The sequence below is a fragment of the Crassostrea angulata genome, chromosome 6 (genome assembly GCF_025612915.1).
Source record: "Crassostrea angulata isolate pt1a10 chromosome 6, ASM2561291v2, whole genome shotgun sequence".
Lineage (NCBI taxonomy): Eukaryota > Metazoa > Mollusca > Bivalvia > Ostreida > Ostreidae > Magallana > Magallana angulata.
In genome coordinates this window covers 59406670-59477996 of record NC_069116.1, presented here as the reverse complement: position 1 = coordinate 59477996, position 71327 = coordinate 59406670, and the positions used below count along the sequence as shown (strand labels likewise).

Genomic DNA, 71327 nt, shown 5'->3' with positions numbered 1-71327 from the left:
TCATAGCGTCACAGAGTGAGCCATGCTTATCATAATGGCTGAAAATATGACATTGTTAACTTTTCATTAAATTTATATATTGAATATTATGGTAAATTACAACTTAAACTGATATATTTAAGCAAAGGGGTATCATTGGGAAGAGTCACGAGACCAAAATAGACAGAATTGTGGTGCTTTTCAACGAAACCAACATTATATTATCGAACCAACAACTTTTTAGCATTTAGTTATTATTATTATTTCCTTTGCTCGTAGGTCGTACCAACGTCGTACTAAGTACCATGTGTTACTTCCACCTTATCCATTTTATCCTGCTATATGCAAATAGAGATCTGTAAAGGTTGTGTGCATATTACTATCAATGCACACACAATTATGAGAAATCGTCTGTTTTATAAATAAATCAACTTTTATTAATAATTAATAAGAAGAAATAAAACGATTGACTAAAACGATTAACATGAAGAAAATAATAAAGTACACTTTTGTTAAGTAAATTACCTGATATAAGATTTTCTCTTCCAACGTTGATAGATACACGTGCCTTTGCCTTGCTCATCTTATTGGGGAAAAAACGGGGGCTTAACAGACTTGCCCAGATTGACAAACATGTATTTTTTGCTCAATCCAATTTATGATAACATAAGTTATAAACATCCTAAAAACACATACCGCACATACATACACTTATCAAACACTGTGATGCCATATTTTAATTTTAGAAAAATGCAGAAGCATTTTACGAACTCTGCAATTTCTCTCTGAATTTTACAGTTACTGTTAAAATTTTACATAAATCCTTTCTGTAACAAAAAATATTTGATTTCAAACTTTAATTATATGAGAGAGAGAGAGAGAGAGAGAGAGAGAGAGAGAGAGAGAGAGAGAGAGAGAGAGAGATCATTTAGTAAATGCATGTAATAGATTTACAGATACCGATATATGTTACCAGCTAATAATGAAATATGTTTGTTATAAAATAATATCGCAACATTTTTTCTTCAGCTGTGCACTTGAGTCTTGATTATAGTTTACCTTTCAATCTAGATTTGTTTATAGAAGGTTAGTTTGTTATCTTTTTTCTCGATATGAACACGTAACCGAATTCTGCAAAAAAGTGTAAAAATGTATGCCCCTGTTCATCACATGTTCTATCCTAAACTGCCTCGAAAATTTTCATTTAACACAGAATTGCTGACACGGCTTTGTCTTTTACCCTAAGGGCTGAACTTTAAAGAGTCAGCTACTGGTGTTAAAATCACGACCATAAAAAACATGGTTGTGGTATCAACTCTAGGTAGGTAGACCTGTGCCCAAATACATACACCATTCAAGAATTTTGATTATTGCCTTAGACTTTTTTGCCAAGAACTTTTTTTAAACATTGACGTGGCTTTTTTATCTTCAAATCCAACATGGAACAAACTAAGAAAATCCCATCGAAATTGGGATACGTATGGGGCAAGACTCTTAAATTTAGAAAAGCAAATAAACTGAAATTTGACAGCTTTGATGAAAGGGATTAAACTGATCGAAGGTCAATCAATCGATCCAGCAACTCTGGTGGAGGATTTCATTTATAACACAAATGAAACACGATAAGCATTAGCTTAATACCCCCTTTTTACTTTCATTTTCAACAATGTGGAGGAAATGAACGCACATGACAAACAGAAAGGAGCAAACTCACACTCATCCGGATGAGATGTCGTTCACATTCGTTGCTGCAAATGTTATTGTCATTTAGATAAAGGATCACTTGGTTTCATTTGACCCTTTCAGTTTCGCTGTAAAAATCGTGCCTTGTATTTATAGTCTATTTCATAGAATCTAGGTACTAGTTCTTGTAGTCAAACATAAAATCTAGACGTTTATTGATTTTAAACTTTATCTTGATTAATTGGTGGATAAAATGAGTCCTAGATATAAACGCGACTATAGAAAAATAGGGGGTTTTCTGCTGTTGCAACAATTAACATGCTTAGTAACGATACCTACTAAGGAGTTATTTTCGATCCGCCCCTGACCTACAAATAGCATCAATGGTGAAACAGACTATACTATTTTATGCAGTGTTCATAGAAAATGGCTTGATATAAGTTTTTATCTCTGTTCTGAATACCATTGTTTGATTTAAATAACCGCTAGATGATGAAATAAGACACACATCATTAAAGATTTTCATATTTTAACATAAATCAAAATAGGATATGATATGAAAAACGACCAGTACTTACGTATTTTGAGAATATTATTTGAACACTTATACCTCCGCTCAAAAGTTCACAGGAACTCAACAAATCTCGGGGAAATCTCGTGAACTTTCATTCGAGCACCTCTGGATTTACTGCATACTTAGCAACGATAAAAAAAAAATCCGAACACATTTACAGAGAAGACATTTTTTAATTGAATATATTTAACAATCAAATGAATCAAATCTGTGGGAGGGTTAAGAATGATAAAAAAAAACCCACATCAATCTTGTTATTATGCAATGCATGTTCCTCCGTATAGCTACTTAAGGAAGTATTTATCTCTCTCTCTCTCTCTCTCTCTCTCTCTCTCTCTCTCTCTCTCTCTCTCTCTCTCTCTCTCTCTCTCTCTCCACAAAAAGTTAAGAAAATTTCAAGGATGCTTACTCTCAGACTGAAACGTGGTTTTACCATGATTCAGTTTTGTCATTTGTTTGAACGCAATGGAATGTTTGCAAAATTTGAGTAGTATACTCAGTACTTTTTACGGGCCGCGGGTAGGCGGTCCGTTATTTGATATACATTTAAATATTGTTACTGCGTTTCTGCGGGATAGTTCTTTTTAATAGAATTAATATTATGCTTATTTTTTGAATTAAAGGAATGTAGAAATATGTTTTATGCCTTTAAAAAAATATCACATATTTTTTGTTTTACTCGTAAATGAAAAGTAGGTCATACTTAGTAGATTGTCGTGTTTAGTGCGTTTTTATCGAGACTATAATCTATTCGGAAAGTTCTTCATTCTTTTCAAAACAATACATCGGGATCGGTCAATCGCACTTTCTCGGGCCTTTCCGGCAAGCTCGGAAAAACACCTCGAATGTATTACCTAGGCGTCCGTGACAACCCTCCTTTTTGTAAAACTTGATATAAATAGAACACATTTTACGATCTGTTGAGATGTGAGCTATACTTCATTAAAGTAAACGATATACACTAAAATATAACACATAAGCGACATACAAGACTGTCTAGCCGATACTTATTTTAATGGGAAGCGACTCCATTTTGTATAAAATTCTAACATCCGGTGATGTTAATACATATTTAGTTATTTATATTGCATATAATCTTATTTTCGGTAAAAATGGTATTCCATAAAGGTAAATATGTCAAAGATTAAGTATATGCTAAAATAAGTGTAAAATTCGGATATTCATTTTTGTTTAATCTATACCGAGGGGCAATATGGCAAAATATCCTTTGAACGACCATATAGAGCCAGTGTTGCTCAGGTGAGCGATGTGGCCAATTAGGCCTTTTGTTTAGTATCCACATCTGATTTACACCGCTTCTTGAGTATATTGTTGTACATTCTCCTTTACTACTGTAAGACTTTAAATAAGGAGTAAAGAGAGAGGTTTGATTTGAACATTTACTGGAACCTGCTATATATCTTTGTTTGTAAGGACTTTTGTGAAGCTTTGAAATCCAGTACAAATAAGGTAAATCAAATTCATTTCGTTAACTGGTGATATTAAAGATATCCAATATCGATTTATGATTTTGAAGTAGTTCCTGCTTGGAAAGGCTGCTATGGGTGTAAGTAGGACTACCATGAGTAGAATTAAAACCTAGTTCTTTGAAAATGCAATTAATATAATGTGCCTCACAAACAAAGACAATGTTGTTACCTGCCTTTTTAGCAGGGACCAGTACATACCGATCGTGCGATCTATATGGTGCTTTATGCTTGAAAACAAAAGGATATATGGTTTTCATTTGGCCTCTCGGTCTCTTAATACGAGACTTTAATATACATTTGATGCTTTGCTTTCAACTCACTCTGACAAGGTATCAAGGCTTAATCTTCAACTGAATTCAAAGTATGTATAAAATTACGACGCCATGTAAAGGATGTAGGTTCCCTAAATTTTGGTACTTTATAATAAGTGAACTTAGGTCTTTGTTGTTAACTAAATAAACATCACTAGTGAGGCCTAACAAAAAAATTGGTTTGTTTCCGCTTTCCCGACCGACCCAGTTTAATAGATAAATGGTTTAATATGCACAATTGGGGGGGGGGGGGGGGAGGGAAGCCGACCTACCGACCCTTATTGTTTTCAGCCTCAAAGCGGAAACAAAGCTATTTTTTGTTAGGCCTGATAAGTGAACTTAGGTCTTGTATAGTTTGTTAGTTATTGAAGAGTTTGCAAACATTAAAAATATGTAAGAAATACAGGTGCTTGACTTTATCTTGAAATATGGCGGAATGCAGGACCGAACTTTTTTGTGATTAAGATTATTACTCAAATTAAGGCATCGATTCCCTTGTTGACATACTGCAGTTTGAAGAAATAACGTGGTGCATGAGCAGTATTTTCTGTTTGTATAGGTTAAAAAAGCCGATGATAAGCAACCAATTGCAGGGTTACATTTGTAATATTGAGTTTGTATTTTGCGATAAGTTATGTTACGTCACATTGAACATGCTATGTTTTTTGAAAGACAGTACTTTCGAATGTTAGGTCAGCATAGACACACGTGTTAGAGGAACTCGGCGTTCTTATTATATTTTTTCCAACGTCCGAAAATATTACAACATTCACAAAACATTTACAATGTCATATAAATGTCTAAGTTTTATTGTAATTAATATCGTACAAAACTTCACACAAAGAACACTTTATAAGGTTATGGTTAGTCACTTTCATTTTACGATAATAATTTTTGTGAACATTAACACATAATTAATTTTATTCAGGCAAACTGTCCTCTCCATACCATTTTTATTATAAAATTAAACATCCAATTGTCATTTTATTTAAAGTTAATCAATTTTGATTTTCTAGTATTAAAATCATTTATTACACATGATTTAAAAGATGCATAATTTTTTCTTCATTTCCAACATCATTTATGTAACACTTAAGGTTTGGGTTCAACGCCCATGGTAAATAATAGTAATTGGAAGAGAAAGACACCCGAACTAGCAGCATGTTTAATAAATGTTGAACTTTCAATAGCCCACATATAACTGCACGGTTTTGCAAGGACAGTAAAGTAAGGATAGTAAAACTAGATTATATATTATAAAGAGGATAACGGTAAAAATAGTGCCTTCGGTATACATTACTTTTCGTCTTAAGGTATTTAATTCCTCACGTTTTGGTTTCATTGAGCAGATATTTATTATGCCCCCCTAAGGAAGGGCATATTGCTTTGCCGCTGTCTATCGGTCGCTCTGTCGGTCGGTCGGTCGGTCGGTCGGTCCCCCAACAGTTTCCGTTCATTTTCTTCGCAGAGAATGAACATATTGAAATGAAATTTGGTATACAGGTTTATTATGATAATATCTAGGTCAAGTTCGATATTGGGTACGATCGAGCAATTTTCGACAGAGTTATGGCCCTTGGACGTAGAAAAATTCCAGTTATCTGCAGTTTCCGCTCATTTTCTTCGCAGAGGATGAACATATTGAGATGTAATTTGGTATACAGGTCTTTCATGATAATATCTAGGTCAAGTTCGATATTGGGTACAATCGAGCAATTTTCGACAGAGTTATGGCTCTTGGACATAGAAAAATTATTTGCAGTTTCCGCTTATTCTCTTCACAGAGGGTGTACATATTGATTTGAAATTTCGTTTACAGGTTAATCTAAATAATATCTAGATCAAGTTTGATTTGGGGTATGATTGAGTAATTTTCAACAGAATTATACCCCTTGGACTTAGAGAAATTCCCGTTATTTGCAGTTTACGTTCATTTTCTTTGTGGATGTTTCCAAGGAAGGGGGAAGGGGGGCATATGTGTTTCACAAACATCTCTTGTTATATTTTAAATAATTAAGTTTTATTTATTTGATCATCACAGAAAGATTATTATTTCATAAGTGACCAACTTTCATAAGGAAAATTCATTTGAACTCAAGGAACAAACAAGATTTTTGCATGGGGTAACTATGTTTTCGTGCAGAAGGTTTTTTAGACGAAAATGACAGAAACAAGTAGGGGTGTCAAATCGGTCAATTTTTACTACTCGGTTACGCGGACGTTTTTCCGATCGAGTACCCGGGTACTCGGTAAAAGTGTATATAAATATGAACAAGTACATTGATAACTGTAAATTTAAATTGAACTCGGCCGTATATTTTTTGAGATTTTCAGCTATGTTCTCTCCTGTATGTCGTTCAGGCATTTCGCGGGTTTCTAAAACATTTGTCATCAAATTCCAATCGCTATCAATGTGATGTTCCGTAATTGTTAGGTAACTTTTTGTTGCGTTTGACGTCCAAGTATCAGTCGTTAGAGCTACAGTATCAACTCTATCAAGGTCTCCTAACAGAGCAGATTTACGATCTTCGTACACTTTTTTTATCCTAGATTTTATAGTATTACGGCACGGTATGTTGTAGTCTGGTGCGACGATGGACATCAGTTTTTTTAAGCCTTTGCCTTCGACCATTTGTAACGGCATGTAATCAAACACAGCCATATCAACAATCGCACGTGTAATATCATCTGTCTCTTTTCCCGAGAATTTACGGCTTCTTGGAGAATTGACAAAATTCGATAAGGTCGGTTGCTTTTCTGGAGTTTCTGGCCTGTCAAATTCCTCCTTATGTTTAAGACGAATGTGATTTAACATGTTTGTCGTTCCCCCCGTATGGGATAAATTTACTTCGAACAGCTGAGATTTTACTGACATTTTACTTTTTTTGAATCTTCAGTTCTTCAAAAATATTTCCAGACCTTTGAAGTCGGTTGCGGCATTTTAGGTCTGTTCATTTTCTCTACTGTGTGCTATCTAATTTATAAAATAGACTATATAAACGATGTTCAGTGAAAACAAATTATTAAAGTAAGCCAAAAATAAGGATAGAAGACAGCCAAAAGCGAGAAAAGCTAGGTAACAGGTGCTTGGTCACGATAATTACTATATAAACACTGCCACAGGCGATAACGGTCATTTAGCATATTTAGAAGCGTAGGAAATCCTAATTACTGTATGTACAATGGACATTTTAAGTTTTAAGACCGATGTTTTAATGCATTATTAAATAAACTTAGAAATATTAAAAAATATACATCCGAGTAACCGAGTACCGATTTTAGTATTCGATACTCGGACGTTCGATCGAGTACCCGGTTAACCGTTGACATCCCTAGAAACAAGCAATTTTATGAATTTTCAATATACTTTTCTTTTAATCATACATTATTCATAATTCACATTTTTATCATTTGATAAGTTTGTACCATATTCTATAGGTCTAGTGTGACATGTACAAAATTAAATCTTGTGAGAGTGATAGACATTTAGCATAAAATCATGCAAATACAAAGAAAATATCCGAAATTTTGAAGCCAAATTATGCGAGAATTTTACCTACGAAGCCATATAGCTAAAATTTGATATCACTGACCCCAAGTTTTTATTATGTAAAAATGATACTGAATATTTATGTAGGCAGAATGGATTGATCATGTAAATTTCTTGATATTCAAAAAGTTTTTATTTCAAATCAAATTGTAACTATTTAAGAAATTGTCGATTTAATTGCAAAAAAGGTCACACAAAAATTTATGCAGATTTGTACATTTTTATTTTGTAATTCCTCTATTCAGTGTGGCATTGTGCATAATTAAAAATACTATTTGAAGAAATAAGTTTGGTTAATCGAAAATACTGACAACAAATCCTAACCAGGCTGAAATTGCATTTTAGGTGCAAAAAGGTCAAATTAAATTGGCCATAACTCAGAAGGATGAACACATTATGCCTTGTCTACAGATTTCAGTGATATACTTCTCAAAAAATTCTTGATACAAGAAGATTGAGGAATGGGATGCCTTAAATACAAAAGTATCAATGTATATACAAAAACAAAGAAAATTGTTCTGACTATGCTCACGATCTTCACCCGTGCAGTGATTTCTATTTGAGAGTTTTAATGGTATCATTGTTTCAAGGTCGTTCACACCAAATTCGTATCTCATGTTCCAAAAGCATGTGATTATTGCGGGTTGATGGTAACATATGAACACTATTGATATGCGGGCATCCTATAGGTTTCCTGTCATACACTGACACATTCCAAGGATCAGCATGGAAATGTTTCTATTTTTCGCAAGTATATACGGCTCCTGGTCATACTGAACGAGGACTTCGAGCTCTTCTAGAGCTGCTATTGATAACGTTGTATTAATATGTCTGTAGCACAAAAACTCAAGAAAGTGTAAGAACACAAACACTGGAATCTCTAAATCTGAATTCCCGTTCTGTCGAGCAAACTGTTGTACTGGTACAAATTCATCGATATAAATTACTGTGTTCTTAAATTTTATATCAAGTGCAACTGCCTCTCTCCTTTTTCTAGACCATGACTTACCCCCTACTGCCTCAGTATACATCTCTCTATTTACGTGGCTATTATACATCAAAAATGGACGCATTAACTTCGTCTTTGTAATCTCTAGAATATGTAAAGCGTTTCTGAATCTGTATGTTTTGTAGTAAAACATAACTACATACAGCATGTCAGAAACACTCCCGAACTTGGCCGAGAACCTTAACATTTGACCGCATAGTTTATAAACAATGTACATCCGTTTGTTTAAACATGGTGCAATGTAAATTTTGTGTAATAAAGAAGCAGCTGTATTCTGTAAATAGTCGACTGCAAGCTTCTGTATTTGGACGACCTGATAGTGTGTTAATGGTAAATGTATCAACTGTTCTAGCAGACATAGGGATTTTCCAAATAGATGTTGGCCCCGATAAAATTGATTTGAAATGTTTGACACATTAAAAAGCTCTTCATCACATTCAACTTCACATCTCCATATATTTTCATCTATGCAAATCGATAGTCTCGGATTGCATAGGACATTGATGATGAAAGACCTTATAGAGGAGCATTGTAATAAACAGGATAGTCCTTTTGTGTACAGTTTATGAAGTCGAAGAAACAAACTTCTTTGTGCAGACCCATACATTTTTTAAAGAAAGAGGTTGTTTTGTGGAATAAAAAAGTTTGGACAAATTCCTTCATACACCCATTTCAGAAGGAGTTTAATGCAGACCCAGAAACCAGCCAACATATTTTGTGGACGCCAGAACGGAAGTATGTTCTGTTGAATGGCCCAAAAAACTGCTGTTTTCATGTGATAAGAACAAAGCAACTTGTTTTGCTCCTCGACTTGATGATTGAAAACTTCCTTCAAAAAAAGTTTTAACAAACCATATGTCAAAAACTGACAATGGTTCATGGCATACACACATTTCTGCTCTGCCTGGGAAAAAGATATTTTCCATTCTATATCTTCGTGACGTCCTAATGGATGTCCTATAGCTACAAAGTAACAACCGCCTCTAATTATGTCGTTGACAACTTCATGATTTACATCTATCTTTCCATGATGAGGCAGACGAAGGCCAAACGTCACAAGTAAGACAAACCGCTAAATCAAGATCTATACCTTGATGAACGATCGCAGCACAGGGACCATGAACAGTAAAGAAAGAAGGGTCCGCTAAACAAATCATTTTTTTAAATACCGAACAAGAAAAATAAAATTGTTCGTTCATTCTTGGAAATAATCCAAATTCATCGAAGCTTAGGTATTTTTTGTTTGGCGTTAGTCCCTGCAGTAAAGTGAATCCTGGTGGACTTTTGGTACAGTCAGAGAGAAATAAGATGGTATCTGATGTGCGGTAAAATTGAAACAGTGACACTTCACTAATAACTTTGAAGAAAGTGGGCCAAACCATGACATCAGTATCTGAACCTTCGAGTCTAAATCCTTCTTTACGGCTTCCACTGAGCATCACGTAAAAGTCTGTGAAGTCAGTTCTTCTTCCTAGTTCTCTAAGCACCATCTCCTCAATGTCTGTAGTCTCCCTCCTGATGGCCACCTGTTGCGAGGTTCCTAATATCAGACACAGTCCACCAAACACCGACTCTGACATGTGCTGAATACATTCAGATCTGTCAATTTTGACGTAATAAATAAAGATTTTATAAGATAAATTTAATAATTTTTTTCAGTTTTTTTATATCGATATAAAGGCATGGGATTTTAAAAAACAAAAATACTGTTGTTTCCAAAAAATTTAGTTGCTTCACGTCAATCTTATTGTTTTTCAAAATAAAGTACAATATTTAAAAAACCAAAATGCAAATAATCATTTCGCTTAGAGCACGTTTTGCTATGCTTTTTATTTGAAATACACTTAAGAGCAGACCAGGCAAATACAATTTTTGATCAAGCGACCTATTCACATGTTACTAATACGAGGTGACTTATGATACGAAATTATATTCAAATCATCAAAAACAATATGATGATTATTATATACCACTATAGCCCTGAAAATTTTAGGCCCCAAATATGAATTATAAATTTTGAATTGCAAACTGTGTTCTAGAACGCACTTCACTTTTGAATTGCGAATAGCGGACTGCGTTCCAAAAACCGATTGCCATAACGGTGTTAAGTTTTGAAGTATTTTTTCATAAAAAATTGTTTAGCCCACTAGTACTCTATTATTTGTTTTGTTTTACATATCAGCCTCAAAAATGTACATAAACCTTTTAGAGAGTGTGTGCAGTACTTCTCATTAAAAATTGAAGAAAAATGTTGATCTTAGCAAGACTGGCATATATCTTCAATTTGAATATACAGCTACTTGAGATATATGACAAAACCGCCAAAAATAAAGATATTTGTAACAAAATGCACTAGTAGCTGACTACATAAAGAGAGATACTGAGTAATTGTGTCGTCATATTATGTAAATGACTTGGTAGAATGTTGATATTAGCAAGACTGGCATATATCTTCAGTCTATATATAGAGCTACTTGAGATATATTGACAAAACTGCCAAAAATAAAGATATTTGTAACAAAATGCACTAGTAGCTGACTATAGAAAGAGAGATACTTGAGTAATTTGTCGTAATATGATGTGGATGACTTGACAGAATGTTGATATTAGCAAGACTGGCACATATCTTCAATTCAAATTTACAGCTACTTGAGATATATTGACAAAACCGCCAAAAATAAAGATATTTTTAACAAAATGCACTAGTAGCTGACTACATAAAGAGAGCTATCTCAGTAATTGTTTCCTAATATTATGTGGATGAGTTGATAGAATGTTGATATTAGTAAGACTGGCATATATCTTCAATCTATATATACAGCTTCTTGAAATATGTTGACAAAACTGCAAAAAAATAAAGATATTTGTAACGAAATGCACTAGTAGCTGACTAAAACAAGAGAGATATCTGAGTTATTGTGTCGTAATACTATGTGGAATGTTGATATTAACAACCCTTGAAGATGTCTTTAATCTTTATGTATGGCTACTGGAGTTGCATGAAAAAATTGTCTTTAAAATAGATATAGTGAAACGAAATGCACTGGTAGCTGACAAGACTAAGAGAGATATTTGAGTAATTTTGTTGTAATATGAAGAGGATGACATAATACATTGTCATAATTAATAACAATTTTTTGATATTTTCAATCTACAAGAACAGCTAGCTACTTCAGTCAACTAGACAATATTGTCTAAAATAGAGATATTTTAAACGAAATGCACCAATCATCGATGAGAGTATGAGAGGAATATGAGTAAATGATAATATAATGCATTTTTCATATTAAGAACACAAATAGAAATCCTAGGTGTTTTTTCACTTGGACAGTAGCTAGTAACTAGAAGCCAAGTTTCTTTCATCTTGTAGCCAGTTACTAGTAGCTAGCTTTTCTTACTTCTCGTAGCCAGTTACTAGTAGCTAGCTTTTCTTACTTCTCATAGCCAGTTACTAGTAGCCAGTTACTAGTAGCCAACTTTTATTTAATCTCGTAGCCAGTTACTAGTAACTAACTTTTCTTACTTCTCGTAGCCAGTTACTAGTAGCTAACTTTAGGTATCTTCCGTACAGTCTTTGTTGTTAGTAATGAGAAATAAATTCTACTTTTTTCTTAAATTGCAAAACACTCATTTATGTAAAAAATGAAAAATTTCGTCTTGTTTATGCATGCATCTCAAAACTATTTATTTTTCCAATTAGAATAAACATTTCATTTACTATAATTTGTAACCTGATAAAAATATAAGAGTACTGATTTCTACTTACATTCCTGTTTGAAAATTCTCCATTTTAAAGATAAGCTGTAGATTTGAGGAAATGTTCATCCTATTTTTATGTGATCTATTTTCATTCCATTGAATTCATATCAATAGCATAAAAAAAAAAGTTCCTGAAGTTTTTAAACCGATGTTTATTATATTAAATGTTTGCGTAGAGAGAGAGAGAGAGAGAGAGAGAGAGAGAGAGAGAGAGAGAGAGAGGGGGGGGGCGACTTGTCCCGCTTAAAAAACGGTATTTTTTGTTTCATTTCAGTTGCTTTTCTGTTTTTGGATATCTTTTTAGGAGTCGAAATATTCTCTCACATCATCAAATATTGTTCAGATATAAAAAAAAAATTAATAATAAAGAAAGTAAGATTTTAAAAATCTACATGCAGAGTGAATTCCTAAACTTGAATGTGATTTTTTCCGCTATTGAGCTATAATCAACAATACTCATACACATTGAAAATTTACCAAAAAAATTTTAATTTGCTGCAAAATTAGTAGTATGATATAAGAATCCTTCTGCTGTGCTGTTTAAGAATCTCATATACAATCTGTCTTATTAATTATTTGTTTATCTCACTGCACAAATGCATTGCTATTTGTTTCCGTAAACATGAATCATTTACAGCAATAGATTGAACAATATAATTCACTTAATATTTTCTTCGATGCAATTCATAGCGTAACGGAGTGAGCCATACTTATCATAATGGCTGAAAATATGACATTGTTAACTTTTCATTAAATTCATATTTTGAATATAATGGTAAATTACAAGTTAAACTGACATATTTAAGCAATGGGGTATCACTGGGAAGAGTGTTTAAAGTCACGAGACCAAAATAGACATAATTGTGGAGCTTTTCAACGAAACCAGCATTATTTTATCGAACCAACAACTTTTTAGCATTTCGTTATTATTATTATTTCCTTTGCTCGTACGTCGTACCAACGTCGTACTAGGTACCAGTTATTACTTCCGCCTTACTTATCTATTTCATCCTGCTATATGCCAGTAGAGATATGTAAAGGTTGTGTGCATATTTCTATTAATACACACACTACTTTGAGAAATCGTCTGATTTATAAATAAATCAACTTTTATTAATGATTAATAAGAAGAAATAAAACGATTGAATATTGAATAAACCGATTGACATGAAGAAGGTAATAAAGTATACTTTTGTTAAGTAAATTACTCTGAACTTTACAGTTACTGTTTTAATTTTATCATAAATCCTTTCTGTATCGAAAAATCTTTGATTTGAAAGTTCAATTAAATGAGAGAGAGAGAGAGAGAGAGAGATGTTACCAGGTAATATGGAAATATGTTTGTTTTAAAATAATATCGCAACATTCCTTCTTCAGATGTGCACTTGAGTCTTGAATATGTTCTTATTCACCAGTTCAAACGAACATAAATTATGTATAAATTAAAAACTCAAACACATATGTAGAAACTGCTTCGCCTGCGTCTGTGCAACAGACTTCATTTAATTAAAATTTTAACAACAACAAGTATATTCATTATATCTTCTTGTTCATAATCAACATTCTACAAATATAAAAAATAAAACTTTAGATACATGTACACAGTAAATTAAAGGGAGGGGAGGGGGCTGTTGCACGTAAAGCAGCGAAACCTCGAATGACTTTAATTCCCAAATACCTGGACACAGGTAAACTACCTGTTCCGCACGAGTACACATAATCCCGTATACTCGTCAATAAACCAATCGAAATCAATATACTATAAATAACACCAGAAACAATAACAACACGTGTTTCTATTACAATATCTAAATATATTTATAGTTCACTCTTGTAGATAGATTTTACCTTTCATTCTGGATTTGTTTATATAATGTTAATTTGTTATTTTTTTCTCGATATGCACGAAAACGAATTCTGCAAAAAAGTAAAAATGTATGACCCTGTTTATCACATGTTCTATCCTAAACTGCCTCGAAAATATTTATTTAACACAGAACTGCTGACACGGCTTTGTCTATTACCCTAAGGGCTGAACTTTAAAGAGTCAGCTACTGGTGTTAATATCACGACCATAAAAACTTGGTTGTGGTATCAACTCTAGGTAGGTAGACCTGCGCCCAACTACATACACTATTCAAGAATTTTGAACATTGGCTCAAAAAACTTCTTCATCAAAATTTGAATACGTATTGGGCAAGACTCTTAAATTTAGAAAAGCAAATAAACTGAAATTTGACAGCTTTGATGAAAGGGATTCAACTGATCGAAGGTCAATCAATCGATCCAGCAACTCTGGTGGAGGATTTCATTTATAACACAAATGAAACACGATAAGCATTAGCTTAATACCCCCTTTTTACTTTCATTTTCAACAATGTGGAGGAAATGAACGCACATGACAAACAGAAAGGAGCAAACTCACACTCATCCGGATGAGATGTCGTTCACATTCGACGCTGCAAATCTTATTGTCATTTAGATATAAGATCACTTGGTTTCATTTGACCCATTCAGTTTCGCTGTAAAAATCGAGCCTTGTATTTGTAGTCTATTTCATAGAATCTAGGTACTAGTTCTTGTAGTCAAACATAAAATCTAGACGTTTATTGATTTTAAACTTTATCTTGATTAATTGGTGGATAAAATGAGTCCTAGATATAAACGCGACTATAGAAAAATAGGGGGTTTTCTGCTGTTGCAACAATTAACATGCTTAGTAACGATACCTACTAAGGAGTTATTTTCGATCCGCCCCTGACCTACAAATAGCATCAATAGTGAAACAGACTATACTATTTTATGCAGTGTTCATAGAAAATGGCTTGATATAAGTTTTTATCTCTGTTCTGAATACCATTGTTTGATTTAAATAACCGCTAGATGATGAAATAAGACACACATCATTAAAGATTTTCATATTTTAACATAAATCAAAATAGGATATGATATGAAAAACGACCAGTACTTACGTATTTTGAGAATATTATTTGAACACTTATACCTCCGCTCAAAAGTTCACAGGAACTCAACAAATCTCGGGGAAATCTCGTGAACTTTCATTCGAGCACCTCTGGATTTACTGCATACTTAGCAACATTAAAAAAAAATTCCAAACACATTTACAGAGAAGACATTGTTTAATTGAATATATTTAACAATCAAATGAATCAAATCTGTGGAAGGGTTAAGAATGATAAAAGAAAACCCACATAAATCTTGTTATTATGCAATGCATGTTCCTCCATATAGCTACTAAAGGAAGTATTTATCTCTCTCTCTGTCCCTGTCTCTCTCTCTCTGTCTCTCTGTCTCTCTCTCTCTCTCTCTCTCTCTCTCCACAAAAAGTTAAGAAAAGTTCAAGGATGCTTACACTCAGACTGAAACGTGGTTTTACCATGATTCAGTTTTGTCATTTGTATGAACGCAATGGAATGTTTGCAAAATTTGAGTAGTATACTCAGTACTTTTTACGGGCCGCAGGTAGGCTGTCCGTTATTTGATATACATTTAAATATTGTTACTGCGTTTCTGCGGGATAGTTCTTTTTAATAGAATTAATATTATGCTTATTTTTTGAATTAAAGGAATGTAGAAATATGTTTTATGCATTTAAAAAAATATCACATATTTTTTGTTTTACTCGTAAATGAAAAGTAGGTCATACCTAGTAGATTGTCGTGTTTAGTGCGTTTTTATCGAGACTATAATCTATTCAGAAAATTTCGGAGATCTTCATTCTTTTCAAAACAATACATCGGGATCGGTCAATTGCACTTTCTCGGGCTTTTCCGGCAAGCTCGAAAAAACACATCGAATGTATTACCTAGGCGTCCGTGACAACCCTCCTTTTTGTAAAACTTGATATAAATAGAACACAGTTTACGATCTGTTGAGATGTGAGCTATACTTCATTAAAGTAAACGATATACACTAAAATATAGCACATAAGCGACATACAAGACTGTCTAGCCGATACTTATTTTAATGGGAAGCGACTCCATTTTGTATAAAATTCTAACATCCGGTGATGTTAATACATATTTAGTTATTTATATTGCATATAATCTTATTTTCGGTAAAAATGGTATTCCATAAAGGTAAATATGTCAAAGATTAAGTATATGCTAAAATAAGTGTAAAATTCGGAAATTCATTTTTGTTTAATCTATACCGAGGGGCCATATGGCACAATATCCTTTGAACGACCATATAGAGCCAGTGTTGCTCAGGTGAGCGATGTGGCCAATTAGGCCTCTTGTTTAGTATCCACATCTGATTCACACCGCTTCTTGAGTATATTGTTGTACAGTTCTCTTGGAGTTTCTCCTTTACTACTGTAAGAATTTAAATAAGGAGTAAAGAGAGAGGTTTGATTTGAACATTTACTGGAACCTGCTATATATCTTTGTTTGTAAGGACTTTTGTGAAGCTTTGAAATCCAGTGCAAATAAGGTAAATCAAATTCATTTCGTTAACTGGTGATATTAAATATATCCAATATCGATTTATGATTTTGAAGTATTTCCTGCTTGGAAAGGCTGCTATGGGTGTAAGTAGGATTACCATGAGTAGAATTAAAACCTAGTTCTTTGAAAATGCAATTAATATAATGTGCCTCACAAACAAAGACAATGTTGTTACGAGCCTTTTTAGCAGGGACCAGTACATACTGATCGTGCGATCTATATGGTGCTTTATGCTTGAAAACAAAAGGATATATGGTTTTCATTTGGCCTCTCGGTCGCTTAATACGAGACTTTGATATACATTTGATGCTTTGCTTTCAACTCACTCTGACAAGGTATCAAGGCTTAATCTTCAACTGAATTCAAAGTATGTATAAAATTACGACGCCATGTAAAGGATGTAGGTTCCCTAAATTTTGGTACTTTATAATAAGTGAACTTAGGTCTTTGTTGTTAACTAAATAAACATCACTAGTGAGGCTTAACAAAAAAATTGGTTTGTTTCCGCTTTCCCGACCGACCCTAACTTAAACCCGCCGACCCAACAAAAAAATTCGTTTTTCGTAAATTTCCGTTTATATCCTGGGGTTTTTTTGTTAAAATTTCGTTTTTATCCGATTAAAAAATTTAACGTGTCCTCTAAATTTAAGTCGTAAAAACGCTTATAGAACTTATTAAAATGTCATCGTTGTTGTGTAGATGTTTGTTACTTACTTATGGCAGCACATGTCGTTCCAGTTGAGCTCGAGAAATGTAAGATTCAGGGTGAAAGTGAATATTTCTTGCACAGACAAAATTAAACAATGACACCAAATACTTGGTGCTTTTTTCATCTTACCCAGTTTAATAGATAAATGGTTTAATATGCACAATTGAAAAGATGGGGGAGGGAAGCCGACCTACCGACCCTAATTGTATTCAGCCTGAAAGCGGAAACAAAGCTATTTTTTGTTAGGCCTGATAAGTGAACTTAGGTCTTCGTTGTTAACTAAATTAACATCACTAGTGATGACGGTCACCAGTAGGACTAAAGTTGTAGAGCAAAGAAGAACGCGAACACGTGTCAGGATCATCTTTCAGATGTTCAATATGGGTATATCCATCTAACTATTTTTAGAATCGGTAGGACAACAAAGTAGAGCCTTTAAGCAAAATAGTCCCTGTACTTGCAGAGTGTATATACATTTATTGGGACCTTTTAAATCAGAATGCTTGACACATGTCAGAAAAGAGGATTTGCAATTTTAAAAACAAGTGTCAAAATTGAATTATCATATGAAGAAAAGAAATGAAATTGTTTGATGTACACCCTTTCGAAAACTGAGAAATTCCCTACCTTTACTTTCATTTTCAGAGTTTTTCAATACAGACGCATTTTGCCGGAAAACGAATCTGACTTCAAACCACGAAATTTAACATGAAAGAGACAATTTGATGAGCTTTCATTCAAGAGGTCCCTCGTTGCTGAACGAAAATTAGGGCCGGAGCTATGAACCATAACGTTAACATTACCACCTATGGATTAGTGGACTATACCCATATTAAGGTCTTGTAGAGTTTGTTAGTTATTGAAGAGTTTGCAAACATTAAAAATATAATTGAATGTAAGAAATACAGGTGCTTGACTTTATCTTGAAATATGGCGGAATGCAGGACCGAACTTTTTTGTGATTAAGATTATTACTCAAATTAAGGCATCGATTCCCTTGTTGACATACTGCAGTTTGAAGAAATAACGTGGTGCATGAGCAGTATTTTCTGTTTGTATAGGTTAAAAAAGCCGATGATAAGCAACCAATTGCAGGGTTACATTTGTAATATTGAGTTTGTATTTTGCGATAAGTTATGTTACGTCACATTGAACATGCTATGTTTTTTGAAAGACAGTACTTTCGAATGTTAGGTCAGCATAGACACACGTGTTAGAGGAACTCGGCGTTCTTATTATATTTTTTCCAACGTCCGAAAATATTACAACATTCACAAAACATTTACAATGTCATATAAATGTCTAAGTTTTATTGTAATTAATATCGTACAATACTTCACACAAAGAACACTTTATAAGGCTATGGTTAGTCATTTTCATTTTATGATAATAAATTTTGAACATTTACACATACTTTAATGTTATTCAGGCAAGCTGTCCTCTCCATACCATTTTTATTATAAAATTAAACATCAAATTGTCATTTTATTTAAAGTTTATCAATTTTGATTTTCTAGTATTTAAAACATTTATTACACATGATTTAAAAGATGCATAATTTTTTCTTCATTTCCAACATCATTTATGTAGCACTTCAGGTTTAGGTTTCAAAGCCCACAGTAAAATATAGTAATAAGAAGAGAAAGATACGCGACCTAGCAGCATGTTTATTAAATGTTGAACTTTCAATAGCCCGCATATAACTGCACGGTTTTTCAAGGACAGTAAAGTAAGAACAGTAAAATTAGATGATATATTATATAGAGGATAACGCTAAAATAGTGCTATCGGCATAACATTACTTTACGTTTTAAATACAAACGTATCAATGTACAGTGGAGCCTCAGTTATCCGGACGCTTTCGTTCCCAAGTTGAATCGTCCGGATAGGTGAAGCGTCCGGATATCTGAAATGTGTCTATTGTTGTCATGAATGATAATGTATTTGTATGCAATGGCTCCCAGTGTTGATACTAGTTTGTTTTTTTTTGCCTTTCATACCATATAGCAACACATGCTAGAGTGAACGTTTTTAAGAGATAAAGAACTCTGCTTTATTTTATTATTTTGTCATGAAATATTAACCGGACAATAATGATAACCGAATCTAGCTGAATTCTTTCTGTCCAAGTGTGATATGTGTGTGATACACTGTTGTTCGCAATTTTCCAATTTTTGAAAGTGATTTGGGAAGTCAGTGTATTTATACAAGCTACTCATGAGGGTCTAGCACGTAAAAAAGGTGTGAGACTTAATTGACAGGGGTAATCTTTTGTACTGAGTAGGGTATCATCAAATTTTACCGTCCGGTTAAATGAAGCAAGATTAGAAGTAAATTAGTGTTTTGTGGTAAAAACAGACCGTCCGGATCCGGAACGCGAAATTCCGGATAAATGAGACAAAATAACGTATAAAAAATCTGTTCTCAAATAAAATCGTCCGTAAACTGAAGCGTCCGGTTATCTGGCGTCCGGATATCTGAGGCCCCACTGTATATACAAAAACAAAGAAAATTTTTCTAACTATTCGAACGATCTTCACCCGTGCAGTGATTTCTATTTGAAAGTTTTAATGGTATCATTGTTTTAAGGTTGTTCACACCCAATTCATATCCCATGTTCCAAAAGCATGTGATTATTGCGGGATGATGGTAACATATGAATACTATTGATATGCGGGCATCCTATAGGTTTCCTGTCATACGCTGACACACTCCAAGGATCTGCACGGAGATGTTTCTATTTTTCTTAATTATATACGGCTCCTGGCCATACTGAACGAGGACTTCGAGCTCTTCTGGAGCTGCTATTGATAACGTTGTATTAATATGTCTGTAGCACAAAAACTCAAGAAAGTGTAAGAACACAAACACTGGGATTTTTACTTCAAGATTTCCGTTCTGCCGAGCAAACTGTTGTACTGGTACAAGTTCATCGATATAAATTATTGTGTTCTTAAGTTTGATATCACATGCAACTGTCTCTCTTCTTTTTCTAGACCAGGACTTACCCCCTACTGCCTCAGTATTCATCTCTCTATCCACTTGGCTATTATACATCAAAAATGGACGCACTAACTTGGTTTTTGTTATCTCTAATACATGTAAAGCTTTTCTGATTCTGTGTGTTTTGTAGTAAAACATGGCTTCATTCAACATATCAGAAATACTGCGGAATTTGGCGGATAACTTTAACATTTTACCGGATATTTTGTAAGCAATATATATCTGTTTGTTGAAACATTGTGCATCGTGAAGTTTGTGTAATAAAGTAGCAGCTGTATTCTGTAGATAGTCGACTGTAAGCTTCTGTATATGGACGGCCTGATATTTTGTATGGGATGAGCGTATTAGCTGTTCCAACAGACGTAAGGATTTTCCAAATATATGTCGGTCTTGATAAAATTGTTTTAAAATGTTTGACGCATTAAAAAACTCTTCATCACATTCAACTTCACATCTCAATATCTTTTCATCTATACAAATCGATTACCTAGGATTGTATAGGACATTGAAAACGAAAGATCTCATAGAAGAGCATTGTAATAAGCAAGATAAACCTTTTCTGTACAGCTCATGAAGTTGAAGAAACAAACTTCTTTGTGCTGACCCATGAATTTTTGAAAGAAAGAGGTTGTTTTGTGGTATAAAAAAATTTGGACAGATTCCGTCATATACCCATTTTAGGAGGAGTTTAAAGCAAACCCAGAAACCGGCCAAGAGATTTTGTGGACACCAGTACGAAAGCTTGTTTTGTTGAATGACCCAAAATACTGCCGTTTTCATGTGATAGGAACAAAGCAACTTGTTTTGCTCCTCGACTTGATGATTTAAAACTTCCTTCAAAAATAGTTTTAACAAACCATAAGTCAAAAATTGACAATGGTTCATTGCATAAACACATTTCTGTTCTGCCTGAGAAAAAGATATTCTCCATTCTATATTTTCATAAAGTCCTAATGGATGTCCAATTGCTACAAAATGACAGCCACCTCTGATTATGTCATTGACAACTTCAGGACCAGGCCATGAATGACATCTATCCATCCAGGATGATGCAGAGGACGGCCAAAAGTCACAAGCAAGACAACCCGCCTTATCAAGATCTATACCTCGATGAACGATCGCAGCACAGGGACCATGAACATTTAATGAAGGAGTCCCATAACATAAAAATTGTTTAATTTCGAACAAGATAAATAAAAATTGTCATTCATTCTCGGAAGAAAACCAAAATTTGATAAGTTTAGGAATTTTTTGTTTGGTGTTAGTGCCTGAAGTAAAGTGAATCCTAGCCGACTTTTGGTGCAATCAGAGAGAAAAATGGTGGTATCTGGTGTGCGGTGACATTTCACCGATAACTTTGAAGAAATTGGGCCAAATCATAATATCAGTATCTGATCCTTCTAGTCTAAATCCTTCTTTACGGCTTCCACTGAGCATCGCGTAAAAGTCTGTGAAGTCAGTTCTTCTTGCTAGTTCTCTAAGCACCATCTCCTCAATGTCTGTAGTCTCTCTCCTGAAGACCACCTGTTGCGAGGTTCCTACTATCAGACACAGTCCACCAAACACCGACTCTGACATGTGCTGCATACATTCAGATCTCTCAATATTGACGTAATAAATAAAGGTATTATAAGATAAATTCAATAATTTTTTCATTTTTTATATCGATATAAAGGCATGGGGTTTTAAAAAACAAAAAATACTCGTATTTTTTTAAAAAAAATTTAGTTGCTTCACGTCAATCAAAATAAAGTACAATATATATTTTTAAAAATCTCAACCACAATGCAAATAATCATTTCGCTTAGAGCACATTTTGCTATGCAATGTTTATTTGAAATACACTTAAGAGCAGACAAGGCAAATACATCTTTTGATCAAGCGACCTGTTCACAAGTTACCAATACAAGGTGACTTATGATACGAAATTATATTCAAATCATCAAAAACAATATGATGATTATTATATACCACTAGATATGGCCCTGAAAATTTCAGGCCCCAAATATGAATTTTAAATTTGAATTGCGAATAGCGAACTGCGTTCCAAAAACCGATGGCCATGACATGGTCATTTTTTTTAAAGATTTTAATTCAAATTCATCATATAAGTGTCATATTTCAATTTTGATAGAAAATCTATTGCAAATTTTTGCATTATTTTTTCTTTCACAATAACGCTTTTCCCCATTATGTTAAAGTGAAAAACAAAAGTAAGACAGTTTTTGAAATGGGCTCTACTAAACATTTTATTCGATTTTTATGATATGATTGATTGATTTTATTATATTTCAGTAATTCTAACTGGTGTAAATTTTTCATAAAAATCACTATTGTAGAAGTGAATTGGGTTTCGTCATCCATAAATCAATTGTTCAGTAATATAAATCTTGACGTCATATCGAAAATAAAGGGTAGCTAGAGTTACGTCAAAATGAAAGCATGAGCAATCTTCCTGTAATTCCAAACTTTACCTCAAAATACCGGTAAATTAAATAGTTAAAATATATTGATGCATTAATACGAACTTGTAAAAACATACAAAAATATTTAAGATATAGTTTTTATCATTGTTTATTATAGAATCGTTTTGTAACGCAAGATTTTAACGTCTTAGGAATTCAAAGTAATTAAGGAACAGAAACAGCATTAAAGTAACCTTACCCGTCATATTTATAATCTTAAGAATCGAGGATTGTAATAATAAGAAGGTAAGGTGCAACCAAAACTTGTGGATCTTGTATTTTCCTTTTATTTAAATATTCAAACAGACCATGGTGTTTGAATTTTACTTTTCCATGATTTTATTACGATATGAATAATCTTAAGCAGTTATTTTTTGTTGTTTTTTCAGTAGACAGGGAACTTTTATAACACTACCTGTCTTCCTACTTTAAAGGGTTTTGTTTAATTTTTAAAGGAATATTAATTTCCCACGATCAGAAGTTGTTTTACTAATTAAAATACTTTAGTCAAAAACATTTCAAATATTAATTTCCACTTACTTTCCTGCGAGGAAATCCTACATTTTTGAAGTTTAGATAAAGATGAAATGAAAGTTTTCCTTTTATGTTTGGAGATTATTTTCAATTATCGTTGTAAACTTTGGACTTTGGACTTTTATTTTGTTTCAACTGATAATGTATTTGTTTGCGTTCAATAAATATCAATTCAAATAGATATCAGTTATCGTTTTATTTTCTGAATCATTTGAAATCATTAATAGAAAGTAACTGTATGCAGTTCGGATTTAAGCAGAGAGAGAGAGAGAGAGAGAGAGAGAGAGAGAGAGAGAGAGAGAGAGAGAGAGAAGAGAGAGAGAGAAGAGAGAGAGATTATTGTTAAGAGCCAGGGTAACTTTAACCTGCGATGTTCAGAGCAGTCGGAGGTTATATGGCTAGACTCCGATCAATCTACGACACAACTGGTTTTGCCTCCAAATGAAATTATTTGACCGTATTAATAGTCTTAGGTACTACTGTCTAATTTTTGCAGAGTCGAGCCATACATGTTGTGTCTAATATGTAGTAATAATTTGATAGTTCCTATTGTTTCAATGTCGAATTAAACTTATACTAATGCACAATTCTTGTACCAATCTCTGAGTTGATGTATCTTATATTCGACATTATTCATAGTCCCTAATCTTGTTTTAAACACTGTATCGAATTTTTTACTGACCCTAGATATACTTTACGTTCTTGAGTCGCATTCCAGAAATTTCTAATTGATTTACTTTAAAGATTAATATTATAGTTTATCTGTGACGAAAGCTGCTGAAGAGCTTTTCCAAATAGTTTTATTTGTATGCATCAACAAAATGCAAGATGTAACAGATAATGAATGCCGCGAGCATTATTCGTGTAATCTTAACCCAATCGTTTTTACATTGACATTGTTATGCTTTTATTACCTGGTATGTGTAAATTGTACATCATTTAAACAGTACATTTATATGTGATTTTAATTCAGTTCATTACATTTATCGACAATTACCATATAATTTAAAAAATCACACAATTTCAAACTTAAGACAGGCTAATATAAGTGGGTTCTAACCAAAAATAAAAAAGAATTACGTTACTTTATCTGTAATATCATTATTCTGATTGATTTTAATCAACTCTCTCATAAAAAAAATAATGGTTCTAAAATAATGATAATTTTCCTCTCTATCCACAGTCTCTATGCCTCAGCTCCGAGACCTAGTAAGTTTAAACTTCTATGTTTATAAGTCAATCGAAAACGAAACAAGCCAGAATAAAAACCATGGTTTTAAAATACAATTTCATACACTTTTTAAATTGTAAATTGGTTTCGACAAAAAGATAAATGTTCGTAATTATTTTAACACTTTTCATTTAGTTTCTTTATTTAACAGATTATCAATATGTCAGTATTTCAACTTGTTGTATTTTAAGGGGAATTGGGAAATTATACTTTAAAAATTTGTCATTGTAAATTTTGTCTTTCGATGTATAAAAAATGATACTGAAATAAATGTACTTCAAACTTAAATATGCCAACGTATCCTTCTTAATGGCGTATAAGTGTCTGGTCTTCATAATATCATGAAAGTTTATTCTGTGGGTCAGGACGACCATTTGTAGGGCACGGAAAAAAACAAAAAAGAACTAACGTAGTTTTACAGTCATAAAATTACGTTTATCGACTGTTTACTATAGATTACAAACTGTAAACTATAATTCGATTTAGGAACAGTAGTTTTCATGTGTAAAAAAAAAAGATGAAACTGTTGTAAACTATAGATGTTAAGTGTCAATTAACAATTGTTACTTCCATTCTTAGCTCGAATTGATATATCCCAGTAAACTTGAAATAAAAGATACCACAAGGTCGAAGTCATCTGTTTTATATTTGGATATTTTCATAAAAAAGGCCTTACTCGTAACCTAACAACAACACTTTATTTAAGCGTAATGACTTCAATTTTCCTTCCGTCCACTTCTTTTTACTTATGAAGCACTATTGCCTGTATATGGAGTTTTTGTTTCTCAGTTGATTCAATATGAAAGTGCATGCTCTGCCTATGAACATTTTTTAAAACGAGGCAAGCTACTGACAAACAAGTTGATAAAACAAGATTATCGTCCACTTCTTTTTACTTATGAAGCACTATTGCCTGTATATGGAGATTTTGTCTCTCAGTTGATTCGATATGCAAGTGCATGCTCTGCCCCAATCTCTCACCAGAGGGCGCGTTCCGCAAGCTTCACTAACACTGAAGCACAGCGTAATACGCCCTCTGGTGAGAGATTGGCTCTGCCCATGAACATTTTCCAAAACGAGGCAAGCTACTGACAAACAAGTTGATAAAACAAGATTATCAACTGTTTTGATTAAAGTCATCATTTTGTTAGATCTACGGTCGATACAACAATCTTGTCCGAATTCTCTAAGGATTTTTCCGTTTTTCCGATTACAACAAGGAGCAAATGGCGGGTGTGACCGGTCAGCAGAGGTTACTCAATCCTCTATGACACCTGATCCTACCTCTATCTTTTTGGTAGAGGTCCGTGTTGGCTCTGCTCCTGTTTTCTATTTTTCCTTTGGACTTTTGATTTTGATTACTGGTCGGTATCACCCCATATCATACAAAATATGCAGGACAATGAAGTAGAATTTATCATTTTCTCCAGAAATTCTCCTGTTAAACATTGAATCTCTTTTTATCTCGATGATTTCATTGTCATATCACATATTGAGCACTGCAGTTTCAAAGATTTTATACAACTGTTCATATGAATATAAACTTACATCAAACATTGAACATCTTGTCTTGCCCATAAATAATCCAGACACTTTCTACCCTACTTAAGGATGCTTTTACAGCATTTGGTTTTTGAGAAGATCTTTTCCCTATGTATTCCAATGTAAAAATTTGACACACCCCCTTACCCTTCTTCTCGTAACCCCAACCCACCCAAAACTTGAATCTATCATAGCTATAGATGCTTCTAACAAGTGACAGCTTTTCTTGCTTTTTTTCAGAAAATGTTTGAAAAAAACAACAGATTTTCAATAATTCTAAATCACTTTCCCTATGAAGACGGTGAGGCCTACATTTACACAAGCTTAAATCCTTTTCAAAAAATAATGTTCAATTTGGTTGAAAGAGTGGTTCTAAAGAAGAGGATGAAAATGTCAAAAGTTTACGACCACGACAACGACGACGGATAGATAAAACTAGATACCGGAAACCTTTTCGCTACATTCAGCATAATTGTCATAATGACTAAGTGCAAGCCATTTTATATTTGGTTAAATACCTTAAAAACTATCGTATCCTCGATCTTAAGAATAGGTAAACAAAGCTGCAGTTACGATGACCGTTGATGAAAAATCTTTTCATCGATCCTATTCAATAGTGTCAGTGTCGCACTTGACATAGTACTCCGGTTTGTTAACTTTTCTTGATCACTTGTGATTCTTTCTAAAGTGTCTACCCATGAAATAATTTAAATATCGCTCTAATTTTATATTTGAAAATAAAACATACATACATCTTATTTTTTTTAACAAATGACACGAATTTATGAAATTTTCATTGTACAAGTAAAAGATTATATATTTTAAAATTACTATATGATTTTTAAAGCATTGTTTTTAAACAGTTAATAATTTGAGGTTTCTTCCAATAAATGATACAGTCATGCATGATTCCTTCAAAAGAAGTAAGTAAAGGCTAAACAGTACCCATACAGTTATTCGGCTCGGCTCAGATTCGACTTTGCCTGACGCACTCATCGAATTTAAGAACAGTCTTTCCTAAATTCATTACGATTTTTCGGCTTAAAGTACCTTGTTCATTTGTGTGTCCCTCACTTGCTTAGTTTTTGCCGTTCGAACACAACGGATAACTTTCCTGAGATTCAGTGAGCGCGTCAATTTTCTAATAACAGCAAAATTTCGTTTCTTTTAAAGAATAAATTAGAGCATCGGTTGCATCGACATAGGTTTATAAAATCAATTCAATTAAGTTTTAACTTATTTTTATTGATAAATCGTACAATGTTACATGCAAACTACATTGAAATGCAATACTTAGACATCTTTACGATAAAAGAATGATAAAAGAAGAAGAATAACAAATACAGGTATTTCTACAGAAAAAGCTGTCCTCAACAGTTACTAAAAATGATGATAATATTAAATGTAAAATGATTTCATACTTTTTAACAAAAATTCTAATTGGTAATTACGAGTATAAAGACAAATTACACAACAATTATGTATATACAATGACAAAGAAAAGTAGTCTTACTTTTCTCAAACTCTTTATTTGTGCAGTAATTCTTTTTCTCAAATACTGATTGCTGTTAACATATTTCTTAGCTATATCCAATATCGTTTAACATATACGGTTATTGGTGTTGTTGTAGTGATGAATCAATGTCGATTGGAGCGGGCACCTAGTGTTGACCAGCCATCTGTTGACAGATTCCGAGGATATACGTATACAAGGAGATGTCTCTGTGTGTGTTAGGTACATACGGATCATGGCCATACTGAACTAGGACTTGAAGTTCGTTTAGAGCAGCCTGTGATAGTGCTCCATCAATGTGCCTGTAACTCAAAAACTCAAGGAAGTGTAAGAACACAAACAATGGAATATCAAAAAAAACAATGGAACTTTGTCGAGCGAACTCCTGTAATGGTACAAGTTCATCTATGTAATTTATTCTGCTGTAAATTATTAGATCATATGCAACAGCTTCTCTCTTCTTTGTTGCCCAGGACTTTCCCCCTACAGCCTCAAGATACAACTCCCTGTCTACGTGTTCCCCATACATCAAATATGGACGTGCTAACTTAGCCTTTGTCTTCTCTAAAACCGATAAAGCTTTCCTGTATCTGTATGTTTTGTAGTAAAACATGGCAATGTACAACATGTCAGAAACACATCCAAACTTAACTGATAATTTTAACAGTTGAAAGGATATTTTATCAGCAATATACATCTGTTTGTTTTTAACGCAAGATTTACTATTTATTGCATGTAATACAGTGGCAGCTGTGTTTTGAAGAAAAATGACTGACAGTCTCTGTAAATGGTCTACCTGATACTGTGTCAAATGTGAACCTATCAACTGCTCCACAATCCAAAGGGCTCTTGGAAGTTTTTCCATGGAAATATTTAAAAGATTTATCGCATTTAAAAGTTCCTTATCATAATCAGCTTCACAGCACATCACATTCTCGTCTATCAAAATTGAAAGTCTAGGATTGTACATGACATCAATAATGCAAGAACTGATAGAGGAACACTGTAAAAGACAGCCGAATCCTTTTCTGTACAATTCATGCATCTGTAGAAACAAACTTTTTTGTGATGACCCGTAAATTTTTGACAGAAACAGGTTGTTTTTTGGAATAAAAAAGTTAGGACAGAACCCCTCATACACCCATTTAATTAGTAGTTTAAAGCAAGTCCAAAAACCAACTAGGAGATTTTGTGGACACCAGTGGGTTAGTGTGTTTTGTTGAATCGCCCACAAAACTGCTGTCTTCATGTGATAGGAACACAACAGTTCATTAGTTTCTTGATGTTGCTGATTGATAACTTCTTTCAAAAAGAGTTTTAACAATCCATAAGTCAAAAACTGAGAGTGGTTCATTGCATACACACATTTCTGTTCTGCCTGAGAAAAGGAGATTCTCCATTCTAAATGTTCGTGTTGTCCAAGCGGATGTCCGATTGCTACAAAGTGACATCCACCTCTGACAATGTCATCAACAATTTCAGGATCAGGCCATGAATGACATCTCTCTATCCAGGACGAGGCAGAGGGAGGCCAAAAATCGCAAACAAAACATGGTGCCAAATCCCATTCGGTTCCATATATAATTGCATTACCGCAAGGACCATGTTCTGTTAGAATGTGAGGAGTTGATGAACTCACTTCTCTCAGCCACTTTTTATAAAAAGAACAAGAAATGTAAAAATTACCATGCATTTTCTCAAACAATGGAAAATCCCTGTTTAAGTCTGCAGCTTCCGTTGGTATCATTAGCTGAAGCAAAGTGAAACCTGGTGGACTCTCTGAACTGTCAGACAGCAATAATACTGTATTGAATGAGTCGTCGTAATATACAGATTGAGACACATCCGTGGCCACACGAATTTCATTTGGCCACACCATTACGTCAAAATCTGATCCTTTGAGCCTAAATCCTTCTCTTCGACTGCCACTCAGCATCGTGGATAAACCATTTACCCCTATCTGTCTGCTCACCATCTCCTCGATATCGTTGGTCTCCCTCCTTATAGCAACCTGTTGTGAGGTTCCTACAATCAAAGAGAGTCCACGAAACATCGACTCTGACACGTGCTGCATACTTTCCGATCTGTTAATATAGAAACAGATCCTGAATATTTTTAAGTACTTCTTGCTCGTCCTTTAATACATGTAATTTATATTCTCTAAAATTGTAGGATTTGAATTTTGACTTGCTTTGAACTTTTCTTCTTTTACAATGTGTTTATTAAGTGATTTTCAACTCATCAATAAAGGCTTTTGAAAACAAGAAAGCTTCTGTGTTGTTTAATGAAAGTTGTGTGTATTTCTATAATTGAAAAATATTTTTGTTGCAACACGATTAATCTGACTTACCCGGTATATTTTATTATTAACATTATACAATGCTTCGAAACAACATGTGTTTTTGACCCTAATAATGACCTAAATCCTTTTGCAATGCAAAATAGGGTACTATAGTATTCTTTTAGAGAACATAGAAGAACGATCTGATCTATGGCTCTATTTTAATTCATAGGTCGCGTAATGCATTTGCATATTATCAAGCTGTGAATGTGACTTTATTTCATTATATATTCATTATACATGTAGTTTGTAATGAGTATTAAATTCTACTTTTATCAAATTCTACTTTCTTTTTAAATTATTGATGACCACTTTTAAAAGGCATAAAAGGTTTAGTTTCGTTTTCAAAGAATAAATGTTAAACTTATATATATATTTATTAGATATATAATTTATCAATAAGTATAAACATTCATCACACATTTATCTCTAAATTGATATCAAAATAGAGTATTGATTTCAACTTACATTCCTGTGGAAAAGTTCTCCATTTTGAAGGTAAGCAATTATCATTCTATTTTTAGTGAAGGACTTTCTGCTCTAATACACACAAGGTTAGCTTTTTACAAAGCTAAGAAAGTCAGTAAGTGGAATATTAATTTTAGGTCAAAGGTGAATTCATAATTTATTAAAATTTGTTAAACAATGTAAGGAATATTAATTAATATTTCCAAATGTACGTATTGCAACAATTCTACTTCAGCAACACATTGTAGAACTGTTAATGTTATCATAATTGTTTTAATTAAGGACAAGTTTTTTTTAAATTCAAAATGAACATACAGTATCATACAGTATCACGTCACTATTTATGTTATGAGATATCGCAAACCTGATATGAACATTGTAAACTGTTTCATTGTATTAGTTATCAAATTTTCATGTACTTGTGATTTTTTTGGTTAGCTTTCCCTCCCCTAACTGTAAATTAAAAAAAAAAAATAAAACAAAATTGCTATACAATAACAATATTCCTGAGGCTAACTTTTGAATGGCAACTTCTTTGTATGAATGCTCTTCCTGAAACAGACATTTGCATGATGACTTATGTCGTTTGGAATGTAAAAATTTGATATTCTTACAGAACTTGCAGTGCTGAGTACCAATGCATTATACGCAATACAAGGGTTGATCCAAAAGCAATGTCACACAATGCACCGCGCTTCTCATTGGCGCTGTACTGTAAAATCATACATCAAAGTTTGTCTTATCATAATTATTATTCGAATTCAGAAATTGATTAAAAAGCTCTCATTGAATACATAACAGGATATTAATGCATATGGCCTATAGCATATACATGTATATGTGACTTCGCTGCGTCATTAATTTACGTACGTCTTTTTAAGATTTGTATATCTGAACAAATTGCATGCTTCAAAATTTCAAGAAAAAAACTCCAAACAACACAATATGTAAAACAGATATACATGTTATTAGCTGCAGGTCTGTAGCTCCGGGTCTGAAAAAAAATCGGATGGACGACCTGGGAGCTACAGTGCCACCCATTGAAAAAATTGTTTATTACGCACAAAAACGTGCGCTAGTTTAGGACTGATTAACCTTATTTATACGCAAATTCTATGGAAACAATTAGTACCATTGAATTCTTCATTTTCTTTTTCTTCTTTTTCAGACCGGGAGCTACACATCTGCAGCTAACATGTAACATGGGATTTTTTCTAACCGTTTAAGAAAAAAGAAACGTTACCGTCCATTTTGGATAAAAACGCGGCGCCATTTGGCTCTAGATCAAGGAATAAAAAGGCCGGATATTCAAAAAGAGATACGATGCATTTTTGCTTCTATGGATAGAAATAACTATAAAATGTACCACGGAATTGATATTTCAACTTAAAATTGAGAGAAAGTGAAAATGGTACCTTTAACGAGGTTTCAATATTTCATAAACGCATATCTCATGTTAATGTCAATATCATGTGTAAATAAATTATATAGTCAGAAGATATATACTCTAACTGAAGAAAAATTAAAGCTAAGTTTTTGTCATCAGCTCACATATTCATGACGTTCTGAAGATCCCTCGACAAAATTATTCGCACATTAGATAATTAAATTAAATGCGAAGACAAGCTGGAAGTCAAGAGGCGCCATTAATTCCATTCTTCCTGCTGCAAGACCAAGGCTACTGTTCTTTCCGATATACATGTATATTTCATTTTATGAAATAAAATATACACACATAGCAGTCATTTTGTATATTTGAAATGAAATATATACTGATCGGAAAGGACACTACCACGAATGGCGAATGCAAAGAGAAAGCATGCGCCGATCCAGAATTTTTTTAGGGGGAGGATGCTGGAGAAAACGTACACAGGAGAAAACGTACCCAATTTATAGGGTACGTTTTCTCCAGGAGAAAACGTACCCTATAAAAAAAAATAAATAATGGTTTTCAAATGAAACAAAATAAAATATACAATGAACATTTGTTGCTGTTGTTTTTAAATGCATAGTCACGTACTTAAATTATTAAGACAATAGTTTGTAACATACACATACACGAACATGGCCTGAGCAGTTTAATTAGTCGACAATTAATACACCATAAACGAGACCGTTAAATAATTAGTTTTTATTGCAATCTTATTTGGAGAACTAAATAATGAGTATCTCAAGAAGTTGATAACGCGTTATTTATTTATTTTTTTTTTTTTTTTACATTCTTTTGAAATTTATCTAGAAAACAAAGTTGCTTGATAAAACCAAGTCCACTGAAGTCTTTTAAATATTTGTTTGATTCGTATATATGGAAACTACTACGAAATGTAACATTGAACAGTCAATTTGCTTCTGACGCCACTGACATGCTGCTCAGGTATTTAATTGATTATCACTATAATTAAAATCAGGGGATCTCGCATAGAGAAACTCAAATCGGTAAGACTACCGATAAATGGATAATTAGAAGAAGTAGACAGATAACACTTTATGACAGGTCATTATTTCGTACTAAAATAAAAGTTGCTACAATTATTATAAAGATATTATTCATAAAATGAATATATTTCTATACATCTATGCATTGAAATATGTTTTAAAGTAGCATTTGAACGTACGTTTTCTCCTGATACCGGGGGGGGGGGGGGGGGGTCTGGGAAGATTAAATTTAAACCCAAAGTGTTTTTAATAATTGCTGCAGATTGTATATTCTCAAATACGATAGTAACACCCGTAAGTATTGGAGAGTTTACACTTTTTTAAGACATAAATAATTATTCACATAAGTTCATTCTTATGAAAGAAGTAGTAAACCGCCTCTTGATCCGCCACCCGAGTCTGGATGAGAACTCTCTAAGTTATGAAGGAGTGAAAATAGGCGACGGGAAGCAGAGTCAGAAACGTAAATAGAAAATTGGAGGAAAAAGAACTACGGATGTTTTCCAAATGTCTGAATCGATATCTTTAGTTGTTTTACGTCTAGAAATCGAAACAGGATATTCTCTTACCACCGATTTAAATTATAACGGTATTATAATTATATTCAATGACTGTTTTTTGTTCAAAACATAACTTTTATAGTATACTCAGTAACTGTCGGATTTTTCACTTTGCAGACTAGCCTTTTGGGCTTTTTCGGTGGTTTCTTAACACAGTTTTGATTAAAGAGAAATTAATTATAATCCAATGGTAATCTAACTAATGAAACTTTTTTATGAATAAATATGAAGGATAGACTGTAACCTATCTAAGTGTAAGAAAATTAAAATGCACAACCAAACCTGATTTGGGGCTTGTAAACTTTATTTAAGTCTTCTGTACAAAAGCAATTTATATATGTGTTAACGTCCTCATCTTAATCATTATCATCATAATCATGTTTTTCATTAATTTTTGACAAAATATTTTTCAGCTCCAAATTTTGAAGTATTTGGTGAGAAAGACGAAGCAAAGAGCAGTTACGCCAAGGCTGCATGTAGCTCAAAAAAAGACATTGCTAGAGATTTACTAATTAAAAAGTGCCGCGGAGAAAGAATATTTACAGATCTGACAATTGAGACTTACCTAAAAGGTTTGTAAACTTTACAAATTCATAGGCATCTAAAGATATTTTCTGTGACAGAGTAAACGGTATACAGTAAAACACAGTTATAGCGAACACGCTTAGAAAGAATTGACGCTTACAGCGAAGTGATTTTCATTCCCGGTGACTATATTACATGTTGTAAACTTGACGGATATAACGAATTACGCTTTTAACGAAGCAAAATTGCCCGTCCTTGGCGATTCGTTATAACCGTGTTTTACTGTACAGGGAAATATTCGCCCCCGTTTTATTTTTTTGCCCCTTTCACCCTCGTTGTCAACGGGCGAATTTATGTCTGGGCGAATTACAATGTCTCAAACTATCTCTCTTAAAACACATCTACGTTTGGGCGAATTCAAGACGGGGCAAAACTGTAGAAAAATTACACAGGGCGAAAAATTACTCTGTATACAGTATATACATGTATATACCGGTATGTATTAAAGGTTTAATACTGCAACATTCTTACTATAGAAGTAACTGTAACAAAGTGTGTAGGGATCTATTAGGAGCAGATCAAAGATCTAATTTTCTAATGAATTTTTAATTAGATTGTATTTATAGCATTCTTTAAACCTGATAATATTGAAGGGCATTCAAAATTTACTAATCTGTGAAACATGAATTGTATTGACTTAGATATGAGTAATCAGGTGAAACATGAATTGTTTTGACTTAGATATGAGTATCAGGTGAAAAATGAATTGTTTTGACTTATATATGAGTAATCAGGTGAAACCTGAATTGTTTTGACTTAGATATGAGTAATCAGGTGAAACATGAATTGTATTGACTTAGATATGAGTAATCAGGTGAAACATGAATTGTTTTGACTTAGATATGAGTATCAGGTGAAAAATGAATTGTTTTGACTTATATATGAGTAATCAGGTGAAACCTGAATTGTTTTGACTTAGATATGAGTAATCAGGTGAAACCTGAATTGTTTTGACTTAGATATGAGTAATCAGGTGAAACATGAATTGTATTGACTTAGATATGAGTAATCAGGTGAAACATGAATTGTATTGACTTAGATATGAGTAATCAGGTGAAACATGAATTGTTTTGACTTAGATATGAGTAATCACCCAGATCAGAACCCTGGAACAGGAAACACCAATGTAGAGACAAATCCAAAGATTCAAGACATCGGTGCATTTTCTCGAGAAGGCTCAGTTGCTTCCAATGTATCCACATCAAGCAGTGACAAGAATTCCTCTAAAGAGGCGTGTTTCCAGCCCATTGACGATAGTGAGGATGGACCGAATCCAGGTCAGAGGGGACACCGACCCCATAGCGGCGGGAGACCGAGGGCTACCACCCACGACTCCCCCACAATACAGTTCTATTCAGGGAACCCCATGGTAGAGAGGACCTGTGGAATTCTTCATCTGTATAAGGACAAGTAAGAGATAATATACTGAATTTTACATCGTTCTGTAGAATAAGAGATTTTAAAGAAGAATTTAAAGTTCTACATACAGCATTCTGTATAAAGACTAGATATTTTTAATTACTGAGTTTTCCATATTCATGATCATATAAAAGAAAAAATAAAGATAAAACTGTTCATTATTCTCTACAAAAACAAAAAAAGTGATTTTTAGCTCACCGAGACGAAGTCAGGGGGAGCTTATGCTATACCCTCGGCGTCGGCGTCGGCGTCCGGACCTGGTTAAAGTTTTTGTTGCATGTCCTGTATCTAAGCTATTACTTGTCCTATCTTCACCAAACTTGCATGGATGATGCATCTGGACCTACTTATGGACTTGAAAGACTAGGATGCTGAATCTGAGTCCTACATTTCAGATGCTGGAGGAGGTTAAGGTTGTTGGACCAGGTTAAAGTTTTTGTTGCAGGTGCCCTTTGATAGCAATATCTAAGTTACTGCAGGTCCGTACTTCACCAAACTTGCATGGATGGTGTGTCTTATGATACTGATGCACCAGACAGGTTTGAGTGCTGAATCTGAGCTATAGGTTTCAGATGCTGGAGGAGGTTAAGGTTGTTGGACCAGGTTAAAGTTTTTGTTGCAGGTGCCCTTTGATAGCAATATCTAAGTTACTGCAGGTCCGTACTTCACCAAACTTGCATGGATGGTGTGTTTTATGATACTGATGCACCAGGCAGGCTTTGGTGCTGAATCTGAGCTATAGGTTACAGATGCTGAAGGAGGTTAAGGTTTTTAGAGCTGGTTAAAGTTTTTGTTGCAGGTGCCCTCTGATGATTATATCTTAGTTACTACTGGTCCTAACTTCACCAGACTTCTATGGAAGGTGCGTCTTATGATACTGATACACCAGACAGGCTTGAATGCTGAATCTGAGCCATAGGTTTCGGATGCTGGAGGAGGTTAAGGTTTTTAGAGCTGGTTTAAGTTTTTGAAACAGGTGCCCTCTGATGATTATATCTTAGTTATTGCTTGTCCTAACTTCACCAGACTTCCATAGATGGTGCGTCTTATGATACTGATGCACCTGACAGGCCTGAATGCTGAGTCTGAGCCATAGGTTTTAGATGCTGGATATGGTTAAGTTTTTTGGAATAGGTCACATGTTTAATAGATGATAGTACTATTTCAAACTTGCATAGTTGACTAAACTGTAATATGAATGAATCACAGAGGAAGCTTTAGATGCAGAGCTTGATCTCCATTATCAAGGATGCTAAAAAATATATCTTAGTTATTACAGGTCCTAACCTCACCAAACTTGAATGGATGGTGTGTCTTATGATACAGATGCACCTGACAGGCATGGATGTTGAATATGAGCCATAGGTTGCGGATGCTGGAGCAGGTTAAGTTTTAATTGCTAGTGCCCTCTGATGATGATATCTTAGTTATTACTGGTCTGAACTTCACCAAACTTGCATGGAGATGCGTCTTATGTATACTGATGCACCTGACAGGCTTGAATGCTGAATCTGAGCCATAGGTTTGGGATGCTGGATGAGGTTTAGTTTTTTTGGAACAGGTCACATGTTTTATAGATGATAGCTTGCATAGTTGATTTAACTATATTATTAATGAAACGCAGAGGTTGCTTCAGATGCAGAGCCTGATCTCCATTATCAAGGATGCTAAAGAAATCTCCTACCTCACTTAAACCTGCTTGATAGAAAGATGAGGTTGTTGTTAAATGATATAACATGATTCCTATGATAAAGTATTGTATGATATGAAACACTTTTGTTTAATATGATACAATATAATATCATATGTTATATTGTAAAAAGTTATATGATACGATATGATATTGTATCAATTTTTTTGATATTTTATTATATGATATTGTATCATGATATTGTTTTGTATAGTATTGTATATTATGATACAGTATTATATTGTATCATACGATATTGTATAATATGATATTGGTTTCTGTAATTTACAATTATATCACGCAAAACTGTATTATAGGATATTATAATATTATATATTATCGTATCATACGATATTGTGTAATATGATATTGGTTTATATGATATATTATTGTATCATATGATACAATATGTATGTATAATATTGTATTATATAATATTTTACTTTACCACATTATATTGTATCATTTGATATGATACAATGTTATATCAAATTATACAGTATCATATGATACAATATCATATTATGTATCAAATATAATACAATATCATACAATATATCATACTGTATTATACAATATAATATCATATGTTTCAATGTTATGATGTATTATGTAATATGATATTGTATCATATAATACAATATTGTATTATATATAATAATGTTGTATTATGTGATCAAATACAATAAGGTTTAACACAATACAATGTCATTTCATATTTACAATATCATCTATGTTTATTACAGTATTTTATTGTATTATATGATATATATTGTAAGTATGATAGGATGCAATATTTAATTTTATATTATTATATTGATTAATATATGAACATATAATTATCATACAATTTTTTAACAGATGATATATGATTTTGTGTCAAAACAGAATCCATGAATATCCAAGATCATAAAGTATGATTTTCATATAATATGATAAAGGTGGTCTCATAGGGGTGATGCCTCGTCTCGGTGAGCTTTGTAATCTGTGATTACCTATGTTATCTATCTGTTGACTATTTCAGTAAGATGACGTCACTGAAGGATGAGGTCCCCAGAAGTGAGTTGGTCTGTATGCTAGCTGTCCCTGCCGCTTACACCATCCATGATCTCGTGAAATTCACCGCCCCCGTGGGGTAAGTCATTCATAGCAAATAGAAAAGGGTTTAGGGAGAGGAGCTCGTAAGTCTTGAGAACTTTTTTCCAATACATGTATTATTGTTCAAACCAACAAATTCAATGTACATGTAAAAGGGGAGTTGCAAGAGAGAATGATAATAGATTAGTTGTATAGTTATTTTAACAATTAATAAAATAAATGTTAAAAAAGAAATTAAAAGATTTAATTTAGGATTGTATAACAAGAAAATAGATATAAACTGAAAAATTTAAAGTCAGCAATATTACTGTTTGGAGGTACCATTAATTAAGTTTATATTGAGTGTTAGGAAATACCAAAATGAACAAAAGAAGAGAGTATAATTATATTTTATACATATTTGTATCCTATTAACCTGTGTGTTGCAGTGAGGGTATCGAGTACATGCGGATTATCCGAGACTCCACCCCCAACCAGTACATGGTGCTGATCAAGTTTCGGACCCAGCGACTGGCCGACGAGTTCTTCACCACATACAACAACGTGTCTTACAACTCGATCGAGCCGGACATCTGTCAGCTGATCTACGTAGCCAGGGTAGAGGTCATCAAGGACTCAGAGGTCGGGCAGCTTTATTGATCTCTATTGTTGTAATATTTACTTGTATTTCACTGGTTATCACTTGCCTAAGCTGAATATAACACGACTACATGTATGTGTTCATGTAAAAATCACTAAATTGAAAATCCTATGCACTTTAAGGAGTGGATTACTGTGGTACATTTCGTTCATATTGGTGGATATTTATTTGTGTGGGTTAAAAAAAGTTTCAAAGATCTATAAATCTATGGCCAGTGATCCTATCAATTCAATATATTCATAGATATTGCACTGCAGTTAACCATTATTTTCATGGATAAACTCAACAACCTTAATACACATATGAAATAAAAATTTTATTCAAGGGATATTGATGAAACTTTAGTTATACCACTTGAATATACATGTATACATATATGTAAATCATCAGAATTTACAAATAGATATATAGTTGACTGATAAATTTTGCCAGAAAAGTTAATTACAGTATTTTGCCAGAAAAGTTAATTACAGTATTTTGCCAGAAAAGTTAATTACAGTACATGTACATGTATTCATAAACTTCCAGGGTCCTTGTTTACCGGTGGAGGGTCTGACCGAGCTGCCTAACTGCCCGGTGTGTCTCGACAGAATGGTACGGCTTCTGACATTTCATCACTTTTAACTGTTAGCAATTAAATATTTATTTCTATAAAATATATCTATACATTGTGTACAAGCTGATTTTTTTTACTGCTAAAGTTGTCCTCCACTGCTATCTTTACGTTGTGTACAAGTTGATTTTTCTGACCTCCGCTACAGGATGAGTCTGTGGATGGTACGCCGGTCTTGACGATTTTGTGCAATCACACGTTCCACGTCAACTGTCTGGCTAAATGGGGCGACACCAGGTGAGTCAAGGACTCATGATTTCTTCTGGAGTTGTTTATTAACTGTGTTGATGAGTTGAGGAATTATTTGTGAAGTCCTTTTGTAGCTGTCCAGTTTGTTCTGGAGTTGTTTATTAACTGTGTTGATGAGTTGAGGAATTATTTTTGATGTCCTTTTGTAGCTGTCCAGTTTGTCGTTACTGCCAGACTCCAGAGGAGACGGCGGACCAAAGATGTATGACGTGTGGCTCTCAGGAGGTAAATAGGGGGGCTCTTACAGAAAATAGATAATCAGTGATCTAAACATGGATTAAAAATATCAGATAACTGGCCAGAAATTTACATGATATTCTACATGTATACACTTTTAGACTTCTTCTGTTTTTGTTTTTAGAGCCTATGGATTTGTCTGATCTGTGGGAACATAGGCTGTGGAAGATATGTAGAGCTGCATGCATACAAGTAAGAGCAGACCGTTTGTTTATACAAGAGTATACCAATAAATCACTGAATGTACATTCTATACTGCAGTTAGTGATGCAACCTTGTCTTAGAAAATATACGTAAAACTTAACGGGATGATCATTTGAGGTTTCTTTGCATTCAGCATTACAAAGGTTATATTTCAGTGCATACACATGAACTAGAAAATTAAGGGAAGATAAATGATTTTAAAGATTATTTTTGAAGAATAAACAAATTCTCTTCAGACATTTTCAAGAGACACAGCATACGTATGCTATGCAGATAGGAAACAGCCGAGTGTGGGATTACGTCGGGGACAACTTTGTTCACCGTCTGGTTCAAAGTAAAGGTGATGGTAAACTGGTGGCGGTGGAGGACCAGCAAAGCTCCGAGATGGACGGGAAGGCAGACTCGTTATCTCTAGAGGTAAATGTGCGAGATATCACATATGTTAATTCAAGAGGTTTATCTGAAAGAACTCACTGTGATCTTTGTGTTAGGGCTATCTTTATAAGTCTGAGATATCATACAGATATCATCATGTAAGATATCACTTAGATGAGCTTGTTTTGGGATGTTAAAGTGTGAGAGATTATTGATGATGTGGTGATCTTAAAAAGTGAAAGGGAAGTACAAATACATCAATATCTAGATGCATAAATAGGTGTGAGATGTGCCTGTCTGAGGAGGTAAAATTGTGAGAAACGTGTATCATTGGAATCTGGTTATCTGTAGGGGAAAGTGTGTCCGAAATCATTGATCCATCTAAATATACATTAACAAAGCTCATTTTAATTGAATTACAGTATACCTACCTCCTAACAAGTCAGCTTGAACAACAACGGAAGTACTTTGAACAAAGGATGACCCAGGTGGAGAAAAGTGCACAAGAAAGGGTAATATGATCTCTCTCTCTCTCTCTCTCTCTCTTTTGTTTCTGCTTTTTAGCTCACCTGAGCTGAAAGCTCAAGTGAGCTATTCTGATCACATTTTGTCTGTCGTCCGTCTGTCCGTCCGTCCGTCTGTCCGTAAACTTTTCACATTTTCAACATCTTCTCAAGAACTACCGGGCCAATTTCAACCAAACTTGGCACAAATCATCCTTAGGCAAAGGGGATTCAAAGTTATGAAAATTAAGGGCCACACTCGTTTTCAACGGGAGATAATTAGAAATTAATGAAAAATTTCGAGAAATTTTCAAAAAACTTCTCCTCAAGAACCAGAAAGCCAGGAAAGCTGAAACTTGTGTGGAAGCATCCTCAGGTAGTGTAGATTCAAAGTTGTGAAATTCATGACCCCCGGGGGTAGGGTTGGGCCACAATGGGGGGGGGGTCAAAGTTTTACATAGGAATATATAGAGTAAATCTTTTAAAATCTTCTTCTCAGAAACTAATCAGCCAGGAAAGCTTAAACTTTTGTGGAAGCATCCTCAGGTAGTGTAGATTCAAAGTTGTGAAATTCATGATCCCTGGGGTAGGGTGGGGCCACAATGGGGAGTCGAAGTTTTACATAGGAATATATAGAGTAAATCTTTAAAATTTTCTTCTCAGAAACTAATCAGCCAGGAAAGCTTAAACTTTTGTGGAAGTATCCTCAGGTAGTGTAGATTCAAAGTTGTGAAATTCATGACCCCTGGATGTAGGATGGGGCCACAATGGGGGGGGGGGTCAAAGTTTTACATAGGAATATATAGAGTAAATCTTTTAAAATCTTCTTCTCAGAAACTAATCAGCCAGATGATTCTTTATAATTGTTAAGACTTTGGCTCCAGGACAATTCTTTGGCCTCAAAAGAAGGTTCAGAGTTTGATGTAGCTTAATATCCCATATATAAACAATTGTAAGGGATCTTTTTGAGGACTGCAATACTCAACATCTGATATGACTATAAAATCATCCTGTTAGAAAAGGGACCAATGATTATAAACATAAGAATATACAGGGGGAAAAATGGATTTTATTTATACAGGATCTACATGTATTATTGTACATTGTCCAGATTGTTTGTATTATGACTCCATTAAGCTGATTTTATCATACCTATTGTTCCTCAGGTGAGCGATGTGGCCCATGGGCCTCTTGTTAAAATTGTTTGTTCCTTTATATTAATTTTCAGGCTGATGTATTGGATGTGAAATATAAAACAGCGACAGATGATTTAGATAGAGTGAAGGTAGAACTGCAGGCTGTGAATAAAGAAAAACAGGGTCTGGAAAAGAAGTGTTCACATGTAAGCAAAAGAAAAATTATAACACTGATTATAAGTCTTGAACAAAATGAGTATATTTCTATAACTTCTATAAATTATTTTGAATAACTAAAGCTTTCTTGCTGATTTGTATCTGTTAGCTCCACTCACGTCTGGCTTCAGCTCTGAAAGATCTGCAGGAAGAGAAACAGATGAACAAGTGTCTGCTGGAAAACCAGCAGGTCTGGCAGAAGAAGGTCACCGTGTTAGAGGGCAAAGTTCACGACCTCACACAGAACAAAGAACAGGTAATATTCCAGGTGTTACTTAGCTTAGAGTACAATAGGACCACACTTTATGTATATATTGTACATGCTGTGTGTACAATTTAAGAGTACTGGTACTTAGTGTTACAAAACTGGAAGGAAATGCTATTACAATGTACATGTAATGTAAATGAGGGTTACCTCTCTTGTCAGATGGACACTGTACCGTAATCTTCAGCGTTTCAAGTGAAATACATTGAAATAACTTATAGTTACAAGTTCTGTAGTAGTGTTCCTTTTTATCAGTGAAATGCCGAGTCCTGCTAGGATTTAACTGAAAGAATATCTGAATACAGTAAACAACTAGGACATACATGTACTTTTTGTTACAGGAGATACAGGAGCTGCGTGAACAGCTCCGAGACGTGATGTTCTTCATGGAGGCTCAACAGAAACTGTCCGAGACGTCTGAAGTCTCACAGACCGAGCTACAGCAGAGTCAGGTGATCGTGGGGGGCGGGGCCTCTGGGACAAGCCCCTCCCCCCGCTCAAAGAAGGGCCGCAAAAAGGACCGCTGAGAGAGGCAGGACCTCTACACTGAAATGTGTTTGTGAAAGATGTACACTCTTCAATTAATATGTGAATGATGCATTTGCATGTACATACACTTATCATTACTCGCTGTTTGTTAATGATGTACACTTATCATTACTCGCTGCTATATTACATGCTGTTCATGTATGTGAGTAACAAACACTTGGACACTCTTTGCCCGATACCTCTCCACAATCCAGAGATCTACAGATTAACAGGGATTATCCAGGATGTCTCCCTTGTCACACTAAGCTGTGCTTTCTGATTATTTAATCTTTATGTTGTATGTATTGTTGATGTCAAGTCATTACTACACAGAAATGCAGGACAAGGAGCCACTAGAAGCTACTACATGTAGTTGCCTTGTTCTTATTTTCATATTTTAACTGTAAGCTTTCAGCTGTTTTTAGTTCACTTATATTGATGTGAATATCTTTTTTCACACACAATTCAGAATATCGGTCATGTTTGAAATGGGAAATTAATTGATGTTGTACAAGGTTGCAAGCAAAAACATACAGTTGTACAATTTGTTTTGGTCAAAGATGATAGTAATGTTAAAATCTCATTCCAGATGCTTTTTATACCAACATCTTTATGGGGAGATTTGTACATATGTACATGATGTATATTGGCTGGATGTTTATAAACCTACATGGTATGTGTTGTGATATGTTGAAGCTGCTTCACTGCTTAAGGAAACAGAAACAAACAGAAACTGCCAAATAAAGTCTGTGATTCACGTTTCTCCAGTTTTTGTTCTATATTTTTGCACTATAACCATAAAGATTTTAAAAACCATATATGGTCGACCACATTGCTAATTGACACTAGTGTACTAGTACCAGTATGCTGCTAAATATCAGTTATAGTGTGTATTGTAAAAGATAAAACAAGATTTCATTTGATTTAATTGATTATTTTGAAAGAAAGTCAACCAGAAAATGGAGGCATCATATTCCTCCTAGAATAATGGACCATTATTTAAGTCTTGCACTTGGTGTTGAGATTGTTGTCGATTTGTCATACAGTCAACATACAATGTACCAGGAACGACTGACGTTAAGCAGAACGCTCATTTCTTTCCAATATGAATCTTGTTGGTAAATATTTTATAAATTTGATATAACATACTGAATATATTTAGAAGACTTCTTCAATTTCTAAACAAAGAACAAGTCATTTTTTAATTTTGATACAAAATGCTTGTTGCATTATCTAATTTAAGGTCAGACGACACGTTCCTCAATTTTATATAACTTTTTCCAGGAATTTACTAATGGTTTACTACTACTTTGACAAGCTTTCTTGCAAAAAATTAGGATACCTTACCAGGCATTTCTGCAAAATACTAGAGAATGCAATTTCCTATATAGTCATCTGAAAATACACTTCAATTGCTGATATCAAAATAAATAAATATACAGGACATCGAAATTCACTCTATTGAAATTCTATCTCGGCCGAGGCCAGGCTTTGAACTCACGACCTCTAGAACCTACCCTCATGACGGTGAGCGGCCATGGCTCTAACCACTCGGCCATCTAGGCACTTCTCCATACACAAGTAAATTTTAATCATTCTAAAATTAATTATGAAATTAATAATTCTTACTGGAACTCTTTATTACGAGGAGATACTAAAAAAGATGCTCGAGGAACGTGTCGTCTGACCTTAAAGTAACATGTTTTGGGCATTTGCAACAGTTTTCATTAATGAAGATGTGCATTCAAATGTACATCAAACAAGCCTCGAGACTTCATCAGATAAGTCTGCGATTTTAAAATGTAATTTGATTTTACTGAAATATCATAAGAGGTGATTCAAAACTCTTCAGAAATAGAATATACTGTAAACGTACTATATTTAGCATGTTCAATATTTGGCAGAATATGATTTTTCAATAAGTTAGCGTGGATTTGATTTCGTGCATTTCTAAATATACCTATTTATCTATGTGTGTATTTAAAAACTTTACATTTGATGATGTACTTGATTAAGCGGATGCCATTTTTCACCATAAAACACCAAATGTCATACGTTTACAGTAGTGGATAAAGACTCGTGCACTCAAGATTTCATTCTTTATTTCAGAAAAGCAATGAGATAAAATGAACAGGAACCCAAGCACTTGGCCTCTTTTAAACTAAATACAATCAAATGGACAAAACAATTCAATATTTTTTCCCCTGGTATAAAATTACAAAACAGGCTCAATAAATACTCATACTGTTATTTTAACATGCAACAAAACCTTGGCAGAATACATGCATCCACTGAAAAGTTAATGAACAAAATGCATGTACGATATAAACATTCATATTTTAAATTACAAAACTTTTCAATGAAATAGGAAACTTGGACAAAGGTACCAAAAAAGCAAACACTATCATACACAGTATGCAGTACTTGACAAGTAAAATTGCTTCAGAAAGAAGGGGACTTTGCCAATTCTATTTTAGTTGTGTGCTGCATTTAGTGCACATTGATCATTTTAAAAATATAAACAACTTCCATCATGTTTTACAATTTAAGAGAACTGAAATTCGCCACATACACAAGGAACATTACAAAGTGGAATTCAATTATAGCTAGCAAAGGAAGAATATTCAAGAAGAATCATAACTACAGGAACCAAGCCAAAGGTCAGGGGTCAGCCACTTTATCTCACTACCAGCCTGATAAACAACATTTTGCAAGGTTTTAAATGTCTGTCAACATCAAAACATTTACTTGACACAGAGAAAATGGATGAAATCTCACTCACAATTCTTCTCATCCCATTCAAGCCTCTTGCACACATGAAGCTCTAATTAATGAATCAACAACTTATACTACCCAATATCACCCCCCATCTCCTGTCCTGGAGTGTTTGTCATTTTGGTCCACAAACAGAAATAATGATAACATTTCTAAAAACTTATTTGGTTTCCATGTGCACCTCAGGAAAAGTTAAAGATTCATTGTTTGTTACAGTTATAGTAAAAAAAATCTTGTTACACATATACTGATTGAAAGATTTGTTATTCTACAGAGATATGAAAACTTTATCTAAATGCCCACAAGAAAACTTTTCATGTAAAGGAACAAAATCAATTTAATACAGTTGTGGAATTGGCACTAAGACCAATTTCAACCGACATACACTGGTGTTCAAATATAACACCATAACCACCATCCTCTTCCACCTGAACTCAGATGACCTTTCTGAACTCAGATGACCTTCCGGAACTCAGTTGACCTTCCTTTGGGAATTTTCCACACAATCCCTTATCTGCCACCTGTTTTTATTGTGACTAAAATATGTAAACAAAAAAATATGTTTCCTCTTCAGTCATATCCATTCTTGTATTCTGGAGTATAGCAAGAATGAAACAAAAATAACTATTCCTCTACAGGTTTGGTCACATGAGAGAAAAAAAATTCAATAAATGTACATACAATTTTAACATATAAATATAATAAGCACTATTAGTAAATGTGTAAACCAATAATCCAACGAGTTAACTGTACAACAACAAAATAGTCACACACAATGAACTCGGATAGAGAGAAAATAATAGACAGCTTTCGAGATAACACTATGTACAGATCTTGACGTTGAATCCTGACCAACCCTGGATCCGATACATCCAGGAATTCATCAAGTCTTTTCTTACACTTCTATTCACAAATCTATAAACAGTCTTACAGGCTGCAGCCATTCAAAAAGAAAGCAAAAAATTCATTACATCTATGTACAAACACACACACACCAAAAAAAATATTATCAAAACCAATTGTGATCGGAAAACACTGCTGAATTCGATTAAAATTGACATAGAAAATTATAGATATACTATATACGTGACTGAGTATCTTACTATACATTGATTTGTGTTAACTGCTGATACACACACGGGTAGCCAATAAGAACAAACAAGCAAGACAAAATTTAAATTGCACCATATTCAGGAAACAATGTGTTTTCTGATCCAAGAATTATGAATAAAGACTGTCACATGTTTGAAGCAGGGTTGTGTGTGACATGTAAGGTGAAAATGATATGCTACATACAAGAAACTGTCATTAAACAATTTGACAATATCCACGTTTCAAAAAAAGAAACTTTATAAATCTACAGTGTATCAATAAAACAATTCAACATTTTTTTTAGTTATGGACATTTTAATATATAACTAAAAGCTATATGTAAACTATTTACAATTCTAGACAATTACATTAATGTAACATTGGGGGTTGGTACAGCACATTTTTAAAGGAAAGGAAAACAAAAAACTTTCAACACTGAATACTGTGTCATCTAATACCCATGCATTCAATGGTACATTGTATTGCCCTATTTCTATATTCGTACGACCATCAGCCATTGCATTGTTTTTTCTTCTTTTAATTTTTTATCTGCCTAATCAATGATGACATCAGAACACAGTTAAAGGGCAAAGACAACAAAGTGTTCAGTGATAAGTAGCACTTGAATAATTCTAGAGACTAGTTGACTGGCACAGACCTGGGGGGAGGGGTAATGTATGTATATACACCACCATGGGGGGGAGGGGGGTGAATCTATAATACACAAAAATCAACAAAATCTTGCACAATGTAAGGTAACAAAATCAATGAGTCCTATGGGGTGTCTTTCTCCCCCTTCTCCTTTGGAGTGGGGGGATAACTCTGGTACAGTATATACATAAAATAGACATACAATGTATAACATTGATTTACAATATCAATCAGGAAAGGAACATTTCAAATAATACACAAGAACCTATGTACAGAAACACAGACTATTTACACAGATATTAACAAGCACTATTTACAGCTTCATTCCGTTGTTTGCGACATGTTGATATTTTTTTTTAGCCCAAATAAGGAACCGTATCTCTGTTTAAAAAAGCACAAGATGGCAAAAGAAAAATATCAAAAACTAATGGACAAGTAGAAATGTTGAAAAAATGAAATACATACTAAATGCACTTCAGTCATTCATCATAGCACTCCTCTACCACATGGACCTCTCAATCACAACATTACGACTAGCTTTTAAGAATAAATGTGCAGAGTTACTTCCTCCTAGTTCGACACAGCCTGTGTGTGGCGCTCTATTTCATCCACGGTCATCACCCGTTGCCCCTGGGTGGGGATCGGGGGCATGTGGGGGAGGGAAGTTTTCAGGACATCTGTACCAAACCACTTCATCAGATTGGGTTCATTGCCTTTACCACTGTTTGGTGAAATTGGCCCGTTCAAAACTGCAAAAACATGCACAACGATAAAAAGAACCTTGGCAATGCATACATTAACCCACCATGTCATAGTACATGCCAAGTAGGAATCAACAACATCAAATGACCTCAATAACTCAAAAGATTTAATACATTATCAGTGATAACCAGACTAAAACCATCTTATCCCTAAATAGTTTTCCTTGCATTTTCAATGTATCAACAGGTATGTATATCAGTGCCTAAGTTAGTTGCTTCAACTAAAATAAAGTCCTATCATACCTTGTTTCCCTGGGGTCAGGGTCCTGTTCATTAGTGGTGAGCCTCCCATGCCCCTGGGGGCCACCCCAGACACAGGGGGCGTGTACACTCCTCTGATCCCCTGTAGTCGGGGGTCCACAATTCTCTGATGCTGAGCCTGCATCGCCATTTGGTTCAGATGGCCCATTTGGTTGAGTGTGTTTACTACAATATTCAAATGATTATACAGTAAAACACGCTTAGAGCGAACATGCATATAATGAGTTGACGCTTATAGCAAAGTGATTATCAATCCCCTTGACTTTATTACATGACTCGACGGTTATAACGAATTAAGCTTGTAGCGAAGCAAAATTGCCCGTCCCTGGCACTTCATTATAAGCTGTAATTTACATCTTCTAACTGATCTCAAAAGCTTATCAATAACAATGAATTGAATTGAATAATCACATTAATAATCACTGATTAATAATCCCAATAATAACAAAGGTTTCTGGCCTCTGTCCCAGGATTGCATGGCACCACCTACCTCTGACTGTTGTTTGTGAGAGGTTGCCCTGCATAACCTGCTGCATCAGTAGAGGATTGTGGCCCACACTGACCGGGGGCTGTAGGGGTAGTCTCCCAGTAATGGGGATTCCCATGGGGAGACCCTGGGGGGTCCCCATAGACGGGCGGGTCATGGGATTTGGTGAAATGACATGCCTTTGCTGCAAAATGCAAGAAACAAAATTCTGGAAATGTTCATAGTATAAGTTAATATCAATTTACTTCAGCAGTTCTTTAAAACTTATTGCTAGAAAATTTTTAAAAAATTTTGTTCTAAATTTAAGCCTTTATTTTTGACAGACAAGTGGTAAGAAAATAGATTTATTAATCATGATTAATAGAGCACATACCGTATATCAGGTTTTTTCCGCGTCATGTTTTTTCCGCGAATCAGAACATAGAACGGTTTATAAAATTATGCGAATCAAATTTTCACTATTTCAAAGTCATAGTTAAAATATAATCCATGACTGTTTAAATCTGCGAAGTAAGAGGGAAAACGTATTTAAATTGTCACTCTAAATTATTATGAAAAATTCGGACAATAAAACCATTTACACGATTTTCTTAATGTGAAATAATTATCGATAATTATTTTTAGAGTTACAAACAGTCAAATATCAATAGATCATGTACCGTTACATACATTGGTAGCTCAAGTATACATTTAATTAGACATCGGTTAACGCAAGGAAAGTGACCGTTTAAATTAGCATGTTAATGGATTATTATATAAACATCGAGGCTTGTAACACCCCTGTTATCTGGCGATTGTCCTCCGATCCTGCTATATTTACCTCTAATAAACTGTCTGAGCACAGTTCACGGGTACTGTGACTTACCCGTTTCCTTTTTTAGGAAAGCGAGGACTCAATAACAAGAACAAAACTTCGTATCAAATTTACGCTGATTTATTTTCCGCGATTAGGAAATCGTCGCGAACAAAGCGAAAATTGGATACACGCGGAAAAAACCTGATATACGGTATTTCAATCGCAAGCATTGTTGCCTCCTTTTGTCTACTGGCCCAAGTATTGTAAGAACATACTGATTAAAACATTTAATTCTATAGAACAATGCTTGGTTAGAGCTAATATGGTTCACAAAATATAATTTTAAAAATGCTAAAAATCAACTGGTACCTGCAGAACTTTGGACAAATCAACACTTGCGGAGGAGATAGGTGTGGTGCCGGAGCCTACGATTGGACGCTGAGGGGGCGTCTGAAGGTCAGGTTTGACCATGTTAGGGTTAGAGATCTGTGGACTCATCATCTTTAGCTGGGCTTGGTTTTGTTGTGGGAATGAAGAATTCATGTTGACTCCTGAAAACAGAGAAGAAATTTTACAGACATATTAAATCACTACCACATATTTGGTCAATTATAAGTTATATGGTATGGCAAAATAAAGTCAATTTTGATTGCCTGAGTAGATCACAAAAAGAAAATAAAATAACTGGGTTAGATAAACCCACCTTATATAGTAATAAGAATTTTGCTGTAAGAATCTTGACACCCGAGATTAATTTCAAGATTTAAAAAAGAATCAGTTCTCTTTGAGTCTCAATAAAGTTTGAGTTTTAAGCACCTTTGACAATGGGCCTTCCAGCTGACTGCATGGCCACACTAGAGGAGAGGGGGGTCCCCATCACCGGTCGGACCTGTGGCTGCTGCTTCAGCCGGTCAGCGGCCATCATTGCCTGGAGAGCAGCCACCTGATCCACCGCTGCCATCTGCTGCTGATAAAAAAACCATGCAGTGAACAGGCTGAGACATTTGTCAGAACAAACCTTATATACAGTAAAACATGGTTATAGTGTACATGTTTGTAATGAATTGACGATAATAGTGAAGTCATTTTCATTGCGAGTGACTTTATAACATGTTGTTAACTTGAAGAATATAACAAATTATGCTTATAACGAAGCAAAATTGTCTGTCCCTGGCGTGTCTTACTGTACAATATTTACCCATACTCAGTTCAATATTCAGTAAATCATTTCGGAATGTGCTTTTGGTGCAGGAGCTGCTATGACCTGTTTGCTAAAGCTAAGCTAGTGTTGATGAGCAATATTAAAAAATTTATGTCTTAAATTTCAGTCTTCCATAGACCTTGAAACAAACAATGGCGTCCTTTTTACCTGATCAATGGAGTTGTTTCTAGAGAACTGTGGTGAGTTTTGATTGGCCAGTGAAGGGAGGCCACTCTGATTGGCCAGTGAGGGGGGAGGAATGCTGAGGTTTGGCATGTGATTGTGTGAGCTGATGCTGGGCTGACTGGTGGAGACAGTGCTGGGTCCCACAGACAGGGAGGGGTGACTAGAACAGACAGAAACCTGGCTGGGGTTGGTCAGCGTCCGGAAGTCAAAGACGTTCTGCTCCGGCCTCCGGGAATCCTGTCCCTGGAGCTCTCTACCCTCCTCAGACCTCACCAGCTGCTTCACCGGCGGAACCTTCTTGTCACCTACAATACAAAACCCTATGTTGACTACCCATTTCAGAGACCGGATGTTATATAAACTTGAAAATGATCTAAACTAGCTATGTAACAGAGCTTACCATCGGCTCCCTCCATCCTCGGTCCATCACCTCTCTGCTTCTCCTTCTCGCTCGCTTTGTCAGAGTGCATCTTTCTGATGACAGATGTCGGCGTAAAGGAAGCAGTTACTGAAGGCTGTAAATAGAGAAATGAGAAAATTCAGGCACCTGTCAAATAATACAAGAACTGTGACAAAGATATATTCAAACCTATGCTGTATAGTACTGCACCTTAGAACCAGGCATTGACTGTGCTGAAGGTGTGCTCTGGGGGGTGAGAGGCTGGGGGAGGGAGGAGGCAGGTAAGGGTCCACTGGGCACCAGGCGGGGGGAGGCAGGGCTAGGCTGCTGCTGGCCTGGGGGTGCTGCTACTTTTCCCTGTGGGGTCGTAGGATTCGGAGACTTTCCTCTGTAAAGACAGTGTACACATACAGGTATTATGCTTACCGTATATACTCGCTTATAAGTCGGTATTTTGGGAGTAGAAATTTGAATAAAAAGTAGGGGTCCGACTTATAGGCGTGACATACAATCAGATAATTTTTCCACTGAGTAAAACTTCGTTTTTGGGTGCCATTTTGCTTCCAACTTTTGACTTGCGATCGCTATACTTGACATTTTTATTTTTTAATTACTAAAATGATAAACACTTAATAAATAAATTGAAAGTTTCAACTGTATTTCTTAAAATATGAACAAGGTTTATTTGATAGTATTTTTTATTTAAACAGGCAATTATTTACGCCTGAGGTGATAATAGCTGTAGGTATAACTGTACTTAAAACAACACAAGCCAACACTGAGTTTAGGAGGCTAATTACCAACCCTAATCAGTCAGTGGGGGATAAAATCACTGTCATTTTATTTCCAGTAGCATTTAAAATAGTTTTTGAGCTATAATCAAGTTGTAATGAGTGTTTAAAAAATAAAATGGCGTCCAAAATCGTAAGTTACAAACTTCAAAAAAGATAACTCTGTTTACAGAAAACTATTAAAAAAATGGCGTCTAAAAGCGATCTAGTGGGATTACAGAACAGCAATTTCTGTTTAATACTTAAAAATTAAACACAAGAATAATTGCTGGTCTGTTTAAAAAAAATAAAGATTGATTTATAATTATTCATAATTAATTACACGAGGTGATAATAGCTATATTGGTGGCTGTAGGTGGCATGTCACCTAAAACAACACAAGCTAACACACCACTTTTAAAAGGGGCTATACCATCTTAATCAGTCAACGGGGGATCAAAATCACTATCATTTTATTTTCAATAGTAATTTAAATATTTTTATAGCTTACACCAAGCTTTCATTGGTGTATCAATAAAAAAAATGGCGTCCAAAATCGAAAGTTATTCATCCAGGATAGATGTCTTAACTGAACACAACACTTTAAAAATGCATTGCATCTAGAAATGATAACAGAGGGGTCAAACACCAATATTTTTTTTATCTAGAATATAGTCATGCTTGATTAAAATGTGCTTATTTGATTGGCAATCGTAGACTGATTATCCAGAAAAAATTACCCGACTTATAAGAGGGTCAATGGCAAAATCTTGAAAATAAACTTGTAAAATGGTAACCGACTTATAGGCGAACAATACTTATAGGCGAGTATATACGGTATAATTCAAGTTTGTTTTCATACAAAATTACAATATCCCATCTTTTTTAACAATATACAGAACATGTATTATCACTAAGACACAAAAATGCATGCATAAACAAAAGAACTCAAATTTAGCAATCTTCATCAAAACCTGCTTGGTTTAAACAAAATGCATGTAGAAATCTTAAGAAAATTCCACATCATTGATATCTTAAGAAATTTGCACATCAAAGTTAGTTATAATGAAACTCATATCAAACACATGTACATTACAATGACTTTATGTAACCAAAATCAGTCACAAAAGTTTATAGCTTTTGTTCATGATATCTCATCTGTACAGAATACAGGTGAATTCCTTTATAGACACTATGACCTGGAGTGGCATTTTACCTCTCTTGCTGTTTCTTTATGAATCGCTCCTTCTGATCCTCCAGCTGTTTTTTGAGGAGGGCGGTCTGCATGATGGCCTGTGTGTGGGCGATCAGCTCCTGGGGGCTGGGGACTCGAGGCACCAGAGGGGGTCGTATAGTGGCTGTACCAGTGGACTGTAACAGAAATCATATATTATCAAAACTCAATCAGCATGCCCTATTACCAACTGATTATATACTATCACAAACTCGATCAGCGTACCCTATTACAGCATTATTATACCCTATTACAGCATGAATTCATTACAACCTATTACAGCCTGATTACATAATCACGGCAAAATGCAAATGAACATGTAGCTTTTAGAACAGTATGGAAAATTTAGTCAAACTTGTTTTTGAGTGATGCCCTTTATACTTGTCTATTTGTACATGTAATTATAACAATATGTACAATATGTACAAACTAAAGCAAGTCATTAACAGACATGAGGTCTTACAGATAGGTTGGTAGCTGCCTGCATGGACACAGGAGAAGATTTGCCTGCGATCTGTGAGGGGTGGATGGGGGATGGAGCACTCAGATGCATCGGTGGCTGCTGACTGAACACTACAAAACATCATCAAGCTTACATCATGCTCTCATTTAAAGTAACAATCATTCTTAAACAATCTCACTATATTTTCACCTATAAAAAATAGTCCAAGAAAGACCAAAAATATTAGTTTTATTCCTCAGGTCAAATGAACCAGGTAACCTGTTGTCTCACTGGTTTTATTTTATTGCAATATTAATGACAGGAAAGCGTGGAATTCCATTTTCAATATAAAGTTAACATTTTAAAATAAAGTTGTAATAATAATACAACACATGCCTGTCACATTCTTGATTGAAATTTTTGGCCCGAGAAACCTTATTAATCTAAAAAGATTATTTATTTGGTTTTAACTGTAGCATAAGGTATGTACTTACTAATGGGTGATGGTACCCTTGGGGACCCTGGCTGAGCGAGCAGGGCCTGTTGAATCAGTTGTGGAGAGGCCGCCCGTGGGGATGGCGTGTTCTGCATCAGCCCGATGACTGCAGCCTGACCGGGGTGGGGCGCCAGAGGGGAGTGAACTGCTGGAACCGGTGGCATGGGAGGAGGGGGCTGCTGGGGGGGAGGGGTGGGGGTGGAGGGTTTGGTAATGATGGTGGGATTCTGTTTGATGAAGTTGGCTAGGGTCTCAGAGTTGTCCGGGTGTCTGGGGGGTGGGGGGCCTCCTCCCGAGGGGGGTGTTTGCTGGAAGTTCTGTGCTTGTTGAGCTATAGGGGTGGACTGGTTGTTGAGATGAACACTTCCCCGCATGTGATTCAGAGTGTGCTGACGGATCTGTAACTGTTGCTCCTTGTTACGTAGCAAAGCCTGCACAAAATTGTAAACCAAACCATAACACAGTAAAAATACGTGCAATATTTATTCATTATCAGAAGAAAGACTCTTTTACTATAAAATATATAGCAGCTTCATTTTCATACAAGACAAGAGTCTCTTTGGTCATTGAAGAAGTTAAATACAGTTTTACAATTAAAACTCCTTATTGCTTTTTTAAACTACTAATTAACAAGAAAGTAACATTTGTAGATGATTGTTTATACCTGCAGAAATTCATTCTGAGCCACACTGCCTGGGGTGAGTGGGGGCTGTCCAGGGGGTGGTACATTGTTGGAGGAGGGTGGGGGCTGACTCAAGAAAATAGGAGACATGGTCCTCTGCTCAGGATTGCGTTGAGCCTGCAGTAAAAAATCAAGCTGATGAAATCAATTTCAGCTGAATGTATTGTTTGAGTTGATTTATGAAGTTTGGCTCAATGTCTATTAGAACATCAAATATCTCATAGGTTTTTGGACTCATAGTGTGTTACATTCTGATAGACTTACAGTGTGTGACATTCTGATAGAATTAAAGTGTGTTACATTCTGATAGCCTAACAGTGTGTTACATTCTTATAGACTTAGTGTGTTACATTCTGATAGACTTACAGTGTGTTAGATTTCTGATAGACTTACAGTGTGTGAAATTCTGATAGACTTACAGTGTGTGATATTCTGATAGCCTAACAATGTGTTACATTCTTATAGACTTAGTGTGTTACATTCTGATAGACTTACAGTGTGTTAGATTTCTGATAGACTTACAGTGTGTGACTTTCTGATAGACTTACAGTGTGTGACATTCTGATAGACTTACAGTGTGTTACATTCTGATAGACTTACAGTGTATGACATTCTGATAGACTAACAGTGTGTTACATTCTGATAGACTTACAGTGTGTTACATTCTGAAAGACTTACAGTGTGTTACATTCTGAAAGACTTACAGTGTGTGACATTCTGATAGACTTACATAGTGTGACATTCTGATAGACTTACAGTGTGTTACATTCTGATAGTCTTACAGTGTGTTACATTCTGATAGACTTACAGTGTGTTACATTCTGATAGACTTACATACAGTGTGACATTCTGATAGACTTACAGTGTGTTACATTCTGATAGACTTACAGTGTGTTACATTCTGATAGTCTTACATTGTGTTACATTCTGATAGACTTAAAGTGTGTTACATTCTGATAGACTTACATACAGTGTGACATTCTGATAGACTTACAGTGTGTGACATTCTGATAGCCTAACAGTGTGTTACATTCTGATAGACTTACAGTGTGTTACATTCTGATAGACTTACAGTGTATGACATTCTGAAAGTCTTACAGTGTGTGACATTCTGATAGCCTTACAGTGGGTTACATTCTGATAGACTTACAGTGTGTTACATTCTGATAGACTTACAGTGTGTGACATTCTGATAGCCTTACAGTGTGTTACATTCTGATAGACTTACAGTGTGTAACATTCTGATAGACTTACAGTGTGTTACATTCTGATAGACTTACAGTGTGTTACATTCTGATAGACTTACAATGTGTTACATTCTGATAGACTTACAGTGTATGACATTCTGAAAGTCTTACAGTGTGTTACATTCTGATAGACTTACAGTGTATGACATTCTGAAAGTCTTACAGTGTGTTACATTCTGATAGACTTATAATGTGTTACATTCTGATAGCCTTACAGTGGGTTACATTCTGATAGACTTACAGTGTATGACATTCTGTGAACTTACAGTGTGTTACATCCTGGTAGACTTACTGTGTGTGACATTCTGATAGACATACAATGTGTGACATTCTGAGACTTACAGTTTGTGACATTTTGTTAGGAGACTCCACGGCTGCTGCTGCTCCAGCCTGCATGAGACTTAGAAGCTTGTTGAAGGCAGCAAGATCGTCTTGCTGTTCTTTGGGCGACTGTGCAGGGGGTGGGGGCTTGGACGCCTTTTGCTGAGCTGGCTGGGTCACCAAAGGGTGCTGTATAGGGGCACCAGGAGGGGTGTAGGTTCGGTTATTGTTGGGTGCCATGTCAGCTTCTAATTCTGCAACTGTCTTGAATCGTCCAGGCATATCTTAAAATACAAATGAAACAAGCTTTGACTCCTATAATCTGCCATTGTACATCAAGATAAAGACTTTTAATGCACAGTATGTTAAGTATTTTTCTTAAAACAATGCAGCCCAATTTTTTAATCTTATCTAATATTTAGTTTTACATTTGTTTGCACAGAATATTTTTTTTTCTTAGTTCAGGGATAAAACTCTGTCAAAAATCATCATATCTGGATCAAATTCGAATTTGACCAGTGATTTCTATGATGTATCCATACATTAAATTTGAGTTGAATGTGTGCAATTGCTGCTGAGATTATGAATGGAAAGTTAATGATGAGGGAAGGATTGAATGACGGAACAGGGTAAAACTATTTAAACCTGGTTATTCTATGGCCGAGACAAAAAAACACAAAAATTATCAACATACACAATCATATTAATGTGGAAATGCCTGAGAACCTTATTACAAATGTTTTTTTTTTTTTTTGGGGGGGGGGGGGGGGGGTTCTTGGGTGTTTGTGTTCCTATTGTTAGTGAATCAGCCCATTTAGGGGTGTATGGCTGCTTACGAAGTGGAGAAGCCACCGCTGGGCTGCCTGTGCCACTGCTTGATGGAGTGGAACCCTTCCTCCCAAATAACAATGCCTTCAGCTGAGCCTCAGCATCCTGGGCAGTCATACTGCTGGTGCCTGATAAAGAAAATGACATAAAATAGTCAGAGCAGACAATGATACATAAACAGGCAATTATACAAAAAAGAGTAGTCATTGATACAAAATAGTAAGGGTAGTCTTTGATACAAAATAGTCACGGTTGTCATTGATACAAAAAAGTCTGAGCAGATAATTATATAAAAACACTGTATGCAATTATGCAAAACATTACTGTAGTCAATGATACAAAATAGTCAGGGTAGTCATTGATACGAAATAATCATGGTTGTCATTGATACAAAAAAGTCTGAGCAGATAATTATATAAAAACACTGTATGCAATTATGCAAAACATTACTGTAGTCAATGATACGAAATAATCATGGTTGTCATTGATACAAATAGTCCCAGCAGATAATAGATGATACAAAACAATTCATGTTCTCAAAACTTGGACTATAGAGCTTGACAAATAACTACAGCAGAGACAAACTAGTCTGCCTGACTTACTGCTTCTGTGAGATCGGTCGTGTGAAGAGTTCTGGAACAAGGCGTTCAGCATGGGTCCTATGGTGTTCTTCTGTACAGAAGAGAAGTCATAACTCAACTGCTGTGGTTTATCTTGGAATGTGCTGTTGGCTGAGGTGGAGAACACCGACTGATGAGAGAAAGAGTTGGCCGAGGGTGGGGGAGGGGAAGGGACCACTGGACTCTTGGAACCACTCAGCAAATCTGTAATATCAAAGGACATATGTAAGTATACAAGAAAAATAAAACACCACCACCAAAACATGTACAGAACTTTCTAAACAACGCAACAGAATATTACAAATTTATGACTATAACAAATGTAAACATTATCAATCATGTTACCAAAGCAACATGAGCAAGTTTTAAGTATCTTCCATCAGAATATGTGTTAATTCTAGAACTCACCATTTAAGTAGCCAAAGTCCTCATTGATAGATGACCGCCTACTGTTGTCTCGACTGCTGTTGGAGAACCACTTACTGAAGCGACTCTGGAGTCCAGTAAAGTCTGTACTTGGACTGGCTCCTTCCTACATTCAAAGCAACAATCCGTGTTAACATGGAAGTTCAAACAGAACAGAATTATAATCATACATATGTTTAAATGCATAATTTAGTCCTAACTTGGTTTATTCACAAATTCAGTAGTGTGTTTATAACACTTACGTGAAGTCCAGGCAGGTTCTCCAGCTTAAAGAACTCATTGAAGTCAAACAGATTGTTGTGGCGTGGTGACTGTACGTTGATGCTGTCAGAGTTATTCGATTCCTCGGGAGAACTTGGTTCATTTGTTTCCAGACTTCCATTTCTATCTGTCACATTTGCAACTAACAAAAGATATATGCTCAATTTCAAGTCAGAAATCACAAAGAACTTAACATTATATAAATGAGATTGAAATGATGACCATTAAAAGATTTCAAAACAGTCAAATTAATGACCTTATACTTTTCTCGTAGACGTGCATAAAATACATGCATGCACTCAAGGATTAACACTTTATCATTACAATGTGCTAAAGATATTCACACTAAGATAGCCACTTTATTTATTGACAAGCTAGAGATATTAGCAATAAGACTTAAAAAATAATTAAACTTTATTAATGGATATACTAGAAATACAACACAAAGACAGACACTTTATAAATGGATGTGATGGACCACACGAAGACCGATGACCACTCAACGTCGTCCAACCACCTGCTCCCTTACCAGACTCCCTCCGGTGATTGGTCTCCTCATCCTCCTCTTTATGGGGCGTTCCTTTCTTGATCTCCTGTCTGGATTCTTGTCGCTCCGCCTGCCTCCAGTTCTCGTCTTCCTTATCTGGAGTTGAGTTGGATCGCTGCTCAAACCCGTGGAGTTCGATCCGATCATGTTGACTGGTCGGTCCCTCTGTGAACCACTCTGGCTCCTCCTCGTTGCGATTGCGGTAAGAGTCTCTTCGATTTCTGTTGTTGTTGTAGTGACCTCGTTCTCTGTAGTTCTACAGCAAACAAGCAAAGAGTTCATACTTAGTGATTTTAGCATAATTACTGTAAACGTGGAAAACATTACGGTGTTTTTAATTTCACTATGTTCACGATCAGACAATTTTCCGTGAACATTAAGACACCGTGAATATTGAGCTGTGCATTCACCATCTCCGTATAGGCCGCCATTACAGATGCATGTGTGCATGAGCGGGGCCTAAGTTACCACTTGTTTATCGTAATCAAAGTATAATTAAAATTCGTTAAAAATAGCAAGTATGAGTATTACGTTAATTTAATACAATTAATATCATAATTAAACAAATGTTTATAACGGAATATTCGTTTCACCTTTATCTCTGCGGCCTTATCGAAGCCATTGTGAACATAGGGGCTAATTGTCACTTACTATCTCGGACATCACCTTAGGGCAAAGACTCCTGTACAACCATGACGTTGTCTGCGATCGACATTCATATTGAGCAGTTCATTTAAAAATTGATTATAAAGGTGTACTTCTTTCTAACAGATTACATGTACGTTTTCCCTTTAATTTTCATGCCCAAAATATCAAATACGCATTTTACACCAGTGCTTATTTCATTCAACACAAACATGTTTTATTATTCTCATCGTACTTAACGTAAATAAGGCTTTAATTTTAAGAAAATAATGTAAATTACATGATGCAGGTTCATCACTCATCAGATTTTTTTACAATCAGGATTTACTTTTCTAGGACAAGAAATCGATTACCCGTGAAATTAAAAACAGCGTGAAAGGTACTTACACCAGAAATCGTGAAATTTTAGACACGTGGAATTAAAGACGTTTACAGTATATAACAATAGACACAATTGATCAATAAGTAACTTTTGTTGCTTCTAATTATACAAATTACAAATCCTTACTCTGTCTTCAAATTCACGCCTCCCATAATTCCTGTTGTCTCTGTTATCAAATCGCCGGTCTTCACGGTCAAATCGGTCGCGGATCGCTCGAAAGTCCCGTTCCTGGTGAGCTGGTTCCCGCTCCCGATCCCGATCAATCTGGATACGTCCACTGCCGATCCTTCTGGGGTTTCTCTCTCTGCTAATCAAGAAAAATTATTCAGCACTATTCCAAATGTGTTTAAACAAATCCTATCAATCCAAGTCTTAAGAATCCTTGATGTCTGTCCTCTAAATGATATTCAGATGGGTCTCATCAGAAATTTTTTCAAAGGTTTCATTATCATGTGTTTTAATCTTGCATTTAATTTTATATTATGATTATCAAAAATTCAATTTACCATGATAATCAGACATTTTAGGGATGATGGAGAAATTACTCAGACCAGAAAAGACATTAAGTTTGAGTCAAATTTACCTTAAATGTTTAATTTTGACCTCTGTATAAAACATGAGGAGTTTAATCAATGAATCATAATCAAATATGTAAATGTAATCAACATGTTGGTAGACATTACTTTTCTCCGTTCTCCTGCCCGGGTATACTGATCTGTCGACCCAGGGGAACATGATTGCTGACATGACAACCCGTCCCGAAACTCCTACGCTGCGGACTCAGAACTATCCCGTCTTTGTCGTCCTTCAAACGCTCCTTGGGGTCTGACAAAAGAGGAAATATCTTTTATTATTGTTTGATAATATTTCAATTGGTTCATCAATATTCATGGACAAATATGGTCTCTTATCTTCCATTCAACAAAGCAGGACCAAAACACTGCTTTACCCGATGGTCTCCTCCTGTTGATGTAGTCTCTGTCTAGGTCTGGGGGACGCTTTTTGTCTCCGACCATGAGGGGGGAGTTCCCACGAGAAGTGTCAAAAGATCGAAACCACCTCTCTGGTTCCCATATCCCCTCAGGCCTGAAAACAAACAACATAGATTACATTGTTGTGCTTGGCATCGTCTGACACTGAACTTTGCAGTAAGCTACAGCTCCTCTCAAGCAGCCTGTTTTGTTCTTAGGTTTCGTGTAAACAAAGTAAACAAATCAAAACAATCAATTCTTGAATGTTCCTGTGCCAAAAAATTGCATGTCCCAATCAAAATTTTTTAATAATATTTCTGAATTATAACATAATAAGTATGGGCGAACTTCATTCCCTTGTTCTCCATGGAACTGAGAGGAATGATCAAACTATCCAAGAATTTAAGATGTAGAGGTTACATTACATTAATTATAAGTAGTTGGGACATCCTAAATATTTTGACATATCTAAAGCTTTCAAGGTATCAATGTTCATGACATCCAAGTTCAATCGTTTTGTCTTTCCACTTTGTGGTTGGTTGTTTTATCAGGCAAAAGTTTCACACAAGAAAAGTTGCATATTTTAGTGTCTGTATATAACTTAAATTACAAGATAGTTTAAACACTTTTTTCTTTTTTACAAAAACACAACACAGTATGGGCTTATTTTAATGATATAATAATAATTTCTAACAATATTTCTTACGAGCAATGGTCCTTAGACAGACAAGGCGGCCTTTCCTTTGCCAATCTACATGTCGAGAGGTCAATCAACTTATCCTACAAATCAAATTGGAAAATATTAGGATCTATGGTACCAATTATCAACAACTTGTTAAATTATGAAAATGAACGTTTTTGCATTAAATTGACAGATGAACATGATGAAAAGAAAAAATTCGTTATTCCAATCTAATGGGATTTTGTTAGATCCTCACAGAAACATATCAAATACAGGAGCATGAAGAATCTAATTTTAATAAGACTGTACTTAAAACTTTTATACAATCATCAAATAGAGCAATCTGAGTTTTAAAAATATATTAATTAGTTAAATATAATCACTTTGACCTTTTTTTTTTTTTTTTACACCTTTCTACTTACAAAGCCAAAAAAATATATAGCAAGTGTAAGAGAATTCATTAAATCCATTAAAGTGCAGACATTTGAAAATTTAATGTACAAAACATCAAATTATGAAAATGCCCTACAGCCAACATAAGCAATATAAAAGATATTGATACACAAACATTCAATACAAATTTTCATCATGAACAATTTAATTTATAATTTAAAGCATGTACTCTGTATCCTGATGTTGAAAATGCTGTTTGATATATCTCTTCATTGCAGTAGCTTTAATAATTGATGAAAATGACTTCCTTTATATTCACTGATAAATCAGCAAATTTATACCGTTCAAAGAATTCTGTTTTTTGCAATAGCCTATCACTGTAGACCAAATGACTGCACTTCTGTCTGAGATATTTAGAATTGTGTTTGCACAATCAATTGCAACAGAATAAATGAGCACATACCACACTTGCTCTTAATATATTTTGATACTGCTAATTAATGATATCACATTTGTGAGCTACTAAAGTTCACTTGGGTATACATAAGGTAACTGATTAACATTTAAACCTAAATATGCAAATAATATTCCTATCTAACCATTTTTTTTCACCATTTTAGCTACTGATTTAAAATACTTTAAAGTTACAAGTACTACAATACACTGTAATGGTGGTGTCATAAAAACCCCATCAGTCACCAGGTTGAAGATAGAAACTTTTGTTCCTACCAAATTGTTATTCTTTCTATTAACACCAAACAACCAATTTAATTTCAACCTGTGTTATTTACTTTTTTACAATCAATATGTAAAATATAATTTTGAAATCCCCAAAGACTGTAATGGTCTTTTGACACATCAACACAATATGTACTTACCCTACTATACATGTATTTTGGTATGGGCCCTGGAGTATCGATCCGTGTTGGCAATTCATAACCCTCCTTTGGAGTGTCTCTTCCATTATCGTCCGAATTTATACCTCTATCTACTTCCATTCTTCTTTTTAACTAATTGCAAAATTTGTTTTGGTGAAACTAGTGAAATTGCTATAAAAAAAAATCATATCACAATTAAGCATGACGAGTTTTCAACATTAAGTTTAAGTTAATTTATTACAAATCACATACAACTAGCAAATCCTATCTTATATATCAGGAATCACTAAAAAAAATTGACAATGTATAAATGAGAGCTGTTAGAGCTACAATATTCAAAAGTTCCGAAATACATGTACATATTTGCCTAGAATAAAAAGTTTTATGTAACATTTGGAAATTAAAATGAAGAATTTTAATTTTGATGTAATAGGTACAGAGAAAGAAGAAAATATCAATCTTTGGCAAGTATATTTAACTGCATACAAACTTAAGACAACTGTGACTAATGCACTCTTTTGAGCTTGCCACAGTTTTAAAATTCTAGCCCCCAATTAAAAGATTGTGGTTTACTCTACAGGGAAATAAGTCCTTGCAAATTCTCACTAATAAACACAAAGCAATGTTTCACACTCCATACAAAAAATTCTAGTTAATTCAACTTTATCAAATTTATGACAGTGGGAACTGTTCGCTGTTCGTTATGCGTATTACACAATCGATGAGGCTCAACAACACTCTGAAACAAAACTCAATACACAACACACAAATCAACGTGATTATTATTGATGTGTTCTCACCTATATGTGTCTCCGATGAAAACTACTGTTGTTTAGAACGACGGGAAACTAAATACAAGGAAAAACCAGATGCGAAAGAAAAAGTGTTGAATACCTTTTAAAGAAACTGAACGAAATGCATTACTATGTACTAAAATTAAACAGAGAATACGGTTTACAAATTTGAACCACTGGAGCTAAACATCGGAAAATGTAGTAAATTGCCCGGATGTGACATGCGCAGTTCATGATGACCTTTGAAATGTGTAATGTTTTGCATAAATATAACGATGACCCCTTAAATTATCAGTACAATCAATAACCGTTTAATTTGAATCTTCAAAGCATTTCTGAGCTTAAAATGTTTTGCAAAATCAATTTTTTCATAAAATTTTGGAGATAAAACATGCAGACAACTTCTTCCGGGTCATAGGAAACTGCAGATTTACGACCCCGGCACATAAAACATATTTTCATTAAATTATGACTAAATGAACATAAGTAATTTTAATACTTAGCAACAAAAATAAAGAAATATGAGATGTTAAATTCATTTCCTGTCCGATCGTTACACATGAGAGTCTTTAGATTTATTTTTCAAGTCGGGTTAGTAATCCTCTTTTTGCCGGGACAGGTTGCTCAACGTGAAAACCATCTGCGAGTATCAGAAAAATGGGAATTTTAGAACGAATAGCTGAAATTGAGTCCGAGGTAGGGTAGTTTTGTTCACTAAGCGACGTTTGGTCTGTTATGACAACGTATAATGAAAATCTAAAGATCTTCAATCACAGGATATTGAGGTCGAATACTCAAAACCATGCTGAAGTGTTTTGGGAGAATCTTATTAAACTTCATACGTTTTACGATGAGACCATTAGAGCAAGTACAGCACGAAGTGAAATTGATACACAGGGATACATATGTTTCATGATAATTAATCAAAGCCTGGTTAACCAAATGCAGTGATTCATTTTGAAAATGGACTTTTCTGAATCATAACCACAAGAGTCCCAAGCAGAAAACAATGACTGACGAGTCCACATTTTATTCCCCAAAGAACATAAATATCAAATTAGCTACATTTTTTTAAACTAAAATTTTAAATGACCATACTAAAAGAGGGGCTAAGTGCCGTCACTTGAACCCTTCCGAGTTTTCTGTTTCTTCGTCGCCAATATCATTTATTTCACGTTCTGGATTCAGTGTTCCTTTCAGCATAAACCTATTTGTTGTTAGTAATTTCAGATTAACTGCCACTGGTCTACTTTTTCATAAACTCTGGTTAATCTTTCCTGGTTTAGGAGGAATTTTATTTGTTTTACTTGGTCGCATCGTGATCGACATCAATTTCCCCACCATAATATCATGTATCTTTGAGTCTCATTGGTTGATAACTAAGTGTTGACAAATGAGATTTTGGCTTTAGCAGAGTTTGTATCCTTATTCCAGGCATCTACTTAGTAGGTTAAGAAAGGAACAATCGATGTTCTGGAATTTCTTAGCAAGGAGATGTGTATTTCTAACTTTAATGTGTCTTTTGGGATGCTCATATAAATGAAAGTATCTTTCCTGAGCAAAATTTGTGCGTATTTTACGCTGGACACACATCAAAATGAATCACTGCCAAATGGATGCATCTGCATGATTGAAAAAATTAACAGGCTGCGCACAAACCCCCATTTGGATAACATTTGACTCCCATTGCAAATTGTCAGTTAGTTAGAATAGCTTCACTGGCTATTGATACATCTGATATTCCTTTGCTGTCAACATCTTTAATCTGAAATTTTCACCGAAAATTTGATTAAATTTTGATAAAAATATAAACAATCCTACATCATTAACATCAAACTAATTCAAGAACTGAGGAACATAAATGCTTTTTCAAGAGCCCAACTCTGTATTTCTAAAAGCATTATGTATCCTTGTTTTCAAAAGATCCTTTTTCCCAATTCAAAATTTACTAAAATATGCATGTAAAATTTTTCTATTTCATTTAAAGATGGCCAGGACTCAGAAAAACAAGGCGACGAGCGGTCATCTTGGTCTCCTCAAAGCCAGACTAGCAAAACTTCGCAGAGAACTCATCGAGCCTAAAGGTGGGGGTGGAGGAGGGGGAGAGGGTTTTGATGTTGCCAAAACCGGAGACGCCCGTATTGGATTTGTAGGTAAGGCTAACCTTATACCATTCAACTTTTTACCAGAAATCCAGATGTTTCTCATGCTTTTTCAGATTATGTATGCATTTTAGTTTTTAAGTTTTTTTTTGTGTGCATTGTCAATTGAAAATGTGCATTACTTGTTGGAACACTTTACAAAACATTAATGTTTTACCCCCAAAAATGTTAGTAGATATATTTTGCATGAGAAAAATTTTCAGCAATTTTATACCACACATCTTGTAATGTTTGAATTTCTATTTTAGGTTTCCCATCTGTAGGAAAGTCTACTCTACTTAGTAATCTAGCTGGAGTCTATTCGGAAGTGGCTGCCTATGAATTCACCACCCTAACAACTGTTCCCGGTGTTATACGATACAAAGGGGCAAAAATTCAGGTAAATATTTACCTCTAGTTAAAGACATGCCCTGTTTTTTATGTAATTTGCTTTACCTATTGATGAAATTGCACGAAGATTATAATTCTGCTCATATTTTAGTTGCTTGATCTTCCCGGTATCATTGAGGGAGCCAAGGACGGTAAAGGGCGTGGAAAACAGGTCATTGCAGGTCAGCTTTAAATCTACTTTGTACTGAGAACACTGGTAAATTTCCTTGCTTATCCAGCTTATTTGTCTGGAAAGGGTTGCGCTGGTTAGATCTTAAACTTTGCGGTGAGGCACATGTACAATATACTTCATTTTACGAAAACAACAATCTGTTAGCTATTACCTATAGCAATCCATTATGTTGTGGGCCAATATATTGTGATACATTGGCTAGTAAATCTATTACTATTGTAATGATACTTCCTCTTTGTAAATTCAGAGTTACTGGTATTAAAATAGGCCTTGGATGGAAATGCATGCACAGACATGCTCAACCCCCTAACCCTTACCCCACTCTGCACCCACCCCCTGGCAAAAATTTCTAAAATTATCCCTTAGACCCTCCAGAGAAAATTTTTGTACACATGCTGTTGTATTGTATGGCTATCTATTGATCTATTTTTGCTGTATTACAGTTATCTATTGATCTATTTTTGCTGTGTTACAGTTATCTATTGGTCTATTTTTGCTGTGTTACAGTTATCTATTGGTCTATTTTTGCTGTATTACAGTTATCTATTGGTCTATTTTTGCTGTATTACAGTTGCTCGGACCTGCTCCCTTATCTTCATTGTACTCGACGTCCTGAAACCTCTACAACACAAGAAGCTCATCGAGCACGAGTTGGAAGGATTTGGGATCAGACTCAACCAATCACCACCCAACATTGGATTCCGTCGGAAAGAAAAAGGCGGAATAAACCTTCAAACTTTGGTAAACAAAATAGTCCTGATAAATGTGGATACCATTTTTGGGACACAAACTGAAATGAGTTTTTATAAGGCTTTGAATTGTACTATTTGATTATATGTGTATAACAGGTAATTGATATGAGGTAGTTCAGTTGATGTTGGGAAAAGTTCAACATCACTTCATGATTACCACAATGCTGTAGTATACTTAGAAAGACCAGTTAATTCAATTATATTTTCACTTACATCAAGGATATAAAAATTGTATGAGCAATGAGTAAGTAAGAAATGCAGACATAAGAAAAGCATCGTCCTAAAATTTAATTATCATTGGAGGAACATACAGAATTAAAATACAATTCCATGAAAAACACTTGGAATCCACTGCTCTGTTGGTAAAAGCTGTAATTTATTAAATATAGGTACCAGTAATTTTAAAGACTCAAACTTATTAATGGTTTCTATTTCATGTTTGTTTAAATTTCCATTTTGTGAAGGTTCCTCAATCTGAGCTAGATATTGACTTGGTGAAGACAATTCTTGGGGAGTACAAGATGCACAATGCTGACATTGTCCTCCGCTCCGACTGTACGGCCGAGGAACTGATCGATGTGGTGGAGGGGAACCGTGTCTACATCCCGTGTATATACATCCTAAACAAGATCGACCAGATCTCTATAGAGGTCAGAAATCAAGAAGAGTTTAGCTCAGCTCATTTTTGAAAGTTAACTCCCTTTTGCAAGATTTGGGGAAGCAAAACCACAACTAATTTTGTTCATTATGTAACAGAATGTACTGTCACTTTGAAGGGTATTTTAAAAAGTAATGATATGTACTTTACATAAGGTCAGCCTGTAATGATTTTCCTCTATGTTCACAGGAACTGGACATTATCTACAAAGTCCCTCACTGTGTCCCTATCTCGGCCCATCACAAGTGGAACTTTGACGATTTACTGGAGAAGATGTGGGAATACCTGGGACTCGTCAGAATGTGAGTCCATCATGCTCGTGATTAGTAAATCCTGCTCTTCTAGAGTTTTGGTGCTCGCTGATTTTGACAATAAGACACTGTATTTACTTTTACCTCGAGCTTCAAGAGCTTTCAGTGTATTCTTGATGTCATTTTATGATATTGCTAAATCATCCATTTGTAGAGTTTTCAGCAACTTGGCAAAAATCATATTTTCCGATAAAGTTGAATTAAAAAATTTGTAATATCACAGTTTCATTCATAATAATCATGTATAATATTAGTCTAATACATAATGTGACAATATCTCAATACACCTGAGCCATTTTTAACTTCATTTGACAGTTACACCAAGCCCAAAGGTCAGCTGCCGGACTACACATCACCTGTAGTGGTCAAGATAGACAAGTGTACAGTGGAGGACTTCTGTAACAAGCTGCACAGAGCCATCATCAAGGAGTTCAAATAGTCAGTAATAGTCACTGTAGATATAGAATGCACAATAGTCAGTGATAGTCACTGTAGTCATAGATCGCACAATAGTCAGTTAAAGTCAGTGTAGGCAGAGAATATTCACAATAGCCAGTTAGTGTAGTTTAGTTAATTAGTAGTGGTTGGTGTAATCATTACCCAGTAATAGTCATTGTAGTCTAGTCAGTCAGTATTAGTTGATGTAGTCAGTTATTATTCATTAATAGTCACTGTAGTCATAAAAATTCTCATAGTCAATTAAGTCAATGTTATTAAATAGTCAGTTATTATTAATGTAGCCATAAAGTCAGTAATAGTCATTGTAGTCAAATAGTCACTGTAGTCAAAAAGAATTTACTTTGTCAGAGTATTCAACTTTTCTGTGTAGTCAAAGTATTCAATATTCATTATTATAAAGAATTGAAATAATATTATTACAGAATTAAAAATTTCATTAATGTCAAAATAATGAAATTACATTGATTTTAAAGAAATTAAATAGACAGTTCTTTCCAAGTATTTGAATTTTCATTGCATGTAATATCAACGTTTTTATTATTTATTAAGAAAGATTCTTTTTAGCATTTTAAAAGTTACACAAGTGAAAAAACAACTCATTTAAAGCCAACACTAATTGGTTTGTTTCGTGAAACAGATTTTATGTTTTGTTGTTTCAGTGGCCTAGTCTGGGGGTCCTCTGTCAAGCACCAGCCACAGAAAGTTGGGAAAGAGCACACGCTTCATGACGAGGACGTGGTACAAGTTGTCAAGAAGTAGGTGCTATCATCACAAAAATTTAAAAAAAGAATAATTCAAATTAAAATTGTCACAGTATTAATACATGTGCTTTAACATTTATTTAAATATTATGTTATAAAGATATTTTTAATGTTTTTGTATCAATTTAACCATCTAATTACATCAAACAATGAAGAAAGTATTTATTTGTTTTACAGATGTTTATACACATATTCATAAACTTTCTCTTGTTTTTTTTTTCAGAGTGTGATCGTAAGCAACCTGTGACATATTTATCTGATGTTTGAAATTACTTCATTACCAACCCTGAACTTATCACATTGACACAGTACATTTGCAAAGATAAAGTGATTAATTTTTTCTGATTACCAAAACTGATACCCTATAAAGATTATTGTTATGAATGAAAAAGGGAACCTTTTGACTCAGCTATAAAATCAGAGGCCAGATTGTGGAGTTAGTGGTGCAGTGTATTTGTTTTGACGCTGTGTCTAGGTGATGACTAAAAAGATATGGATGCCTTGTTATTAACGGACACCAAACACTCAACATTCTGGGAATTTCATGTTGGTGAACAGGACAAACCAATCCATGTATTAAAACTTTAAAGCTTTTGACCTCTGTATGCAATTATATTGGTGCGTTTGTCTTTCACATTGTATCTCTTGGCAATTACCGGTATACAATTGAATAAAGAGAAAAATTAACATGATGGTGTACATTATCTGTGTGGTGTACATTATCTGTGTGGTGTACATTATCTGTGTGGTGTACATTATCTGTGTGGTGTACATTATCTGTGTTTGTTCATTTATGTATGGTGTTATACCGGTATATGGAACAAACCAGTTGTTATTTATATCTTGTAAATCTAGCTTCATACAGGAGGAATTTGTACTTTTTATATTGGAGATTTCCTGGTTCACAGTATCTACCAAGGAAAATTTCACAATCAAGCCCTTAATAGTGAACTCATTTAAGATGATTCTTCGATTCTATCAACTCTTATTCTACAGTCAAGATACTGATGGTTGCATTATGAGTTTGTTTACCAGTGAATGAAGTACAC

At 34.6% G+C, this 71327-nt stretch overlaps 5 protein-coding genes across 10 annotated transcripts; 2 read left to right on the top strand and 3 right to left on the bottom strand.

Annotated features, from left to right (window-relative positions):
- Positions 1–8409: 8409 nt before the first annotated feature.
- On the bottom strand, positions 8410–12390 carry LOC128186547 (uncharacterized). Its single transcript, XM_052856367.1, has 2 exons — positions 12363–12390; positions 8410–10195 (listed from the first exon to the last, which is right to left on the bottom strand). Exons 1-2 carry the CDS (start codon positions 12383–12385, stop codon positions 9601–9603), a joined length of 618 nt encoding a protein of 205 aa, XP_052712327.1. The 5' UTR covers positions 12386–12390; the 3' UTR covers positions 8410–9600.
- A 15191-nt stretch (positions 12391–27581) lies between these two features.
- LOC128189302 (uncharacterized) lies at positions 27582–30686 on the bottom strand. Of its 2 annotated transcripts, XM_052860854.1 has the most exons (3): positions 30631–30686; positions 29508–29905; positions 28029–28123 (listed from the first exon to the last, which is right to left on the bottom strand). In XM_052860854.1, exons 1-3 carry the CDS (start codon positions 30651–30653, stop codon positions 28089–28091), a joined length of 456 nt encoding a protein of 151 aa, XP_052716814.1. In that variant the 5' UTR covers positions 30654–30686; the 3' UTR covers positions 28029–28088. The 2 variants fall into 2 exon arrangements, with proteins under 2 accessions (XP_052716813.1, XP_052716814.1); XM_052860853.1 differs by having other exon boundaries at positions 27582–29905.
- A 2799-nt stretch (positions 30687–33485) lies between these two features.
- LOC128190124 (BRCA1-associated protein-like) lies at positions 33486–44146 on the top strand. Its single transcript, XM_052862034.1, has 14 exons — positions 33486–33655; positions 34040–34198; positions 35291–35621; positions 38345–38455; positions 38847–39039; positions 39587–39652; positions 39820–39908; positions 40070–40145; positions 40282–40349; positions 40598–40778; positions 41159–41248; positions 42468–42581; positions 42701–42847; positions 43198–44146. The coding sequence occupies exons 1-14, from the start codon at positions 33574–33576 to the stop codon at positions 43381–43383; spliced, it is 1893 nt and encodes a 630-aa protein (XP_052717994.1). The 5' UTR covers positions 33486–33573; the 3' UTR covers positions 43384–44146.
- A 1323-nt stretch (positions 44147–45469) lies between these two features.
- LOC128187717 (eukaryotic translation initiation factor 4E transporter-like) lies at positions 45470–64844 on the bottom strand. 4 transcript variants are annotated; one of them, XM_052858207.1, is made up of 24 exons: positions 64620–64844; positions 63820–63990; positions 62573–62646; positions 61845–61981; positions 61579–61720; positions 61022–61202; positions 59851–60124; positions 59303–59463; positions 59043–59166; positions 58617–58838; positions 58023–58142; positions 57208–57470; positions 55601–55735; positions 54935–55367; positions 54462–54571; positions 53981–54135; positions 52205–52382; positions 51995–52109; positions 51577–51899; positions 51024–51174; positions 50577–50758; positions 49415–49595; positions 48907–49089; positions 45470–48651 (listed from the first exon to the last, which is right to left on the bottom strand). In XM_052858207.1, exons 2-24 carry the CDS (start codon positions 63937–63939, stop codon positions 48473–48475), a joined length of 4143 nt encoding a protein of 1380 aa, XP_052714167.1. In that variant the 5' UTR covers positions 63940–63990; positions 64620–64844; the 3' UTR covers positions 45470–48472. The 4 variants fall into 4 exon arrangements, with proteins under 4 accessions (XP_052714167.1, XP_052714170.1, XP_052714169.1 ...); XM_052858210.1 differs by having other exon boundaries at positions 51024–51171; XM_052858209.1 differs by having other exon boundaries at positions 61022–61199.
- A 254-nt stretch (positions 64845–65098) lies between these two features.
- On the top strand, positions 65099–70975 carry LOC128187719 (developmentally-regulated GTP-binding protein 1). Of its 2 annotated transcripts, XM_052858211.1 has the most exons (10): positions 65103–65309; positions 66601–66766; positions 67024–67154; positions 67257–67326; positions 67909–68078; positions 68554–68739; positions 68937–69049; positions 69374–69496; positions 70177–70272; positions 70502–70975. In XM_052858211.1, exons 1-10 carry the CDS (start codon positions 65271–65273, stop codon positions 70506–70508), a joined length of 1101 nt encoding a protein of 366 aa, XP_052714171.1. In that variant the 5' UTR covers positions 65103–65270; the 3' UTR covers positions 70509–70975. The 2 variants fall into 2 exon arrangements, with proteins under 2 accessions (XP_052714173.1, XP_052714171.1); XM_052858213.1 differs by lacking the exon at positions 70502–70975 and having other exon boundaries at positions 65099–65309; positions 70177–70276.
- Positions 70976–71327: the final 352 nt, after the last annotated feature.

Bases quoted from the DNA above. Each gene is read 5' to 3' on its own strand.
- LOC128187719 (XM_052858211.1), top strand. From the start codon at position 65,271: ATGGGAATTTTAGAACGAATAGCTGAAATTGAGTCCGAG. The intron at 65,310-66,600 runs GTAGGGTAGTTT...TTTCATTTAAAG, and splicing joins TAGCTGAAATTGAGTCCGAG to ATGGCCAGGACTCAGAAAAA. The intron at 67,155-67,256 runs GTAAATATTTAC...CTCATATTTTAG, and splicing joins ACAAAGGGGCAAAAATTCAG to TTGCTTGATCTTCCCGGTAT.
- LOC128189302 (XM_052860853.1), bottom strand. From the start codon at position 30,653: ATGGAGAACTTTTCCACAGGAAT. The intron at 29,906-30,630 runs GTAAGTTGAAAT...CTATATTAACAG, and splicing joins GAGAACTTTTCCACAGGAAT to ATCGGAAAGTATGCAGCACG.
- LOC128186547 (XM_052856367.1), bottom strand. From the start codon at position 12,385: ATGGAGAATTTTCAAACAGGAAT. The intron at 10,196-12,362 runs GTAAGTAGAAAT...CAAAATTGACAG, and splicing joins GAGAATTTTCAAACAGGAAT to ATCTGAATGTATTCAGCACA.
- LOC128187717 (XM_052858207.1), bottom strand. From the start codon at position 63,939: ATGGAAGTAGATAGAGGTATAAATTCGGACGATAATGGAAGAGACACT. The intron at 50,759-51,023 runs GTGCTTAAAACT...CTCTGTTTTCAG, and splicing joins TGGAAGGCCCATTGTCAAAG to GAGTCAACATGAATTCTTCA. The intron at 49,596-50,576 runs GTACCAGTTGAT...TGCATTTTGCAG, and splicing joins ATTTGTCCAAAGTTCTGCAG to CAAAGGCATGTCATTTCACC.
- LOC128190124 (XM_052862034.1), top strand. From the start codon at position 33,574: ATGTCTGAATCGATATCTTTAGTTGTTTTACGTCTAGAAATCGAAACA. The intron at 35,622-38,344 runs GTAAGAGATAAT...TGACTATTTCAG, and splicing joins CTTCATCTGTATAAGGACAA to TAAGATGACGTCACTGAAGG. The intron at 40,779-41,158 runs GTAAATGTGCGA...ATTGAATTACAG, and splicing joins CAGACTCGTTATCTCTAGAG to TATACCTACCTCCTAACAAG.